The 72,089-nt window shown below is 38.4% G+C and overlaps 2 protein-coding genes and 1 pseudogene across 3 annotated transcripts in view; all 3 read right to left on the bottom strand.

The window, feature by feature from the left end:
- Positions 1-12,443: 12,443 nt before the first annotated feature.
- HTATSF1 (HIV-1 Tat specific factor 1) lies at positions 12,444-37,591 on the bottom strand. The gene is made up of 9 exons (XM_074201049.1): positions 37,235-37,591; positions 35,768-35,957; positions 35,163-35,210; positions 34,013-34,167; positions 32,101-32,264; positions 31,005-31,104; positions 15,755-15,844; positions 13,998-14,135; positions 12,444-12,950 (listed from the first exon to the last, which is right to left on the bottom strand). The coding sequence occupies exons 1-9, from the start codon at positions 37,403-37,405 to the stop codon at positions 12,798-12,800; spliced, it is 1,209 nt and encodes a 402-aa protein (XP_074057150.1). The 5' UTR covers positions 37,406-37,591; the 3' UTR covers positions 12,444-12,797.
- LOC141501370 (acyl carrier protein, mitochondrial pseudogene) lies at positions 24,204-28,494 on the bottom strand (annotated as a pseudogene).
- A 29,579-nt stretch (positions 37,592-67,170) lies between the features above and the next one.
- BRS3 (bombesin receptor subtype 3) overlaps positions 67,171-72,089 on the bottom strand; it is an 8,485-nt gene continuing 3,566 nt past the window's right edge. The window contains exons 3-4 of one of the 2 annotated variants that reach the window (XM_074200247.1): positions 70,393-70,741; positions 67,171-68,348 (exon numbers count right to left, since the gene is read on the bottom strand). In XM_074200247.1, coding sequence (XP_074056348.1) covers positions 68,275-68,348; positions 70,393-70,741 — 423 coding nt within the window. In that variant the 3' untranslated portion in view covers positions 67,171-68,274. Of the gene's footprint in view, positions 70,742-72,089 lie in introns of both variants that reach the window. The other variant, XM_074200246.1, reaches the window with a different exon arrangement.

The following is a 72,089-nucleotide window of genomic DNA, read 5'->3' as shown; positions in this document are numbered from 1 at the left end:
ACATTAAGAACCTACTAATACATGCTGGGAGCCCTAGGCTTCACTGAAAGAGGCAGCAAGAGACTGAGTTAGGCGTCTTCCATCTGCCCAAAGCAACACCTTCCATCTGTGCCAGCACAAGGCAACTTCTCCCTTATGCTTCCAGTTTGATCTCACAATTGGCATGCAGAGAAACTCCATTGAAAAGAGGATCAGACTTCCCTTTGACCTCAGTCCTTGCTTTTCCTGCTTGTTTCTGTACCTTGAAGGAAGACAAAAGGTGGTGGGAAACAATTCTTTTCTTTTGCTGTGCAGGTTCAACTTCCACCTCTTGCTATGTCCTTCCCTGCCTAAGTTCTATCCTTTGGAGAGAAGAGGAATGATGCCTCCCATGTTATTCTGCACTTGCTTCCAACACTATTACCAACTCCCTTTAGGAAGAGAAATGGTGCCCTCCAGTTAATGAGGAACATTATCACACCAGGTCATACCCACCATATCCCAGTAATTCTGAGTCCTTGGGAGTCATAATCCAAACTCCATCCCACCCCCCCACCTGATTCCTTATTCCCACCCCACAACCCTTCCACCCCAAAGTTTCAGCAAAATAGTATCCAGTCCTTACACTGTACCCTATGGAATGCCTATTCCATAGGCAACAAGCTTTCCTCCACCCTTTTTCTTTCCCACTTCTTCCATCTACTAGCTCTTACTGTTCCCCCTTGATGACACAGTGTCCCTGATCACCTTTTCCAGTTCTGGAAAGTCATTCCCCTTAGAAATGAAACAGGAACTTGTATATTGCTGGAAGAATATAATATGAATGGAGATAAGAAAACACAAAAGAACATGAGAAGAAAGGGTATGACCAACTTGGAGCAAAGAGATCAGGGAAGGATTTTGGGAGGTAGCGACACAAGAGCTGAATCTTTAATGAGGCTTAGAGTCCTAAAACATAGAGACGAATTGCATTGTAGTGCCCTTTCTCTGTTGATCACTTCTAATTTATCACGTATACAGTGTGTTTGTCCCTAGTTGCTTGCATGTTGTCTTGGACTATGAGCTCCTGGAGAGTAGGGACTTTCTCTTACCTTTCTTTGTATCCTCAGTGTTTGGCATAGTGCTCAATAAATGTTTATTGACTGCTCCAGAAGAAATATTAATAGGACAAACTGTTTCAGAGAAACCAGAAGACTTGTATAAACTAATACAAAGTGAAATGAGAAGGACCAGGTTACAATTTATACAGTGACAACAACATTGAAAAGCCAATGATCAACCAGGATTCTAGAGGACTCATAATGAAAGCATGCAACAGTGGGGTGCTGAACTCAAAAGGTAAAATGGGACATGTACTTTGGACAGGGCAAATGTATGCATTTGTTTTATTTAACTATGCTTGTTTGTTACAAAGATTGTGTGTGTGTGTGTGTGTGTGTGTGTGTGTGTGTGTGTGTGTGTATGTGTTTTAATTAGGACTTAGGAAAATGGGGATTAGCAAAAATGCTACCAGAAAAGAAGAAAAGAGAGTCATTCAGATATTTTTTATAACTTTAGAAGGAAACAGACTAACAGGACTGTTTGTAAGTAACATGTTGAATTTATTATATACTTTTTAAAAAGCAAGCTATATGTAATAGGAATTTATAGTTTCACACATAATTCTCTTTTTGCTCCATTGTGTATGTAGAAATGTTTATTTTTAAGCATGTTTGTGAAATTCAGAATTTAAAAAAAACAGTAAAGAGGTGGAGATGAGGAGGGAATACATTCTAGACAAAGAAGCTAGCTTGTGTGAATGCTCCAAGCAGGGTCATAGAATGTCAAAAGCAAGTTTCAGGGCTGGACTGAATTTGTATTCCCTAGAGCAGGGGGTGGAGAGAACTTCTAGCCTGCTGGTTGTTTAAAGCCTGTGGAATCATTTGGTCTGGCATTGGCCACAGCAACCGCAGATGGGACTTGAAATTCAATAAATCTAGGAGTTTTTAAAGGGGTGAATCAATGAAATGGTAGATCAAATGTAGCAGGCTAATTTTCAAGTTGATAATTTTGTATGGGTGGTGAATGATAAAAATATCCAAATGGTCCTTGGCAGAAAAAAGATTTTCCAACCCTGCTCTAGAGGCAGTAGGAAGCTTTTTGAACAGGGGAGTAACAAGGGTCAGATCTGTGCTCCTCAGAAGATTCTTTTGGCAGCCACATGATAGATTGGAGGGTAGACTAGAAGCAGCTATTCCAAGAGTTCAGGAGAGAGTAGGGTAGATGAGTACCTGAACTAAGATGATAGCTATTTAAATGGAGGAAAGGGAACAGATGCCAGAGATGTAGAATTGGCAGAATTTGGCAGTTGATTGGATATGTGGGATGGAGAGGAAGGATCTAGGTCTGGAGTCTTTAACCCTGTGTCATGCCCCTTTAACAAACTGGGGAAACCAAGGGAACCCTTCTCAGAGTAATGCTTTAAATACATAAAATAAAATAATGCCATTACAAAGGAGACCAATTATGTTCAAATATAGTTATTAAAAACAATTTTTAAAAAACAAGTTTATAGACTCTAAGTTAAGAACTCTTGTTCCAGTGAGATTCTTATATGAGGTTTAGTTTGAATGCATAAGCAACTGGAAGGATAATGGGGCCCAAAGGAGAAAATAGGAAAGTTTGGAGAAGCAGGTTTAAGAGAAAAGACTATGTATGAATTTCCTCTTGGATCCATTAAGGGGTTAGGATGCTGACAGACCACTTGGGTGGAGCTGTTCAGCAAGTTGTTGGCAGTGCTAGACTGAATTTCAGGAGAGACGTGAAGACTGGCTAACCAGATGGAGGAGTTATCTGCACAGAGGTCATGGAACCCATGGAAACATATGCAAGTCTATCCAGAGAGAAGGCCTATGACAGAGCCTTAAGAAACATCTATGTTTACAGGGCAAGAGAAATCGCCAGCATCAGAGAGAGAACAGTGGTTATTTAGGTATGAGAGAGAACCAGGAAAAACAGGGTCATGGGACTAAAAGGACAAAAGGGCATCAAGGAGGGGGGTTAGTCAAGGGTGTTTTTAAAGCAGGTCAGAGAATAGGATGAGGTAATAGGACACATTGGTTCTAGGAGTTCAAAGATCATTGATATCCTTTTGAAGGGTGGAGAAGTGAATGAGTGGGAAAGCATTTATTAAGTGCTTACTGTGTACCAGCTACTGTGCTAAGGGCTGAGGATACAAATAGAAAAAGCCAGTCAGTCACCATCCTCAAAAAGCATTCCATCCTATCCTAATTGGGGAAGACAACGGATACTGGGAGGTGGTGGTGGAGGGGTGTATGTCACAGGCTTGGGGAGGGGAATCATCCAACGACTAGCCAATGTGCCCTTTCCAGTAAGAGCAATGTTTTTTCAATTATTGTTCCCCAAACCAGAAAGGGTGGGTAGATGGGATACATACATAGGGGCCTGGAAATGCCTAGGGAACAGAAGAGTAGGAGTCTAGGGTAGACCAGAAGTGGTGAAGTCTTAGGGACCCAGGGCCGGAGATGGAAGGCCAGGCTGGAGGCAGAGATTGTAGCAGATAAGAGGACTTTAGTTGTTTTTTTCAACAAGAATTTTATTTTTCTAGTTACACGTGAAGCTAATTTTCAACAGTCTTCCCTTCGAAAGCTTTTGAGTTCCATATTTTTCTACTTCTCTCTCTTCCCTTCCCCCCTCCCCACGGCAGCAAACAATCTGATATAGGTTGTATATGTACAATTGTTTTTAACATATTGAGGACTTCAGTTGTAAGGCCTAGTGGGGTCAAAATCAATGAGGGGTTCAATTAACAAAGAGGGGGACCTAGATATGCTTGTAGCTCAGTGGTGTCTAACTCAAAATAGGAAAGGATCCCTGTGGGCTGTATATCCACAAATTAACATTATCTATGGTGTATTATATTTTCTTTATTTTGTTAACCATTTTCCAATTGTATTTTAATCTGGTTCTCTTGTAAGCCTTAAGAAAGAGTCAGTACAGGGAGATTAGAGAGGAGATAAGCAACAAGCATTTATTAAAAACCTACTATGCGCCAGGCAATGTGCCAATGAAGCCAATGAAGCCAAAAGTTAAAGTCCCTGGCCTTGAGGAACTTACAATCTAGTAAGTGAAGGTATACATATTGTAGGTATATATAAATTCATTTGAAAGGGGTGAGGGTGGACAGTGGAAAGAGAAGATAGGAGACAATTACCATAAACACAAGGAGAAATGGGAAATGCAAAGCTGTGTGTGAGATCAGTATAAAAAGGCCTGTTTAAGGAAAAAAATAGAAAAAAAAAGAAAAAAAAGGAAAAATTAAAAAAAAATAAAAAGGCCTGTTTAGCTGGACTATAGCTATGCCATAGAAAGTGATGCATAGTCAGGCTGAAAAGGGAAGATGGAGCCAGGAAGTGAAGGGCTTTAAATGCCAGAGTTTACATGTGCTCTTAGAGGTAATAGGGAGCTATGATATGATTAAGGGACAATTGTGTTCCTACAGGAAGACAGGAGCAAAAACTTACTGCTCTGTGCATGAGCACATTGCCCTTGCTTCTTTTTACACTGTTAATCACTTAAAGGAAACTTTTTGGAGAGATGGATTTTGTTATTAGATCTGTGCTTTTATAAATAGGGATCTCCTTCAGCCACTCCTCTGTATAGTCTTAGAGAGAGGTGCCTGGGCCCACCAAGATAGTTTCATAGCGGGAGGCTAGGTGGCACAATGGATAGAGCACCAACCCTGGAGTCAGGAGGACCTGAGTTCAAAGCCATCCTCAGACACTTAATAATTACCTAGCTGTGTGGCCTTGGGCAAGTTACTTAACCCCATTGCCTTGCAAACACACACACACACACACACACACACACACACACACACACACACAAAGATAGTTCCATAGCTATTATTTATGAGACAGGTCTTGAACCCAAGTCTCTCTGACTCCAAAGCAAGGCTTCTCTATTTAATATAGCTTCCTGCTTTTTAAAGGAAGCATGCTGGACCTTAAAAATAGCTTAATTTTTTATTTAAGACAATGGGGTTAAGTGGCTGAATCCAGGGCTGGTACTCTATCTACTGCACCACCTAGTCACCCCTTGGACCTTAAAAATAAAAGAAAGTGTTCTGATTTCAAGTGTTCTGACCTGTTCACCAATCATAATAAAATCTTTTGTCAGTCCAAGGTCTAATATGAAAATATGGTATAGAGGAAAAGAACCTGGAACAGTTATCAAGAAGCCTGGGCTCTGGACCTATCTGTGATGCTAAGTGTCCAGGTAGTGTGAGTAAAACAAACTTGTAAAATGAAATAGTTGGAACAGGTGACCCTTAACTTCCTCAGTCCCAACCCCACTCCTATAAAACTGAGGCTATGAGAGTCCAAATATTGCTTTCAGTCCCATTAGGGGCCACAGGTGGTGCAGTAGAGAGAATATGCTGGGCCTCACACATTTAGTAGTTCTGACCCTGGGAAAGTCACTTAATCCCCCATCTTTAAAATGGGGATGATGATAACAGTACCTACCTCCCAGGGCGTTGTGAGGATCAATTGAGAGAATAATTGTTAAGTGCTTAACACATAGTAGGCACTAATGCTTGTTCTCTTCTTCCCCATTCCAGAACTACAGGTGTACTAATCCATTTTATTATTTTTTTTAAAAAGTAATGGAGTTAAGTGACTTGTCCAAGGCCACACAGCTAGGCAATTATTAAGTGTCTGAGTCTGGATTTGAACTCAGGTCCTCTTGACTCCAAGGCCAGGGCTTTATTCGCTGTGCCACCTAGTTGCCCCGGACCAATCCATTTTAAAGACAGTTCTGGATAGCCAGACAAGATTTATCTACATCTGAGAAGAACTTCAAACCCTCCCAGTCTTTATATTGAACATTCCACAACACTCCCAGGCAAATCCTTTCATCAGTTCCTTCATTCCCCTTAGTCTGGTCTCCACTTCCCTCTGGAAAGATGATCATCGGACTTGAATCATAAAAATTTTGAATTCTCAGATGCCAGCCAAATCACAAAAGCCACGGAGTAAGATCAAGATCTGTAAGTAGGGAAGTCTTCCCAACTCAGGGATCTTGGCTCAGCATAAGGCTTAAGATTAAGGACAAGAGCTGGACACGAGCAGCTGCCATCTACAAAACTGCTGGCAGTGCCCACATAGAGACCCACAGATCCACTGAACTGGGGCAACTGTTGTATAAACATAACAGAATTAACTGCAAAGCCTCTGGGCTTTAGAAGAAGGTTTTCCCAGAGATTCTCATCAGGTATCAACTAGCCTGGGTCTTGTGAACTCAAAGCTTATGTTTCATCATCCCTCTTCCATCAGAGCTGAGCTTTCCGGACTCCCACTATGTGACACCAGGAAGGACACATTATCAACATTATTGTCACCATCACAACTTGCTATTTAAGGAGTGTTCTTCACGACAACCTGTGAGATAGGTAGTATTCCCTCCCAGCATCTTACAGATGATTTGCCCATCACCCGTTTAGAGCTGGTACTTGGCTCTAGAACAGGTTACTTAATAAAGATATGTTGATGTACTGAATTAAAAATATCAAACATTTCATACATTTTGGTTTCTAATGTTCTAGTGGTCTAATTGTTTTTTTATACTGGTTTTCAAAATTATTGGTGAATGAGATCCATAGGAATATGGATACAACTCAGCAAGGTCAAAACAATGAAAATGACCAGCATACTAAGGGTTTACAAACTGGGCGCTTTCCTAAGAATATCAAATATTAAAAGTAACACACAGCAAAGCATGTGTTGTTTTATGCAATTATTTTATACAATATACAAAAAGCAACTTGTTTCTATACAATCATTTATTTCAAAGGTAATAAAAATTATTGCCCCTTTCAGAAACAATGGTCAAAGTATCACCTGATCAAAATCACCAAAGAGGGCTAAACATTAGCAGCATTAGGCCTTCCACAGGTCTTTCCTTGTTTACAAGTTTCTTTCCATATCATCTCAACAAAATGACTCCTTTTCTAAACTTACCATTATACCATTCTAATCACTACTCTTGAAATGACATAGAGATAGATAGTACAGAGTGTGGAATCCCGGCAGTGAAAATGTCCTTATTACCAAACATGATTTTCTTCCAATAGCCTTATAGCTTATACTCCCACCATTACACTCCAATACCAGAAATTTAAAGCTATTAAAATAAGCACATGCCAGGTCAACTTAACACGGAAAGATAGCTTATGCTTACTGCCTAGAAATACAGTGAAGACAGCTGGCAAGCCAAGATCCAAGAATCTTATATGTTTGGTTATAAATGCAAAGGAAAAAAAACATCTGAAGTCTATGAGTGTTAAAAATTGAACACTCTTCCCAAGCTGGCTAAATGAAAATCTTCAAGCTTGTCATGATTTAGAGCTGACATGCAATCATTGCAGAATTCCCCTCCCCCCCCTTCAAATTTAGCTGGCAAAATGTTTTGAATGTAGTGTCTTCTCCCTTTAACATTTAAAAAAATTTCTTTTATTATTTTTTTAGGTTTTTGAAAGGCAAATGGGGTTAAGTGACTTGCCCAAGGCCACACAGCTAGGTCATTATTAAGTGTATGAGACCGGATTTGAACCCAGGTTCTCCTGACTCCAGGACCAGTGCTCTATCCATTGCACCACCTAGCTACCCCCTAAAAACCATGTCTTTTAAAAGACAAAAATGCTCAATATTTACAGACTGCCCTAGTCTCTACAGCCTCCCAAGGCAAAAAGATAAATTCTATTAAAATATCTTGTATGTATTTTAAAAGTTAGGTCAAATGAGAATTGAGGAAGGAGGAATTCTGACATGGAAATTTAATATTTGTTTAGTTTCAATTACACAATTGTACCTGAAATTGAAGTCATTGCTTATTATAATGATTTTTCTTCTTTTGGGGAGATCTTAGGACTTCTCATGATCCCAATTTTTCTCCAACTTTTCTTTAGAGGATCTTTGTAGAATATTCAGTGTTTTTTTTTAAAAAGTCTTGGAAAGGTGGAGCCAAGATGGCGACAAGAGATCAAAGTCACTTAGAAGCTCTCTCATAAAACTTATAAGCTAAGGACTCTAACTAAACTTTTGAGAGACAGAAGCCACAGAGGTAGCCAGTGCGGCAGTTCTCCTACTCAAGGTAACCTGGAAGAGCAGAAAGGCTCTGCTCCCCGGGGGGGTGTAGGGGCTGCCCGCCTGAGGGATGGCCCACCAGAGTGAAAGAACTTTAGCCTCCCTGAGGCAGCCTCAGGGCGCTGGGAGCTGCGGCTCACAGCAGCCAGGCACAAAGTAAGGGAACAGCGGGGGGGGGGGGGGGGGGGGGGGGGGGGGGGGGGGGGCCTCTGCCAGAGTGAGCACATGAAACCCAGCCCTCAGGACACATAGCAAGCTACCTGGTCTTTCCACAGCCCAGATCCAGGAACAAAAGCAGGTGGAGTTGGTAAGCAGGAGGCCCCAGGGCATGAGCCCATTGAGCTGAGGGAAGGGAGTGAAGAGAGACTGCAGAGCTCTGTCCTCTACCCCTGGAGCAGGACTCTGGGGCTCTGACCACATTCAGATCCTGATCGAAATCTTGGCCCCCCAATAGAACAGCATGGTCCCCCCCCTCAGTCCTGTGGCAGAGGGGGGCGCATATGGTCATTCACAGACCAGGAGGGAGGACAGAGCCTCACACACTGAGACCCTTGTGGGAGTGTCCCAAAAGCTCAGGAAGCACCCCCAAAACAGGCGCAGGCTGGGAAAATGAGCAAGCAGAGAAAAAAAGAGAACACCATTGAGAAATATTTTGCAAATGAGCCCAAGAAGGATCAAAATACTCAGTCTGAAGATGAAGCACAAGCTCCTGCATCTAAAGACTCCAAGAAAAACAGAAATTGGGCTCAGGCTATGACAGAGCTCAAAAAAGACTGAAAATCAAATGAGGGAGTTAGAAGAAAAATTGGGAAAAGAAATGAGAGAGATGCGGGAAAAACATGAAAATGAAGTCAGCAGCCTAGTCAAGGAAATCCAAAAAAATGCTGAAGAAAATAGCATGCTAAAAACCAGCTTAGGTCAAATGGATAAAACAGTTCAAAAAGTTATGGAGGAGAAGAATGCTTTAAAAAGCAAAATTGGCCAGATGGAAAAAGAGATAAGAAAACTCTCTGAGGAGAACAAATCCTTCAGACAAAGAATGGAACTCAGGGAGATTGATGAATTTACAAGAAACCAGGATTCATTACTTCAAACCAAAAAAATGAAAAATTGGAAGAAAATGTGAAACATCTCATTGAAAAAACAACTGATATGGAAAACAGACTTAGGAAAGATAATTTAAAAATTATTGGAATACCTGAAAGTCATGATCAGGAAAAAAGCCTTGACATCATTTTCAAAGAATTACTACAGGAAAATTGCCCTGATATTCTAGAAGCAGAGGGCAAAATAGAAATGGAGAGAATCCACCGATTCCCCCCACCCCCAGAAAGAGATCCCAAAAAACCAACTCCTAGGAATATTATAGCCAAGTTCCAGAACTCCCAAGTCAAAGAGAAATATTACAAGCAGCCAGAAGGACACAGTTCAAATACTGTGGAGCTGCAGTCAGGATCACACAGGACTTAGCAGCAACTACATTGGAAGCTCGTAGGGCTTGGAATACAATATACCGGAAGGCAAAAGAGCTTAGAATGCAGCCAAGAATGAACTACCCAGCAAAGCTGAATGTCCTCTTCCAGGGAAAAAGATGGACTTTCAATGAACCAGGGGCATTTCAAATGTTCCTGTTGGAATGGCCAGAGCTGAACAGAAGGTTTGATCTTCAGATACAGGACTCAGGTGAAGCATAGAGAGTGGAGGAGAAGGGGAAAGAAGGGGAAAATATGAGGGACTTAATGATGATGAACTGCATGTATTCCTGCATAGAAAAATGACACTGATCATACTCATATGAACCTTCTCAGTTAATAGAGCAGGTAGAAGGAACTTTTATAGTTGACACACAGGAGAAAGCTGAATTTGAAAATAAAATATGATGTAAAAATGGAGTCAATAGAAAAAAGGGAAATGTAATGGGAGAAAGAAAAAGGAGAGGGGGAATAGGCCAAGATATTTCATATAATTAGATTTTTCTTTATTACAATGAGCTATTGCAATGATATGGAAGGGGGGAGGCAAGGGGGAATGAGGGAATCTTTTCTCTCATCAGAGGTAGCTAGGAGAGGAAACAGCATATATACTCAATGGGGTATAGGCATCTGGAGTAAGAAGGAGGAGGGAGCAGGGGGAAGTGGGGGGATGTGAGTGATGGAGGAGAGGATGGACTACGGGGGAAGAGTGGTCAGATATAACACATTTTCTTTTTTACTTCTTGCAAGGGGCTGGGATTAGAAGGCCTGTCCGAGACCATACGGCCAGGTGGATGTGAAAAGTCAGTCAGAGTGAAAGGAGAGAGAAAATATAGTACATGGTAGTGGAGAAATACGAAAGGAGGGAGTTGCGATCAACAATGGCAATGGTGGAAAAATATGGAAGTAACTTTTGCAATGGACTTACCGTAAAGAATGTGATCCACCTGCAACAGAGTTGTTGGTGTTGGAACAAAGACTGAAGCACATTTTTTATTATTATTATTATTATTTGGGGATGGTGCAGGACAAATGGGGCTGGGTGGCCTGCCTGGAGCCGCATAGCAGGGTGATCGTTGGGTGTGAGGCTGGATTCGGACCTGGGTGCCCCTGGCTCAAGGGCCAATATTTTGTCCGCCACCCAGCTACCCCTATTATTATGACTATTTTATTTTGGGTCTTTTTTTTTCTTTTTTTGGTTTTTGCAGGGCATTGGGGTTTTGGTGGCTTGCATGTCACATGGCTGGGTGATTGTTGGGTGTATGAGGCTAGGTACGGGCTCGGGTGCTCCTGGCTCCAGGGTTGGGGCTCTGTCCATACCTACAATTACTATTATTTTTTTTAATTTTAATTTTTTTCTCTCCCCTTTACTTTATCGCTCAAGCGAGTCTATATTTTGTGAGGGGAGGGGGTATTCTGTTTACTCTTAAACAAGAATATTTTATTAATGTATAAAAAACATTATTTGTACAAAAAGAGAATAAATAAATATTAAAAAAATAAAATAAAGATACAATAGCAGAAGGTATGGAGTAGATTTGCTAAGGGATTTTGAAAAATAATTGAAACCTTTCATATTTTATTAGAGCCATTTCATGTCATTTAGATTAGTGATGTAATTCATGAAAATATATTCAGGATTTCTCAGCTCTTAAAAAAAATGTCTTAGAAAATGCATAATTATTCAATTAATTTGCTTTAGCCTAGTAGCTCCTCTCACTTGTCAGTCAGAATCCTAATCCAACCATTGTTTTCAATGAAATTTTTCAAAGTAACGTCAAAGTGAAGCATCTAGGTGGTACACTGGATAGAACACCAGCCCTGGAGTCAGGAAGATCTGAATTCAAATCTGACCTCAAAAGCTTGATACCTTACTGTGTGACCTTGGGCAAGTCACTTAGCCTCATTGCCTCAACCCCCCCCCCCAATACACAAATAAGGTCAAGGGGTTATCTATGCTCAGTAGTCTGTTATGTTTCAATAGTCATAAATTTTATTGCAATTTTCAAAGGTGCTGGGACAATTTAAGCTATGCTTAGTACTGACTGATCTGAAATTGCTCATGTCTTTGTCCTTGTCTTTAAGGATCTAAAAATTTAATAGGGGGAATAGGTTGCACCCTCTGTGACAAGCAGTGCCTTGCATTTAATAAGCATTTTAACAAATGGTGGTTGAAATGAACCTTCTGCAATCAGTGCTCCAAGAGAAATTCAGTTAATTAAAAACATCAGCTTCTTTACAGGCCTTGGCTACATTAACTATTTCTTAATTAAAATTGTCTAACTGTGTCCACCACAAATGCATGGCTTGAAGTTATGAGATGTTTTTCCTTGAATTCTTAACTTGGATTTGTGGGCAGTTTAAGTTAAGGTCTCTGAGTTGGAAGGGACCATCAGAGGGTCATTCAATACAACCCTAGCTAAAGTAGGAATCCCAACTCCAGCAGTCACTTGCTGGATGGAGAATCATGCATTACTGGACAGTCCTCTTCCTTAAACTAAGTCATCCAGGAAACAGTAAATTAGATTCAAAACGAAAAATACAAGTCCGATGAATTCCACAGATGTGACAATGCATATGATTAAAGCCTAAATGGAGCCAATGAGGAGATAGTCTTTAATGGCAAAAAAAATTAAATTGAAAAAACCTCAAACTAACTTCTGATGACAATCTATAACAATTATCAAATATTTTCCTGTATACAACACAATTTTATGATCTGCTTTTTGGGGAATAAAAGGTATTTGAAAAGCCCAGATTCTAATAAACTTAAATCCTTAGAAAAGACAAAGTTTCTCAGAAAAAAATATGTATTTAAAAAGTTAAGCCTGAAATTCACAAAAGCAACTTCAATATTTCAAAATTTTTAATTTTCCTGTGACCATAAATGCCAAAGTCAAACAAAAGTATGCATGCAAAAATCTGACAGAGATTTTTTTGTCCAGTTTTCTTTCACCCTGACCTTATTAAATTAACAAATATTTTGAGTTCCTTAAGTAGTGACTATAAACATTTCAAAATCGATAATTTGAAGACATTTTATTAATAAGCATACATTGCCCTGAAACTTGGAAGAGAAATCCAGCAAACCTCAAGCTACAGAGTATGTGTAAGGGGCTAAAACTATTTTCTGTCTTCATTATCACTGCCTCCAAGACTGCTGTCTGTAGACTGGGTTTCATCTTCATCAAAGTTGGTTCCATTATTCACTTTCTCTTTTGTTTTTCTCTTTCGCTGTACTAGTTTCTGGGTACTGTTTCCCTGATGAATGAGTTTCTTTCTGGATGCTAGGATGCTCTAAAAATGACTCCCAGCCTTTCAGTCTTTCTTCTCTCTCTCTTGATGTCTCCTCAACCTGTATGTAAATAGAAAATGTCACTCAAAGATATATTGAGGCAAAAAAGTGTCAACTTAAAAATTTTTTTTTTAATTTTTAGGTTTTTGAAGGCAATGGGGTTAAGTAGCTTGCCCAAGGCCACACAGCTGGGTAATTATTAAGTGTCTGAGGCTAGATTTGAACTCAGGTACTCCTGACTCCAGGGCCGGTGTTGTATCCACTGCACCACCTAGCCACCCCTGTCAACCTTCCATATAGTACTTCCAAACCTATTACAAGGTATAACAGTCCCCTTAAGTAACTTGAAAGTAATAGGAACCATCAAAAATAGCTCAAATAACTAACTTCTCTAAAGCTAGGATTATTACAGATTATCACAGAGTAGTTTATTTGAATCATACCACAGAGGCTAGCTGGAATAAATGAGACATGCTAATATAATAGAGATACCACAAAAATCTGGAAAAAGTATAGGACAATGAAAAAGGGAGTTGGATTTATTAGTTTTTTCTACAATGTAAGAAATTTATATAGGATTTAGTATCCTACTAAATAAATTCAGAATCTGAGAAAAATCTCATGTAACTCAGCTATCTGATATTTGGTATTTGAAATCTGACAGAGGACCAGTTTCCTTAAATGGCCACTGAGCACTCTGTATATATGTCAATTGAGATCACTGATATAAGAAAACAAACAAAAATGTTCCACAATTTATAATCTGAAGTGGAAAGAGAAGTGTCTGATTCTGCATCGCTACCCTCTTCTATCTGTTCAAGCAAGACTAGAAATTTAGTTTCTACTTCTTCATTTTGGTCTTTCATGGTGGAAGACTGTGTGATTCATACACTTCATACCTCATAATCCTCCCATAATGTTACAGGTTCAAAATATTAATGAAAATGACTTGTTACATTAAACTGATTAAATAGAACCTAAAGTCTAACTATGTAGATTTCTATTATAGTCAATATCTTTATGTCAAACAAAATCCTTACTATCCTATGTGAATATGGGGGCATAGGGAGGAGATGGGCAGAAGGAAAAGAGAGCCGTAGTTCTCACCTGATAATCTGTCACACCATCCCAAGCTTCCACATTTAACTGACGACCACCAAACCACCTCCCATTGAGGGCCTGTATACAGAGATCAGCTTCTTCTGGTTCTTTATATGACACAGAGGCCACACCATCTGGGTGTCTCTGTAAAGGGGAAAGAGGGGGTTATAATTAAAATGCACTGTCCCCCTCCCCCCAATTTATCTAGGTGGGGGGAGACAAAAGATTTCGAGCACTTCATATACACCAAGGACCAACTATGTCTGGTCTATTTCCTGGCAAAGTTCTTGGCTCTTTTCCCTGATATTGGGCCTATAAAGTGGGGGTTTAAGGAGTGTTTTGGGAGCCCAGTCTGGATCTGCCACACCCCCACTCACTGCAAACTTTGTTTTTGAGATTTTCCAAATTATTTACTAAAGGGCAGTGACTAACCAAGAGTTACACAATAATCAGTGGCAAAAGTTACCTGCACTCTAGGTTACCTAAGTTCCCTGACCCCCCAACCTCCCCACGTACCCTTTAGCAATTTCTCAATGTTCAGTGTGGGGGGAAAAAGACCTCTTTTAAGTGAGGTGGCTTATGTGAGAGTTGGCAAAAATGGGAAGCAGAGAAAGGAGAATGATTTGTAATTGAAAGGCAGTTTTACATTTCAGGTTTGGGATTTCTTTCTGAACCAAGGCAGAAGCTGTGCTAGTAGCATTGTCTTGGTAGATAGAAGACACATGCCTAAGAAAGCCAAGATAAAGAGGAGAGCTGGCAAAGGGGTGAGTTCTGACTGGTATCCTCCCTTCCAACTAATTGATTACTCCTTAGATTTCACCTTCTATCCTCCCTAATAAGAAAGAAATATACTGTAATAGGAGAAGTTGCTGTTAAAAAACAAGGGTTGGTGTTTCAAAGCATTTGGGTGGGAAGTATAGAGGGAAAACATTTTCCTGTGTCACAACGCAAGGTCAAGGGGAACTCTGGGAAGAGAGAAGGGGGAAAAGGGTGGGTTACCACAGACCAAGTGTTTCCTGTCCTTTCCTGAACCTGGTCAGAGGTCTAACCCTTATGTTGAAAGAAAAATTGTCTGCACATATTTAACAATTGCTAAGAAATGCTTATTTCTTGACAAGCACCAGATGGCCTCATGTGGAGTGCTGGAAGACATTTGATAAGACTCTTCTAGTTCCTTATAGGATACACTGTTGTTTTCATATACTTCTTTCAGTTGTGGCTGAGTCTTAGTGACCCCATTTAGAGTTTTCTTGGCAGAGATACTGGAGTGATTTGTCATTTACTTCTCCAGTTCATTTTACAGATGGGGAAATGGAGGCAAACAGGGTGAAGTGACTTGTCCAGTGTGACCCAGCTATTAAGTGTCTAAGGCTGGTTTTGAACTCAAGAGATGAGTCTTCCTGACTCCTGGCCCAGCAATCTATCCACTGCAGCGCCATCTAGCTGTCTTAAAGGACACAAACTTATGGCTAGGGGAAGTGGCTGGATCTATGCTTTTCCTGGTTTAGGGAGCCTCCAGATGAGGAGACTCCCTCTGTCCAACTTTCCCTGGGTCCCACAACCAGGCCTTGGTAGGGGAGGAAGCAAAGCCCAGATCTCGACTGTGGAGATAGAGCTCTTCCTTTCTATTAAGCCTCTTTATGACTACATAAGGAGACCTATTAGGTAGAAAGGGATTTTGAATGCTGGTGCACATTAAGACCTGTTAGCTGGAAAACTGATTATTTTCAAGTAATTTTTGCCCAACCAAATCATGCACTTACATCAAAGAGAAGGACCTTCTTTACTTGTCCAAACTTTTCACACTCTGTTCGGAGGTCTTCCCTGATCTCATTTAGCACTAATGGATCCTCCTGCAAAGATAAACACATTTCTGTCTCAAATATAACTCTTTCAAACTCATTTCTTTTCTTTAAAAAAAGGAAATGAAGCTCAAATATTAACTACATGAATTCTTTGCTTTTATTTATAATTAAGCCTGTTTACAATTTAGGAAAGTATTATATGCACAGACAAAGCAAAATGTAACCTTTACAATTCTCTTCAAGTCTCTACCTGCTAAAATTAAAGAAGTCAACACATGAGTAACAACTACAGAGAAAGCCTTGTTCCAGGATCCAATGAATATTAACATCACGAGAGACATCAGACAAGGAGACATGTTTGTCATTACCATCAAAGTTTTCTATCAGTAGAAATATTTTCCAAATATTCTGATAGACAAATCATATCATGCTCACTATGCTAAGGTGTGAAGTATTACAAAATCTCAGCAAAAGTTAAGTAATATTTTTTAAATTCAAGTAATATTAAGAGAGAATGGTCAGACCATTCACACTGGAAAAACCAAGTAACTGAACAATGCAGCTGAATGTGTGCAGTTGGTTAAATTAACCTATTGATAAGCATGTCCTGTATAAGAGCTAGACATATATAATGATCTGGGGCCAGAATTGAGAAGGAAATGACCAAGAAACCACACAACATTTCTGTAAAAGTCCTTCTGTTTAATATGAATATTTCTCATGATGCTGCTATTTGGTTGAGACTGGTAGAACTCTATGGTCCCAAAGGGATGAGGGTGATGAATAATTCAAAGGGCAGTGATGGCTGCATAATGGACATAAGTAGGTTGGCCTGACAGTGACTCTGGTGTGAGTAGTATAGGAAGCATTAGCAAGTCAGAAAAGAGTAAATTGGTCATAAGGGAGAGTGTTCTGTGTTGTGCACTAGAACTCCTAATCCTCCAGTGGAATGGAGAGAGGAGCTGAGGTGCATTTGTTCATTTAAACATGAACAAAGAACAAAAGAGAATGAGAAGAACTGGAGAGAGGTCATAATTTTCCATTGGTGATACAAGTACCCAAACTATGAAAATAACACTCATGATCTCCATGCATTTTTACCACCCATGAAGATCATTCAAGTACACAGTTGGAAGGAATTAATTAAAGTAAGAAGCTCTAAGGCTAGATTCTTTCAAGTCTGTCATTTGACAGATAAGGAAACCAAGATCCAGTGAGAAATGACTTGCTCAAAATGCAGCTAGTTAGTGGCAACCCAGGTCTTAAAATATTCCCATTGCAGGCACTGTAATTCCATACATGAAGAGAAAAAGTAATTTATTCTGGGTGTCTTCAGTTCCTTGCCCAGCCATTCCCCCCAAGTCTTCTCTCCTGTAAGCTGAAAACTCACATTTCCTTGAACCAATCCCTATTGAACATGGCTCCAGGCCTGACCCCATTCAGATCACCCTCTGGCTATGGGATGACCACAGCTTTGCATGCCTGCTCGGAGACTAGACAGTGCTTGGTACCAACAACACTGCCTGAAGCCTCACACTATTACTCTATAGGCATTCTTTCCTTCTCTCATTGATGACAGCACCCATTTTAAAATAAATAAGCATTCATTTGGGGTAATTTTTTTTTTATAGAAATTACCAAAAGCCAGATAGACCATTCAGTAAATAAAGAGGATACAGTTCTTAAATTTCCCATCACATTACTAGGTTTCATTTTAGAACTCTATCACAATAGGATCTAGCTGTTCTGAACTACAAATGAATGAACTGATGAAAAAACATTTCTCAAGTGCAGGCCAAGTGCAAAGTACTAGGCCAAGCTCTAACAATACAAACAAAAGAGCAAGAAAGTCCCTGTTCTTGAGAGGAGACAACACATCCTGAGCCTCAAAAAATGAGGTAATAGAACTATGCCACCAAAGTTCTGATGAAATGGTCTCTTTGAAGGATGGAAACTTCTTAAAGACTGATGAGAGACTTCTGGCCAAGATGGTGGAGAGAAGACAGGCACAGTTCTAAAGTCGCCTAATCTTTCCCCATCTATCATATGAAACAAACCTCTTAACAGAAATCCGACCCACAAAACCCAGAAAGAAGAGCCAGGAGAAAGAACATCTACCTCAGGATTTGTCTCCTGCAGCAGCTTTGGGCAAGTCCGGGTGGGTGAGTCTGTGTGCAGAGGGCAGATCATCCCCCATCAGCCAGATTAGCGGCTGAATTGGAACAGGGGAGTCTGAGGTCCCAAGAGACCTGCTGGATCAGCAGTGGGGCTAGACCATGGGGGCTTGAGTCAACTAGGGAGCAGAGGCACCAGTGTTGGCACTGACCCTCTGGAGCTTGCAGACAGGGCTGGGGGGAGAGTTCCAGTGCAGGAGAGCTGCGGACACCATCCCTGGGCTCCTTTGGTCTGAGGAACTCTGAGTCTACACCTCCATTGACACTGAGGCCTCTTCCCAGAACAAACAATTGCAGACTACTTCTGCCTCAGGCACAGGTTTGTGAGCAGAAGAAACAGCCCAGCTGACAATCCAGAGAGGAATAACCTCAGGCCAGGGCAAAGTGCACCACTGATTGAAGGCAAAAGAATTCAATAGCTCCAACTCCTCCCGCCTCAATCAAGGTCACAGACATGCCAGAGAAAGCAACCAGCACCTCCTACTGGCCAGCCAGAGAAACTGCACTCAGTGAGTAAAGCCTCTAGCAATCACAACACCAAACCCCTGTGAACCAGCCCCTCCCCAACTCAAGGTCTTAGCAAAATGAAGAAAGGTCAGCGGAAAGATGGAATCATAGAAAAATTCTGGGAAGGAAAAGACCCATACTCAGAGAGACCTAGAACCTCTGAGAAAAATATGATCTGGTCATCAGAACAGAAAGATTTCCTTGAAGAAATTAGGAAGAAGTTTAAAAATCAATTGGAAAATTTGGGAGAGACAATTAACACCTTTGCAACAAAAAAATCAATTACTGGAAAATACAAATACAAAAATGAGAATAACTCTCTCAGATCCTCCATTGGTGAAATGCAAAAAGAAAATAATTCTCTCAAAACCTCAATTGGTCAAATAGCTCTTTCAAAAATAGAATTGACCAATTGGAAAAGAAGTTGCAAAAAAGTAAATGAAGAAAACTCCTCTCTAAAACAAAGAATGGAATTTGTGGAAACTAATGACTTCATGAGACAGCAAGAACCTGTTAAACAAAACCAAAAAATAGAAAAAAATAGAAGAAAATGTAAAATATCTCATCAGCAAAACCACTGACCTCAAGAATCAATCGAGAAGGGGGAACCCGTGAATTTTTGGACTTCCTGAAATCATTGAAGAGAAATACAAACAGAGGGAAGATAGCATGGAGGGCAATAAATAATTAGTAATCATAACTTTGAATGTGACTGGGATGAACTTTCCCTTAAAATGTAAGGAAATAACAGAGTGGATTAAAAACCAGAATCCTACAATATGCTGCTTACAAAAAACCCATTTGAAGCAGAGAGATACATATAAGAGTAAAAGTAAAAGGTTGGAGCAAAATATATTTTGCTTCAGCTGAAGTGAAAAAAGCAGGGGTAGCAATCCTTATCTCAGACAAAGCAGCTGCAAAAATAGACAGTGTTAAAAGAGATAAGGAAGGAAACTTTATCCTCCTAAAAGGTACCATAGACAATAAAGTTATTTCAATACTGTATATGCAACCAATGTGATAGCATCTAAATTCTTAGAGGAGAAGCTGAAAGAACTAGAGGAAGACATGGACAGCAAAACTCTACTAGTGGGAGACCCAAACCTCCCACTCTCAGATCTAGATAAATAAAATCATAAAATAAAGAAGAAAGAAGTTAAGGAGGTAAATAGATTGTTATGTACCTCTTTCTCTGCAGTACATGGCACTTATACAAAAATCGACCATGCACTAGGGCATAAAAACCTAATGATCAACTACAGAAAGGCAGAAATAGTCACTACATCTTTCTCAGATCACAATGCAATAAAAGTCATATGCAATATTGGGCCAAGGAGATATAGACTCAGAACCAATTGGAAACTGAATAATCTCATTTTAAAGAATGAGTGGATGAAACAACAAATTATAGAAAGAATTAATCATTTTATCCTAGAAAATGGCAATAATGAAACAACATACCAAAATCTATGGGATTCATTCAAAGTGGCTCTCAGGGGATATAATATATCTTTAAATGCTTACATGAATAAATTAGAGAAAGAGGAAATCAATGAACTAAACATGTAACTTAAAAAAAAATAAGAGAAAGAACAAATTAAATAAAACCAAAAGTTGGTATTATGAAAAAACCAATAAAATTGATAAACCTCTGGTCAATTTGATTAAAAAAAGGAAGAAAACCAAATTGCTAGTATCATAAATGAAAAATGTGAACTCACCACCAATGAGGAGGAAAATAAAGTAATAATTCTAAAATATGCCCAACTCTATGCCAATAAATTCGGTAATTAAGTGAAATGGATGAATATTTACAGAAATACAAGTTGCCCAGGTTAAATGAAGAGGAGATTAAATACCTAAACAACCCTATCTCAGGAAAACAAATTCAACAAGCCATCATTGAACTCCCTAAGAAAAAATCTCCAGGGCCGGATGAATTCACAAGTGAATTCTACCAAACATTTAAGAAAGAATTGGTTCCAATTCTATATAAACTCTTCGGAAAAATAGGGAAAGATGGAACTCTGCCTAACTCTTTCTATGAAACCAATATGGTGTCGATACCTAAACCAGGAAGAGTTAAAACAGAGAAAGGAAATTATAGACCTATCTCCTTAATGAATATAGAAACAAAAATCTTAAATAAAATCTCAGCAAAACGGTTTCAACAAGTTATCACTTGGATAATACATTATAATCAAGTAGGATTTATCCCAGGAATGCAGGGTTGGTTCAATATTAGGAAAACTGTTACTATATTCAATTATATCAACAACAAACCTATTAGAAATTATATGATCATATCAATAAATGCTGAAAAAGCTTTTGACAAAATACAGCATCCATTCCTACTAAAAACACTAGAGAGTGTAGGAATGAATGGACTGTTCCCTAGAATAATTAGCAGTATCTATCTGAAACCATCAACAAGCATTATATTCAATAGGGAGAGGCTAGAGGCATTCCCAATAAGATCAGGGGTGAAACAAGGGTGCCCATTATCACCACTACTATTCAATATTGTATTAGAAATGGGAAGGAAGAGACAAAACTCTCACTCTTTGCAGATGACATGATCTAGAGAATCCCAAGAAATCATCAAAAATCTACTGGAAACAATTAACAATTTTACAAAAGTTGCAGGTTATAAAATAAACCCTCATAAATCCTCAACTTTTCTATATATGTCTAGCAAGATACAGCAGGAAAAGCTAGAAAGAGAAATCCCATTCAGAGTAACCTCAGACAATATAAAATACCTGGGAGTCTATTTGCCAAGACAGACTCAGAATCTTTTTGAAAACAATTATAAAACACTTCTCACACAAATTAAATCAGATTTAAATAACTGGGCAAATATCAACTCCTCATGGATAGGTAGAGCTAATATAATAAAAATGACAATTCTACCAAAACTAAACTATCTGTTTAGTGCCCTACCAATCAAAATTCCAAAAAATTACTTTGAGTTTGAAAAAGTTGTAAGTAAATTCATATGGAGAAATAAAAAGTCAAGAATTTCCAGGAATTTAATGAAAAAAAGTGCAAAAGAAGGTGGCTTGGCCCTACCTGATCTAAAATTGTATTATAAAGCCTCAGTCATCAAAACTGTTTGGTATTGGCTAAGAAATAGAGTGGTGGACCAGTGGACTAGACTAGGTGTAAAAGCAGGAGATGATTATAGTAATCTGCTGTTTAATAAACCCAAAGAGTCCAGCTATTAGGATAAAAACTCTCTCTTTGGTTAAACTGCTGGGAAAATTGGAAGTTAGTATGGAAGAAACTTAGATTAGACCAACACCTCACACCCTTTACCAAGGTAAGATCCAAATGATTACAGTATTTAGACATAAAAAACAATACTATAAGCAAATCGGAAGATCAAGGACTAGTTTACCTGTCAGATCTATGGAAAGGGGAGCAGTTATTACTAAGGAAGAGTTGGAGAACATCACCAAAATCAAACTAGATGATTTCGATTACATTAAATTATTTTTTTTTTATCTTTTTGCAAGGCAAATGGGGTTAAGTGGCTTGCCCAAGGCCACACAGCTAGGTAATTATTAAGTGTCTGAGACCGCATTTGCAACCAGATACTCCTGACTCCAAGGCCTGTGCTTTATCCACTACGCCACCTAGCCGCCCCTCGATTACATTAAATTAAAAAGCTTTTGCACAGATAAAACCACTGTAACCAAGATCAAAAGAAATGTAGTAAATTGGGAAACAATCTTTTCAACTAATGATTCTGACAAAGGACTCATGTCTAAAACATACAGAGAACTGAGTCATATTTTAAAAAAAAGCCATTTCCCAAATGACAGTCAAAGGATATGCAAAGGCAATTTACAGATGAGGAGATCGAAGCAATCCATAGCCTTATGAAAAATTGCTCTAAATCATTAATTATTAGAGAAATGCAAATTAAAGCTTCTCTTAGGTACCACCTCACACCTCTCAGACTGACCAATATGACTAGAAAGGACAATGAGCATTGTTGGAAGGGTTGTGGGAAATCTGTGACACTATTACACTGTTGGTGGAGCTGTGAACTCATCCAACCTTTCTGGAGAGAAATTTGGAACTATGCCCAAAGGGCAACAAAAAGGTGCACACCCTTTGATTCAGCAATACCACTACTGGGTCTATACCCTGAAGAGATGGTGAAAAAGGGTAAAAAACATCATTTGTACAAAAATATTCACAGCCGCCCTGTTTGTGGTAGTAAAAACTGGAAATCAAGTAAATGTCCTTCAATTGGGAAATAGCTCAACAAACTGTGGTATATGTATGTCATGGAATACTATTGTTCTATTAGAAACCGGAGGGATGGGAATTCAGGGAAGCCTGGAGGGATTTACATGAAGTGATGCTGAGTGAGATGAGCAGAACCAGAAAAACACTGTACACCCTAATATGGGGGTGATGTTCAACCTTGATGGACTTGCTTGTTCCATCAGTGCAACAACCAGGGACAATTTTGGGCTATCTTTGATGGAGAATACCATCTGTATCCAGATAAAGAGCCATGGAGTTTGAACAAAGTTCAAGGACTATTCCCTTTAATTTAGGAAAAAACCCAGATATCTTATTGTCTAATCTTGTTATGTCTTGTACTTTTTGTTTCTTCCTTAAGGATGTGATTTCTCTTTCATCGCAGTCAATTTGGATCAATATACAACATGGAAACAAAATAAAGACTGACAGATTGCTTTCTGTGGGGGTGGGTGGGGGGAGGGAAGTAAGATTGCAAGAAAAATTGTAAAACTCAAATAAAATCTTTAAAAATAAAAAATTAAAAAAGACTGATAAGAAAATCTAAGAAGAATAACTGAAGGCTGATTGCCTGTGTAGTGCCTGGGGACCAGCCTAGCCAAGAGTCACCATCTCTTTTTCCTATGGAGAGGGGGTGGGGTTAAGGGAATAAGGAGTGGGAGCTCTATTAACACAAGGGACAATCTACTAAGGCTTCAATCTGAGTAGGCGGACAGAATCCTCACTGATAAAATTGCAAACCTTTGAAGCATCACAAACATAATGAAAAGTTCTGGAGCTATGCATGGAGGAATAGCAAACATATCAAGAAAACACAAACATAGCTTCATCTCAAGTTTCTGTCCTAGGCTCACAGAATCTCAGCATTGGAAGAAAATCTCAGAAATCAATTGTTCCAATTATGTAGGCCCTTCCTACTATCCATCCATACCCATGACCTTAATTAGAAAATCATTCTGTGAGGAGACTCATAAGAACAGATGAATAAAGGTAATGATACCAATCTCTATTTTAACAGCTAGGGAAATGAAGGTATTCTCTCTATGATTTCTTTTTTTTTTTTAGGTTTTTGCAAGGCAAATGGGGTTAAGTGGCTTGCCCAAGGCCACATAGCTAGGTAATTATTAAGTGTCTGAGACTGGATTTGAACCCAGGTACTCCTGACTCCAGGGCCCGTGCTTTATCCACTGCCACGTGGCCGCCCCTATGAATTTCTAATAATGTGGATCTAGCTCCATTGTCTTTGAATGGACTTTCACTGTCCAAGAGAGATTTAAGTTCATTTTATCCCTCTTACAAATTTTACAAGTTTACTTGTAAATGACAAAGTTACACAAAGAAGTGGTCTTTCCCTTCTGAAGGCCTCTCTCTCCTAAAAGCCCAATATATACAAAGCCAAGCAGTAAAGGAAATGGAATTTAAGAGCAGAAATGTAAATCCCTGCCCACTGGAATGCCATGACAGCTTTTCAGCAATCCTGAACAGGCCTGTAAGATTTGCAGAATCCTAAGAGGTCCATTACTTGGCAAGGGGTGATATTTCTATATACTTAGGTCCTCTCCAATATATTACTTCTAAAAATCAGTAATATCGTCGTACATTGAACAAATTGCTATTCTTGAATCCTCTATTCAACTCCTCAAAGGAAGATTTTTCTTTTTTTTATATGTTAATTTTTAAAGGTCAACTCATATTTAGACAACTTAAATATATAGTTCCAACAGAAATAGTCCAACAAAAGCAGCAACAGTCTCTTAATGTGTTCTCACATTCAGACATTGGCTGGGATCATCCGAGTTGTTTGATTTAAAAAAAATTACTTTATCGGTATACATCTTTCTTGTCTGCAATGTAATCTACAATCTCTTGTGGACACATTAACTTTTCAGCACCTATGTCAGGAATTTCAAATCTAAATTCATCTTCCATGGCCATTATAATTTCTACTTGTTCCAAACTATCCAAGCCCAGGTCTTTCATGAAATGGGAAGATACTGAAAGCTTTTCTGGGTCAATCTTATCATATAGTTTCAAGACACAAAGGACACGGTCCTAAATGCTCTCCAGTGTCAGAGGGGGCACGTCAGTATATTGGCGGCTCAACTGTAGGGATATTCCTGAAACTTGCGTGTGTGTGGGGGCCAGGCCCGCTGCTGCCACCCGCTCCCTCCACCCCTGCTGCGCACGGGGCTGACCCTAGCAACCCCAGCAGCCGAAGCCAGGTGAGCACAGGGCCCCGGGGGCGGGAGGGCGGTCCGAGGACACAGGTTGAGAGGACACGGGTCGCCATGGCTACGCTGACTCAGAGTACCCCCAGAAAGATTTTTCTTTAAAAAAACGTGTGTGTGTGTGTGTGTGTGTGTGTAATATATATGTGTGTGTGTATATATACACACGTATATGTTTGAAACCCAACAGTGGATATTAACAAGCATAAGTCTTAGAATTTTGTCACTGGAAGGCACCTCAGTTCAACTAGCTAGTGTCACCTAAGCTTGAAAGGTCCAGACCAGAAAAATGATCCTCCAGCTTCTGCTTGCAAGCCTTCAGGAAGGGGATACATGCCTACTCTGGGATAGTGCTCAGTGATATGAAGTTCTTCCTGACATCTAGCCTCCAATGGCTTCTTTGTCCTTAATAACCAAATAAGTGTAACCCTCTCCTACCTGAAAGCCCCTCCTTCAAACACCTGAAGGTAGTTTTATCTGTTTTATCTCTGGGTGAATGAGGATCACAGGATCACATATTTCAAATTGGAAGGGCCCTTAGAGATTACTGAGTTTAAGTCCTTCCTTTTACAGATGAGGAAACTGAGGCCCAGTGAGGTTTAAGTACCTTGTCATATCACTAATGAGAGTTTATAGTCTATTAGTACTATGCCATTTCCTGTACCTACTCCTGACTGGCATGAACTCAAGGCCTTCATCATCCTGGTTACCATCTCAAATGAAATTCTTAAAATGCAATACCCCTGAATGAATTCAATGCTTCAGATATGGTTTGGTAAGGACAAAAGACAGAGGAATCCTGACCTCCTTATTCTTGGAAGTGATGAGGTCTTTATTTATGTAGCCCATGACTACATTAGCTTTCTTGGCTGCCATATCACCCTGTTGGTACACACTGGACTTGCAGTGCACTTAGACCCTTAGATCTTTTTCATTTGTTTTTTAGGTTTTTGCAAAGCAAATGGGGTTAAGTGGCTTGCCCAAGGACACACAGCTAGGTGATTATTAACTGTCTGAGGTCATATTTGAACTCAGGTCCTCCTGACTCCAAGGCCGGTGCTCTATCCACTGTGCTACCCAGACACCCCCTTAGATCTTTTTCAAACAAAATGCTATCTAGTCATGACATCTCTGCAGGACCATAAGAATCTACATCTAGAGCTGGAAAGGACATCAGGGGTCATCAAGTCCAATCCCCTTATTCTTTAGAGAAAGAAACAACCCCAGAAAGGGGAAGTGATTTGCTCAAGGCTATACAGCTAATGAATGGCAGAAACAGGGTTTGAACACAGATTGTCTAATTTAAGATCTTTGGGACACATTCCTGAAGACCTGTCTCTAGACTGACATTAAGTCATCATTGACTATGGAGTCTGGCTACTGAGCCACTGGTGAATCCATCCAATTGTACTACAATCTGGTCCATCTTAGTCATTTTTTTTCAAGAATAGCAACGGATACTTTATCAAGTACTTGCTAAGCTATAGGAGAGCTATAGCTACAACATTCTTCTGATCTCTCAGGTTAGTAACTGTTTAAAAGGACATCAAGTTAGTCTGGAAAGATTTTTAGCTTAGTGATGACAGTTTGCTTTATTGGTAATAAGATTTAAAAAGACATTAGAGTAACTAATCACCTGTATCCGAAAATGAATATTTGGTCAAATTTGGTATAAAATATATGTAAATGTTGCTTAAAAGAAAAACAACAAACTTCTAAGATTAAAGAGATTTGAGACTAAATTAGATCTTCGTGAAGATATGAGAATTGTTCCAAAGTCTTGCAGTAGAAAGGTTCATAGCTATTAAAAAATTTCAGAAAGTCATTTCTAGCCACTTATTACTTGTTTTCTAGGTTGTTTCCCCTTGAGAGTCAGTGGTATGTCTTTTTTCCTGAGGAGGTCATGGAAAGAGAAGTTGTTGTCCCTTAAAATAAAATTCAGTTGGATATACTTGAGAGTGAGGTTGGAATACACCCACTGTTGGACCTTAGCTTTCAATCTTAGAGCTCTTTATCAGCCCATGTATTTTTAATAAGGCTAGAAATTATATATAGAAGGGCCTCTTATGTCAAAGAAAAATTAACATTTGTCATTTGCCCTGATGATAAAAGGTATTTTTAAGCTCATTACTTCTAACACCCTTCACCTGTCTGGTATATAAATGTACCCCAAAAGGGAGGGGAGACACTTGTTACTTTCAGAAACCCACACCTTGTCTGGTGATTGAGATCAGCTTTAAGTGAGAATGACTAGTGTGAATCATCTCTATCCTTTTGGAAACTCAACCTTTCCCCAAGGAAAAGCAGGTTCCTAAGATGTATACAACCCCAAAGTGTGTTCTAACCCTCTTAAATTATTTCTCAAATGTGCACAGTGATGTGTAAGCTAACCTAATGAAATGTAGATAGGTGAATGAACAAGGGTAAAGCAGCTTCGCAGGCAGAAGGCACCTGGCTATTCTTTGAACTCTGACATGAATAAAGAAGAAAGGGAGAGTTAAAAGATACCTTAAGGCCATTGGGTCCAGCCTCTTTATTCTACATAAGAGGAAAGTGAGGCCCAAGAAGGTAGAGTGACTTGCCCAAGATCACAAAGCCAGGAAAGATGCTAAAGGCAAATGACAGGACTCTAATACTTACTCCTCCTCCCTGTCATGGGCACTTGGGTGGGAAGATATCACCTTTGCACCCAAAAGAGGAGGAACAGTAAGAACAACTTCACTGAATAGATCTGAGTTCCAGAAAGATTCAATTGCAAATTAAAATCTATTATGTCTCTTCTTTATCAGTCCAGTGTGGTGGAAAAAAATATCAAGTTTGGAGTTCAAAGACTTGAGTTCAAACCCTGGTTATCTGGGTGACTTTGAGAAAGTCATTTTACCAATCTGAAACTGGGAGTTGGATATGATGACTGCTGAATTCCCTTCAATACTTTTGCAAGCTATAACCCTAGAATATCTCTCTACTTGGGTATTTCCTACTACAAAGTCCTCTTCATGGCTGGGAATTTGGGGATTTTCTTAAAATAGGTGATTTTGCTTAAATAAAATCTAAGCAAAACGATTACAACAAGTTATCACCAGGATAACACATTATGATCAAGTAGGATTTATTCCAGGAATGCAGGGTTGGTTCAATATTAGGAAAACTGTTAGTATACTCAATTGTATCAACAACAAATCTATCAGAAATCATATGACCATATCAATAGATGCTGAAAAATCTTTTGAAAAAATACACCATCCATTCCTCTGGAAAACCCTAGAGAGTTTAGGAATAAATGGATTGTTCCTTAAAATAATGAGCAATATCTATCTTAAACCATCAATAAGCATTATATTCAAAGGGGAGAGGCTAGAGGCATTCGCAATAAGATCAGGAGTGAAACAAGGGTGCCCATTATCACCACTACTATTCAATATTGTATTAGAAATGTTAGCTTCAGCAATTAGAGAAGAGAAAGAAATTGAAGGAATTAGAATTGGGAAGGAAGAGACAAAACTCTCACTCTTTGCAAATGACATGATAATCTACCTAGAGAATCCCAAAAAATCATCCAAAAAACTACTGGAAACAATTCACAATTTTACAAAAGTTGCAGGTTATAAAATAAACTGTCATAAATCCTCAACTTTTCTATAGATGTCTAGCAAGATATAACAGGAAGAGCTAGAAAGAGAAATCCCATTCAAAGTAACCTCAGACAATATAAAATACTTGGGAGTCTATTTGCCAAGACAGACTCAGAATCTTTTTGAAAACAATTATAAAACACTTCTCACACAAATTCAATCAGATTTAAATAACTGGGCAAATATCAACTCCTCATGGATAGGTAGAGCTAATATAGTAAAAATGACAATTCTACCAAAACTAAACTATCTGTTTCGTGCCCTACCAATCAAAATTCCAAAAAAATTACTTTAACGAGTTAGAAAAAATTGTAAGTAAATTGATATGGAGAAATAAAAAGTCAAGAATTTCCAGGAGCTTAATGAAAAAAAGTGCAAAAGAAGGTGGCTTAGCCCTACCTGATCTAAAATTATAAAGCATCAGTCATCAAAACTGTTTGGTATTGGCTAAGAAATAGAGTGGTGGACCAGTGGACTAGACTAGGTGTAAAAGCAGGAGATGATTATAGTAAACTGATGTTCGATAAACCCAAAGAGTCCAGCCATTGGGATAAAAACTCCCTCTTTGATAAAAACTGCTGGGATAATTGGAAGTTAGTATGGAAGAAACTTAGATTAGACCAATACCTAACACCCTTTACCAAGATAAGATCCAAATGGTTACAGGACGTAGACATAAAAAACAATACTGTAAGCAAATTAGAAGATCAAGGACTAGTTTACCTGTCAGATCTATGGAAAGCGGAGCAGTTTATGACTAAGGAAGAGTTGGAGAACATCACCAAAAACCAATTAGATGATTTCGATTACATTAAATTAAAAAGCTTTTGCACAGATAAAACCACTGTAACCAAGACCAAAAGAAATGTAGTAAAATGGGAAACAATCTTTACAATTAATGATTCTGACAAAGGACTCATTTCTAAAATATACAGAGAACTGAGTCATATTTTTAAAACAAAAAGCCATTCCCCAATTGACAAATGGTCAAAGGATATGCAAAGGCAATTTACAGATGAGGAGATCAAAGCAATTCATAGCCATATGAAAAAAATGCTCTAAATCATTAATTATTAGAGAAATGCAAATTAAAGCTTCTGTGAGGTACCACCTCCCACCTCTCAGATTGGCCAATATGACCAGAAAGGATAATGATCATTGTTGGAAGGGATGTGGGAAATCTGGGACACTATATTATACTGTTGGTGGAGCTGTGAACTCATCCAACCTTTCTGGAGAGCTAGTTGGAATTACTCCCAAAGGGCAACAAAACTGTGCATACCCTTTGACCCAGCAATACCACTACTAGGTCTATATCCTGAAGAGATGAAGAAAAAAGGTAAAAACATTACTTGTACAAAAATATTTCTAGCAGCCCTGTTTGTAGTGGCAAAGAATTGGAAATCAAGTAAATGTCCTTCAATTGGGGAATGGCTTAGCAAACTGTGGTATATGTATGTCATGGAACACTATTGTTCTATTAGAAACCAGGAGGGATGGGATTTCAGGGAAGCCTGGAGGGATTTGCATGAATTGATGCTGAGTGAGATGCGCAGAACCAGAAAAACGCTGTATACCCTAACAGCAACATGGGAGTGATGATCAACCTTGAAGGACTGGCTCATTCCATCAGTGCAACAATCGGGAGCAATTTTGGGCTGTCTGCAAAGGAGAGTGCCATCTGTATCCAGATAAGGAGCTGTGGAGTTTGAACAAAGTTCAAGGGCTATTCCCTTTAATTTAGAAAAAAAACAGATATCTTATTGTCTGATCTTGTTACCTCTTAGAATTCTTGTCTCTTCTCTAAGGATATGAATTCTCTCTCATCACACCCAATTTGGATCAAGGTACAACATGGAAACAAAGTAAAGACTGACAGATTGCTTTCAGTGGGAGGGTGGGGGGAGGGAAGTAAGATTGGGGGGAAAATTGTAAAACTCAAATAATATCTTTAATAAAAATTAATTTAAAAAATAGGTGATTTTGAAATTTTGATCATGAAAATAAGTCATGGGGCCCAATACATCACAAATCAACCTCTGTCCAAACACAAGGTCATTTCTTGTCCTCTATCTGTAAATCTTTTAATGCCTCTTTTTCAATGATTCCCCTAATTAGTTACTTGAAACTAAGTTGCAGCCTAAAGGAAAGCTGGATTAACTTCAGGGTTCTGCCATTTTAATTTTCATGCCTCTACTATCTGTGCATGTGAAATCAATTAGTTGAAAGACTCCTCCAAGTAAATAGGCTGCTGCTACCTTTCAGGTGGTTAAGCATGATTCAAAAAGGTCCATGCACGCAGAGGACTCTTCAAACCTTAAAGAATAATATTAAGAGAACAATTATCATCCTAGCAAAATATCTGTTAGGAAGTATTTAAACATCTCACCTCAAAATCCTTAGGATGGAACATGTTCCTGATAATGACAACCCGTTCATGTCGCAATCGAGCTGTGCCAGGTTTCTTCTCAGGCCGCCAATCTAGTTGTCTAATAGAATTGAAGCAAAGATAAGATAGCTTGGCTTTCTTTTCATTTTTGCAAATATTTGTTGAACAAAAATCTCATTTGTTAATATTCTCTCTCATTGGGCAATCAATTGTAACAAATAATTCTTTGCCTTTAATGCAAACACAATTCTCTATTGTTTTTTTAGGTAGCATTCATCAGAGACCAACTGGAAATAAAAAAAAAAAAACCATGGACTGCAGGTCCCAGAAACACAGATCCTGAGAGTAGCCCAGGGCTGCCTTTTTTTGGGCAGAGTCACTCCCAGTTTATAAAGTATGTATCTAAAATTGCTAATGTCATTTGTGAAAGAGTTTAATAATACCCATAATTGTCTTTGAAGTCTCTTCTGGTTTTATGGCCAGACATACAAAATGAGCTTGCTGTGTTGCATTTATACACTTCACTCATGTGAGACATTAAGAAATCGTGGGGCTTCTAACTAATCTTTGACTTTCTTTGCTTTAAGGGCAAATTCACCAATTGACTATAATTTTAGAGTTCCTCCAAAATCAACACAAATCGGTTCTTTGGCTACTTTCTAAAAATAACTAGATTTTTACAAAGTTTCAGTTTCCTAATGATTATCTATTCAATTTCGGTAGTTGGATTTTAATTAGCATCTAATTACTATAATAAAGAATTTCTTAGGTTAAAGAATATAAAAGAACTAATATTATGCGCAGTACTTTAAAAAAATCTCTTATTTTCATTGCAAATAACGAGAATGCATTTCTCAACTTCAACTCTCCCTCTTATTAACGACTGACTCCCTGTAAGATTCTTGGTCATCTCAAGTTCTTTAGGAAAGAATGTCCTTGTACAGGTGGCATTTATATGAACTCATATGTATATGTTTGGAGGAATAAAGCAATGAAATTTCTATTGCCCAAACTTGTTAGCTTGTTTTAGCCATGATATTTCATGTGAAACACTGCACCTAAACAACAATGCCTATGGAGAAAAGTCAACACTAACTTTTGTTGCAGAGACATCTTTTTCTTGTAGTCTTTGCATTTCTTCTTCTTTTTACTGGCGTCATATTCACCCTTGAGCTGAAACTTTGCCTTTTCGACATGCACTCTGCAGCCTCTTATTTCATCATCATCTAGAAGCTTTAATGCTAGATCGACAGATTCTTTCTATTTGAAAGTAAAATAAAATGTTACATTCTACTCTGAGACAAGACAAATCATAAAAGTTATTTCCAGGAGAGATGCACATCTCAGAAACATACACCAATAAAATAATATAATCATGTAAAATAAGAACTAATTTGGTGTAGTGGGAAAAATACTGAATTGTGTCTCAAGAAACTTGGTTTCTAGTCCTGGTTCTGACACTAACTAGGACTTAACTGCCTTTTTTAAAGTTTTTTCAAGACAATGGGGTTAAGTGGTTTGCCCAAGGCCACACAGCTAGAGAATTATTAAGTGCCTGAGGCTGGATTTAAACTCAGGTATTACTGACTAGGGCCTGTGCTTTATACACTGCACCACCTAGCAGCCCCTTAACTGCCCTTTTCAAGATTATTTCTAACATCCTTTTATTGCTTTAAAATTTGATGATCCTTATATCTGAAGGTCCAGATGATTCATGGGACTGGTAATATCTTTTGTCTTTCAATTCCCATCTAACATCTCCGATCAGCTGAAAATTGCAAGGTGTTTTTATGTGAAATAAGTTTTATGGGGATGGTTCCTACACAAGTGGGGAATACTGTTTAAAGTACTGCTTGAAGCTTTGAAAGGAGACCCGGCAGAGACAAGGAATGAAAAGACAAGGACTCAGCGACACTCTGCCTGAAAGATGATGCTCTGATACTCGAATCTCTCCTGCCTAGGCTCTATTTACTGACGTCTCTCTACCTTTCAAGCTGCCAATGGAGTAATTTTCTAAGTCCTCCATTATCTCTAAATCAAGTTTCTTAGAGACCCATTTCTCCTTTAAAAATACCATTTGGTCCAAACACTTATGCATACACTTGTAAAAGAGGTTAATGATCCTAGAATCAACTTGTAAAATGCCTATAAATTTTTTTTTGTATTTGATTTCATAAAATCTTGAATATGTTTGTATTAATTTTCAAATCTATTCCTTTCAGGACCCAGTTCAAAAGTCCAACACTGGGGTGGCTAGGTTGTGCAGTGGATACAGCACTGGCTCTGGAGTCATGAGTACCTGGGTTCAAATCCAGCCTGAGACACTTCATAATTACCTAGCTGTGTCGCCTTGGGCAAGCCATTTAACCCCATTGCCTTGCAAAAAAAAAAAAAAAAAACCTAAAAAAAAAGTCCAACACTACATAGCATTTCTTCCTTGAGTGCTGAACCCTGGCTTCACTCTGATGCTCTTTGCCCTACTCCACATGCACTTAGCACACATATGTTTATGTCAGTCTGAAGTTACTTTCAAGATGTTGCATCTTATTCTGTTACTGCTACTATTGGACTGCTAAGATCCTCAAGGACAAGGATTTTTGTTTTCTCTTTCTCCCAACCTCTCCAGGAGATACTAAACAGAGGTTGTTTATATGGCAATAGAAATATTTGGTGATTCGGACACTGTTTCCCCTAAGAGGTCCATGCTGCTATTAGTGAACTCCCAATTTTCATTAACCACACATTCCCTTCTTCGGTTAAAAAAAACAATTCAAAGCAGCAAATGTGAAAGGTTACAAACTCCTTGCTAGTCTAACTAGACAAGATAAATTCACTGGCAAAGGCACACAAATAAAACTCTACTAAATGTGATACATGCATGCAAGCTGAAATTTCAGTTTCTCTCAAATCTTGTCCATGATATTTCTAAATGGTGGCCATCATCCAACAAAGCTTAGTCAAGTCACAAGTTAAGATTCTCAAATCTCTATCTTAGCTTTGTAACCAACCTTCAAATAACAGCAAAGTCCATCTCCTTTAAGATTTCCCTGTTTATCTTTATAAAGCTTGATTTTATAGTCTTCTGTTTGGGGATCTTTCATGATAATGCCACATTTGGACATAAGTTGCACAAATTCGTCCTTTGTAACATCTAGAGGCAAGCCTGTGAAGTTGACAAAGACAATGTATTGTGTTTCAGAAAGTAGAGTGCAGTTGTAGTGCTCATAAAAACTGATTCAAATTTTCTACCAATCAGAAATGCACATGAACTGATGATACTGAGCCATCTGAATCTTCACGAATATTCATGAGTCATATTCAACTTGATAACATTAATGCAAATAATTTCTACACAATTAAAAAAACAAATTTAAAGTACCACCTTTATCCATCAAATTAGCAAAAATAATAAAAACAAATTTCAATGTTTGTAGATACTTTGTATGCCTTACATACTCTCACACAATAACACGTACTTTCATTTACTGGTTTTTTTTAACCACTTCTACAGTTGGGGAAAGCTGAAGACTTAGAATGTACACAAGCTAACATTTTCATGGTAACTACATTTTGCAACTTATATATAGAACAAAATTAAACAAATATATTTAGAATTTAGCTGTTCAAAATTTAGACTGTCTAACTGAATGCCAAATCTCAATTACATAGGATTCTCTGAGGAAGGCCCATGTTATTTTCTCAAAGATATAAGTATATATAATTTCAATTATTTATCATCTTTTATATTTATCATATATTATAGGATCTAGAATTAAAAGGGACTTTAGAGATCATGTAGAAAACTTCTAGCCCACTAGGACAGATGAAGAAACTGAGGCCCCAAGAAGAAAAATAACAGGTCTTCCTGGCTTCAAGTCCATTCTAAACTTGCTCCTCCTGTATGTAGTACCACTGAGTTTTTTGCAGGATAAACTTCACTTGAGATCCAAAATGGGATGGCAAGAAAAGCTACCTGCTGGATATTTTACATTTGTTTTTTTTCCCTAATACTAAATTTAACAGAAAATACACATTTCTCTCTGCTGATGGGTTTCCAAATACAAGCATGCCAAAGTTTAATATAAAATACATACTCTAAAGAAACCAGAGACTTTCTATCAAAATATAATAGAAGATCCCCTTTTAGAAGCTACCTACCAGTAACATAAACATTTGTATTTCTGTTCTCTTCAACTTGAAACCATCCTGAAAATAAAATGAAATTTATGAGTCCCAGAGCACAGAAACTTATTAGGGTGGTGGTTTTTCTAGACTTCTAACATCCCATATTTAGAGCCAGAAGGTTCTAGGTCACTGAGTCCACTTTGCCCCCTTTATTTTATAGATGAGGAAAATGCTCAGAGTGGTGAGATGAATTGGAGATGGGGAAGGAGACACACAAGAAGGAAGAAAGGCAGAACTCCAAAACCAGGTCCTTGGCCTCCAACCCAGCATTCTCTATGTTGCCCTGGGCTATCTCCTTTACTCTTACAATTCATTTATCTGGGAATCTGGATTAGCATACAAAATGATTCAAATCCTTTCCCTCCTTTTCAAAGTGTTTATAAACAGTGCAGTTTGTTTATTTTCAAGGCACTAATTTGAAAAGGAAGGTTGGTTTATCTTGATTCAAAAAATTTTTTAAAACTTTTAAAACAACCTACTTCTATTTTCCTAAAAACTACTGCTATTCTGTAAAGTCCTAGAATAAAAAAAAATTTGGTTTTGAGTTTACAAGTTTAGTAAAATAGACAGCGGCTTACCTGGTTCAGCCTTTCTTTTTTCTCCTTTCTTGTTTTTTTCAATATTTTGTGTAGCTTTTTTATGAGTAGGTTTCTTTTCAGCTGTTTCACTCACATGAGTCTTAATCTCATTTTTTGTACCAGAAGAAGAGGGACTTTCAGCAGGGATCCCATAATTGGCTTGATATGTAGCAAGGAAATCTTCAGTAATCTAAAAAAGTGTAAACACAGCCCAAGTTAGTTATTCCCTAAATCACAGTATAACAAATTATGGAATGTAGATGGAATTCTACTAACTATGGTTATAGCAATGAAGCACAGAAATGCTAGACCCTTGAACATATGGAAAGAATGTGTTAATAACAGATGATATATATGGGCAATTGGGATGCCTGAACAAATTTAGAGCCACTAAGCATCAAGCTACTTGAGAATACTCTTGACAACTGTTTCATAGGTTGTTTCATATCCAGTTTCACAAGTAGTTAGGAATTCAGTTTTGTTTTTTTTAGGTGTTTTTGCAAGGCGATGGGGTAAAGTGGTTTGTCCAAGGCCACACAGCTAGGTAATTATTAAGTGTCTGAGGCTGCATTTGAACCCAGGTACTCCTGACTCCAGGGCCCGTGCTCTATCCACTGTGCCACCTAGCTGCCCCCATCCCTCTTAATTCTAGTATTTTTCCTCTCTTAATTATTTCCTATTTATCATGAACATAGCTTCTCTGTTCATAGTTGTCTGATTGCTGTCTCTCCCATTAGACTATGAACTCCTTAAGGGGATAGGGTCTTTAGCCTCTTTGAGTGGTTGGTGTGTGACACCTAGGAGCTGCCTAATAAATGGATAGTGACTGACTTGTTTTTTTATTTCTTTTTGTTCAAGTTGGAAGTAAAGCACTTCTTTAATTTTAGGCGGAATAACCAAGAAAGTCAAATTACTGCTCGGAATCCACTACTGCTTGGAAAAGAGTCATAGAAGTGCTTGGCAAAGCTCCTCATCTAAGCCTCTAGACACAGTCTGCAACTTATATGGCTCAACCATTCATGCCCAGGGACACAATTCATGGAGAAAGCAGTGGCACACTTGCAAAATCCCTTCCGAGGATGACTCTTCAATGGGAGGCAGAGTTGTAGGGCAAGTCAGCTCGCATCAAAGCAATTCCAAGTTTTCTCTTAGTGCTTAGTGTTGGTGCTTCTGCGCACCAACAGAAAACTTTGCATCTAGTCTAATCCCCGAGGTGAAAGCTGATCTGCCCTCCCTGAGCTCAGCCACTCTGTAGGAGTTTGTCGACATTGCCTTTTGGGGGGAAATCAGCCGTCAGGCAGGGGGAAAAAGTATCGTTCAGTGAACGAATGAAGTGGTAAGAGAGCGAATCCTGGACAGAGCAAGTCTGGGACTTGGGAGATGAAGTGGCTCAGCGTGCACAAAGAGCGGGACCAGCTTCCCTTGGGGCCCCGATCCCCACCGCAGGCGGCCTGCAGCCCCACGCACCTTGGGGAACCAAGCCTTCTTGTTCCGGTCCCACTCGTACGCGGTGCCATCGCTCTGGTCCACGTACGTGAGGGAGTCGTCCTCGGGCATCCCGCCGCGCTCCTCGTACAGTTGCTGGAGCCGCAGCTGTTCGTGGAACCGGTCGGCGTCGTCGCGCCCGGGGTTGCTCATGGTCGCTCGCTCCCGGGAAGGAAAGGCCGTGGGGAAGGTCGAGGGGCAGGTGGGATGGGGGGGGAGTTGGGGGCGGCCGCCGATGGGACCCCCCTCTCCCGGCCCCTCGGCCGGCTCGCTCACCCGCAGCCCGGTCCCCTCCCGCACCTTCGGTAAGTCCCGTGTCCCCGCTCACTCACTCCCTACCCCGATTCCCATCGCCCCGGGCCTACCTGGCAGGGAGAGGACTCTACACCTGGGGGGGACGGCGCTGGGAGGACGCCGGAGCGCCCGCCGGCGTGCTCCCCGAAGCTCCAACTCTGCAGTCCGGACGTCCCGTGCGCCACCTTCCCATAGGGTACCACGGCCCCCCACCCTGAGCGAATGCTGCCGGCGCCAATAGCGTAGCCTTTTGGAGGACGCCTTCGCATTGGCCCGCCCCACTCGTGACGTCGACAGCCTCCATTGGTTCCTGTGGCCAGGGCGGGACGCTCGGACGGAATGCTTTCCGGTTTGCGCCACGAGCAGCTTGGGATCCGCCGGGGTCAGGGACCTCGTTCTGCGCCCTCGGGGCTCCGCGCGGGGCCCCTTGGAGCGGCCCGGAAGAGCCCTCGGCCTGGGCCTAGCCGAGAGACTTCCGGGGCCGGCTGGAGCGCGCCTTAATGAGCTCGTGATGAGCTGGGGGCCCAGGGCTCCGGGGGGGGGGGGGCACGTCGGAGCCGCCCACTTGGGTCCCATGCTGCTGTACTCGAGGCCGCCCCTTTAGCCCCCTTCTCGGCCCTTAGCCCCGGGGCCGCACTCGGTATCTTCTGAGGAACTTCCTCGAAGAAACTTCGAAAGGCAGAAGAACCTTCCTAAGGAGGACCCGGTGCAGGCTAGGAAAGGCCTGCCAGGGCACCGGTCATCCCAGCCGTCTTTTCTAAGCTGAAATTATTTCCAAAATCCAACTGTATTTTATTCCCGACTACACGCAACGATAGTTTTCAACAATCTTTCTGCAAGGTTTTCAGTTTCACATTCTTCTCCCTCCCTTTCTTTCCCCGACAGAAAGCAGTCCAGTGTATAACCGCATTAAACATGGATCCCTCTTCAGCACGTTGGGAAGGAAGAGTCAAATCCAAGGGGAAAAAAAAACATTAGAGAAAAAAACTTCATAATACAAAAGACAACTTTTACAAATTGAAGATAGTAAAGATAGCCTTAGTCTGCATTTACACTCTGCAGTTCCTTCTCTGCATATGGATTGGTATTTTCTATCACACGTCCTGCTGCCCTGCTGAAATGAAGGCCTTCAGTCCATCATAATCATCACCCAGTGTTACTGTTCCTTCTGGCGCTGCTCATTTCACTCACCGTCACTTCATGCAAGTCTTCCCACGGTAAGCTGAGATTCTAAAAGTAGAAGGGGGTAAGGAAGTGAGACATCTCACACACTTGTGCAAAGGCAGGGGAGCACAAGAGATGGACAGTCATATATATGGAGAATGCTCAACTGGCCAATTTGGAACAGGAAAAAGGATTGATTATGAAATACAGTTTTAGAAATTAATGGGAGCTGGCCGATGGAGTTTTAGATGTAACTCTGCGGCATTTGTATTTCTCTTAGAGGCAATACAAAACCATTGAAGGTTTTGAAATGCTTGTATTCCTCATGCCTCCATAAGATCTGTGTTTTAGGAATGAATGGTTTAAGCAGTTTTAACATTGGGCAGAGCCTTCAATGTTACCAAGTCAGTTATGCTCTTTCCCTAAATTTACATTTACATTTATTTACACATTACTAAAATAGTCTTGTAAAAGTAAACATAATCCTCCCTCCCCACCCACAAAAATAAAACACCTCACAAGAAATAAAATGAAAGAAAGAAAGAAAGAAAGAAAGAAAGAAAGAAAATGTGCTTCAGTTTATGTTCAGATACCATCAGCTCTGTCTCTAGAGTGGATCACTTTTTTTTTTACATTTTTTTGCAAGGCAAATGGAGTTAAGTGGCTTGCCCAAAGCCATACAGCTAGGGAATTATTAAGTGTCTGAGGTCAGATTTAAACTCAGGTACTGCTCACTCCAGGGTCAGTGCTCTATCCACAGGGCCAGTGCTCTACTGTGCCACCTAGCAGCCCCATGGATCACATACTTTATCATAATTCCATCAGAGAAGTTACTTCCATATCTTTCCACAGTTGCTGTTGCTGATTGTAATTCCCTCCATCCATTCCTCCTTACTACCATTTATTATATTTTCTTGCTCACTCTGTCCCTCTTCAAAAGTGTGCTATGGTGCAGCTGAGTAGTGGAATGGACAGAGCACTGACCCTGGGGCCAGGAGACCCCAAGCCCACATCCCACCCCAGAGACCCAGCCCCTTGGTCCCACACAGGTCATCCAAACCCACCACTTTTCAAAAAGTGTTTTATCTGACTACCCTCTCCCATGATCTACCCTCTGCTCTATCACCCACACCCCCATCCCCTTTTTCTCTTTTTTTCTCTATATTTCTATGCCCTATTAAGTAATGTATGTATGTTGTTTCCTCTCTGAGCCATTTCCAATGGCATCACTAATCAAGAAATCTTTGCTACAAATATGAAATCCCACTTAGCCTTCAGAATACCTTGGAAATTTTTGATTGTGCCTGTCAGTTATAGTCAGCTCCTGATGCTATGTATGGTTTATCAATTGTGGCTTCTCTTTGATCAGATTTGAATGTCAATTTGAATTCCTTAGTCTGTAATAAGTTGCTAAAAGTCAGGGCTGTCCAAAATGCAGCCCTCTGTGGGTTTTCTAAGTGCTTTTAGTAAATGAAGCTGAGCTGCTGCAGAGCTCTCACTAAAATAGCAAATCAAAATATATTGTCTATTGTTTCAATAAAACTTTTAAAAGTAACATTGGATAGCCCTGCCATAAGTTATGAGGAACTGCACTGCTCTTTTGGCATTGGACAAAGCAAACTAAAATGAGAATGCTGAATTTGCTATAAAAAGGAACCCATAAACCCACATGTAGATCATTTCAAAGACATCAATTATTCATACCATTGTGTCACTGGTTTAGCATGGATGACTTAAGGTTGCTGTAAAGTCAAAGTTTTTCTCTGTCTCACCTAAAGACTCATCTCCCTTCCCCACTATAGTATTCCTTCCCCATGCCTATACTTTGGGGAAAAGGCAGAAAATTATTTTCTTCCTAAATGAGAAAAATGATCACTTAAATTCTTTTAAATAATTTTGCTTGCAGAAGTTTCTTTATTTTTCAAAAGGCCTTTATTATTATATTTTGTTTTTTACATCTCCTAGAATTCCCTTTGTATCTTTTTCTTCCCCGCTTCCATCCATTTTAACAGAAATTTGTTTAAGAAGAAAAAATAAAGCAGAAAAACTGATAAAAAATCAGCCAATTTAGGCAATATTCTCACATTGGTCAGCCCCCACTTCTGCATATAAATGGCAGATGATGTCTTCTTTCTCTTCTTTGGGACCAGGCCTCTGAGAAGAATTTTTTTTTTTTAAAAGAAGGTTCTTTGACTTTACTATAGCAAATTAAAGAAGTTTGTCATTCATAACTATCCAAGAAAAGCGTTTCTTTGCTAGTTCCTCTGCTTCCTCTTCTCACCCCCTTCCCTTGGATACTTCCTGCTTCTCAGGGGACCTTTTTGATGCAACTCCAACCCTACACAAAGAGTAGCTGATGCTGTTCTTTTTTCCTGAGCCAAAGCTACTTAAGTAACACACCTGAAAGATAATCTCATACATCTACAGCAGTTCATAAGGAAAGATAAGTTAAACTTGGCAAAAATCTTAAACAGAAAGAGCCATCTGGGGAGGAAAATTCCACTAGCAAAAAGGCTACTCAAAAGAACCTTTGAGATCAAGTTCTGGTGGAGCTCAAGAACAACAATAATCACTGCTCTGTTGAGTAGTTCTTAAAGGAAAGTAATCTTCCATCATAAATTTCTTAAAACAATCAGGAATGATCTTTTGTAAAGTTTTTATTCTAAAGTACAGGTGAAATATATTCCTGGAATTACTTAAATTGCTTGTGAAAAGGAGGAGAGATAGAGGATGATAATTTGAGGATATGGTAGAATTAGCCTTTTCTCTTCTTCTCTTTTTGAATGGGAATATTTGAAAAAATATTCCTGGAATTAATGTGAATAATCCTTCCTATGCTAACTTTCTTCTATAATATAGAGAGAAAAGATAAGAAAGACTCATGAAATTTTTAATTGGTTTATAGAAAAGAAAAGGAAGAATGTGATTTCAAATATTTGAAGGACTGTCATGTAGAAGAAAGATAAAATTTGTTTTATTTGACCTGGAGGGCAGAATGAAGTTATTTTTCATTTTTGGCAATACTTTTATTAAATGCTTACTTTCCATGTGCCTGGTGCTAGGGCACCTGGTATGACAGTGGTAAAATTTTTTTTTCCCTCAAGGAGCTTATATTCTTGGGGAGTAATACACAGAAAATATACAGATATACACAGAAAAGTAAATAAAAATTATTTAAGTTAGCAAAACATAATTTCCTGGAGGGGGATCACTAGCAATTAGTGTGATCAGGATAGGCTATCTGTAAAAGCTGATGGTTGAGTTTAGCTTTTAAGAAAGGATGGAACTGTATAAGGCAGAGCTGAAGAGGGAATGTATTCCAGGCATGGGAGACAGATTATATAAAGGCCTAGGGGTGGTATAGAGATTGTATAAAGGCAAGAGATAGGCTGTTATCTACAGGGAATACCAAGTAGGCCAAATTGACTAGAAGAAAGTATGTGAAGGAGAGTTTATGCGCAGGTAGCCTGGAAAGGTAGATTGGAACACCATTGTAAGAGACTTCAAATATCTGAAAGAGGATTTTATGATTTGACCTAGAGAAAAGAGAAGCCACTGTAACTTCTTGAGCAGGGGAGTAATTGTGCTTTATCAATTTGGCTTCTGTGTGGAAGGTGGGTTGGAGAGGGGAAGAGAGTGGGGACTGGGAGACCAGTTAGGAGGCTATCACAATATTATGCCTGAGAGATGATAAAGACCTAAATTAGAGTGGCTCTGGTATGAATGGAGAGAATGGGAAGGATGAGAATGAGTATTAATGTAGATAGAATTGACAAAACTTGGTATGTGGGAGAAAGGGAGCAGTAGAAAATAACTCTAAGGTTGTGAATCTGATTGACTGGAAAAATGGTGGTGCCCTTAACAAGAAGAGGGGATGCTTTGGGGAGAAAATAATGAATTCTGTGGGATATCACAACATGTTGGAGGGATATGTTGAGCTGCCTACAGGACATATTTAAAATGTCTGATAGGAAATTGGAGATGCAGGATTAGAGTTTAGCATAAATGTTTATGACTCAACTATAGATCTGGGAGTCATTTACATACAGGTGATGATTGAACAAAGAAAAACTGGTGAGAACATCAAGGAGAGGGTAGATGGAAAAGAAGACACAGGAACAATTAAAGTGGAGTGATGGGATACTGAATGGGAGATGAGAAAATGGAGGCAACTTTTCTAGGAATTTGCTTGTTAAAAGAAGGAGAGAGAGGATGATAGCATAAGGATATGGAAGAATCAGCTAAAGGCTTTTCTCTTTACTTTTCCCTTCTCTTCTTCAATGGGGATACTTGGGCATGTTTGTCATCAGTACAGAAGGAACCCATGGACAAACAGAGATTGAAAATTGGGGATGGAGAGAGAAGGGACAAACTCCTTGAGAAGTCGAGAGGGGATAGAATCCAGGGCAAGAGTAGAGTTGTCATTGCAAAGAGAAAGGCAGTCTCCTTCAAGACTGGAACACAGAAGGAGAGAGGGAGATATGCTGAAAGCAACTGATCTAGAGAGAAAAGGGAGTTTATAACACATAGCCTCAATTTTTTCAGTTAACTAGGAGATAAGACCTTCTTTTCAGGAGTGAGATTCCTTGAGTAGAAGAGAGAGAGTTTTGAATACACCTTGTGTGGAGTGGCATAGAGAGGCAATCAGGGAAGAGTAAAATGATTGATGTGTAGCAATGAGGGCATAGTTGAGATTATATAATATATACATATTTACAGTGTACTTAGTCAACAAGACTGTGTGACTTCATGTATTGGCATTTAGCAACACATGAGTAGGAACAGATTTAGGAGGTATATAAGGAAAAAACTTCCCAGAATTGTTCCAAATGGGACTGCTTTGGGAGGTAGCAAGTTTCTGGTTACTGGAAGTCTTCATATAGCAACTGAATGACTACCTGTAGGGAAGGTGTAGAGAAGTTGTTTTCAATGTGTGCTCCTGGGGATCCCTGAAACCTTTCAGAGGAGTCTCTGAGGTAAAAATTCCTTACATAATAACACATTTCAATTTATGATATAGGAAATACCATCACAGCTCATATAAAAATTCTTGGGGGGGGGCAGCTAGGTGGCGTAGTGGATAGAGCACCGGCTCTGGAGTCAGGAGTACCTGAGTTCAAATCAGGGCTCAGACACTTAATAATCACCTAGCTGTGTGGCCTTCGGCAAGCCACTTAACCCCATTTGCCTTGCCAAAATCTTAAAAAAAATTCTTTGGGGAGGGGGTCCTCAAGATTTTTTAAGCATGTAAAAGAGTCCTGAGACCAAAAAGTTTGAGAGCCACTTTTGTAGAGAGTCTGTTCAGGTATAAATTGGACTAGATAGCATCCAAAGTTCCTTTTAACTCAGCTTTTATGATTCAGCCACTTTCAAATCATCTCTTTGCAGTTGCTAAGGAAGTTTAGTTGTATTGATATTCAATGTCAACTTCATAAAACATTTTTAAATTAAGTGAAATGCTTAATTTAGGTAGTAGAACAAAAGAAGGGAGGAAGGAGATGAAGGAAAGAAGAGAAGGGAGGAAGAAAGGAAAGAAGAAAGGAAGGAAAAACCCAAGTAGCTTTGAACATTTTAAGGAACTAAAGATACTACTGAAGGAAGAAAGACATTCCTGAATCTTTAATGAATTTTGCTTCTGGTAGTCATTGAAATTATGGTACCTTGATTAGAAGATGATATAATGAAATATGTAATAATGATAACTCATCAGATATAGAAGACTTCTCCTGAATCATGACCTTAGTCTCAAGTTATCTCCAAAATGATCCCCTTTTAAATATCTATTTCCAGTTATATTTATTATGCCTTTCTCATAGCTTTGTGGGCTATTGGAGAATTTCATACTATTTCTTACACATATTTTGGAATTCACTATAAGTAGTCTTCTTTGACACACTTAACTACTGAAAATTTTCTTATGTATGAGTTACTATAGATCCAAATGCAATAGAAAGCTGTTCTCAACAGTGTGTTCTAGGTCTCCTGTTTCATTCTGTATCTGTTAACAATGTGGGTGATAAAAGAGGGAAGGGAGCAGATAGAAGGAAGGGCAGATTGAGGGAGGTGGTGATCAGAAACCAAACACTGGTGAGGAGGTTAGGGTGAAAAGAGAGAGAAAAGTACAAAGAGGGGGAAAATAGGATAGAGATAAATACAGAGTTAGTGATCATAACTGTGAATGTGAATGGGATAAACTCTTTCATAAAATGGAATCAGATAGCAGAGTGGATTAAAAACTAGAATCCTACAATATGTTGTTTTTAAAAAACACACATTTGAAACAGAGAGATACACACAAAGTAAAGGTAAAGAACTGGAGCAGAATATATTATGCTTTAATTGACATAAAAAAACTAGGGGTAGCAATCCTGATCTCAGGCAAAGCAAAAGCAAAAAATAGATCTTATTAGAAGGGACAAGGAAGGAAACTGCATCTTACTAAAAGGTCCCATAGACAATGACGTAATATCAGTATTAAACATATATGCACCAAGTGGTATAGCATCCAAATTCTTAGAGGAAAAGTTAAATGAGTTACAGGAAGATATAGACAGCAAAATTATATTAGTGGAGGATGTCAGCCTCCCTTAGAATTAGGTAACTCTAACCACAAAATACATAAGAAAGAAGGTAAGGAGGTAAATAAAATTTTAGAAAAATTAGATATCATAGACCTCTGGAGAAAACTGAATGAGGATAGAAAGGAGTACATGGCACCTACACAGAAACTGACCTAGTATTAAGGCATAAAAACCTCACAATCAAATAAAAGGCATAAATATTAAATACATCCTTTTTAGGTCACGATGCAAAAAAAATTTACATGTAATAAAGGGCCATAGAAAGATAGAGTAAAAATAATTGGAAACTAACCAAATCCTAAAAAATGACTGGGTCTTGGGGCAGCTAGGTGGCATGGTGGATAGAACAACCCTGGAGTCAGGAGGACTTTAGTTCAAATGCAGCCTCAGACACTTAATATTTACTTAGCTGTGTGACCTTGGGCATGTCACTTAACCCTATTGCCTTGCACCCCCCCCAAAAAAAGAATGAATGGGTCAAACAACAATCAATAATTTCATCCAAGAGAATGACAATAATGAGACGACACACCAAAACTTATGGGATACAGCCAGAACAGGTACTAGGAAAAATTCTATATCTCTAAATGCTTACATGAATAAAATAGAGAATTGGGCATTTAATTAAATTCAAATCCAGCCTCGGACACTTAATAATTCACTAACTGTGTGACCTTGGGCAAGTCACTTGACCCCATTGCCTAGCCAAAAAACAAAACAAACGAAAGTCAGAAAACTATTGAACTAATTAATAAAGTCGAGTTGATTTTTATGAAAAAAATAAGGGAATCAATAAAACTTTTGTTAATTTGATTAAAAAAAGAAAGCAGAAAACCCAATTACCAGTATCAAAAATGATTATATGCTAAAGCATATAAGCCAATTAAATCTTACAACCAGGTAAATGATTTTTATAATCAATTTGAAAGAGGAAAGTATAAAATGTTTTGAATAAAAAGATAGAACTCCTTACTTAGTTCACATAAACTGTATCTTGTTACTTTCCTTTTTTTTTAGGTTTTTGAAGGGCAAACAGGGTTAAGTGGCTTGCCCAAGGCCACACAGCTAGGTAATTATTAAGTGTCTGAGACCGGATTTGAACCCAGGTACTCCTGACTCCAGGGCCAGTACTTTATCCACTATGCCACCTAGCCGCCCTGTATCTTGTTTCTAAAATTAAATAAAAATTTATTGTGAATAAGAACTTATCTTATTTTTAAAACCCTATGGGATAGACATTTGACTGCAAAAACCTTGGGGATGTTGGGAAGATTTAGTCACTGAGTGGTGTCCCATAGCATGGAAAGGAATGAGGAGGAAATCAAAGTAATAATTTGGAGGTGTTTTGTCCAATTGTATGCCAACAAATCTGACTATAAATGAAATGGATAAATATTTACAAAAATATAAACTTCCCAGATTAATAGAAGAAGAAATAAAATATTAAATAACCCCATTTCAGAAAAAAACAAATTGAACAAGTCATCAGTAAGCTCCCAAGAAAGAAAAAATCTCCAGAGCCAGATAGATTTTCAAGTGAATTCTACCAAACATTTTTTTTTAGGTTTTTGCGAGGCAAGTGGGGTTAAGTGGCTTACCCAAGGCCACACAGCTAGGTAATTATTAAGTGTCGGAGACTGGATTTGAACCCAGGTACTCCTGACTCCAAGACTGGTGCTTTATCCACTACGCCACCTAGCCGCCCCTCTACCAAACATTTTAAGAACAATTAATTCTAATTCTAATTATATATAAACTATTTGAAAAAATATTTGAATAAGTTTTGCCAAATCCCTTTTATAATACAAATATGATGTTGATACCTAAATAAGAAAGAGCCAAAACAGAAAGAAAATTATAGACCAACTTGTCTAATGAATATTGATACAAAAAATTTTAAATAAAATATTAGCACAGACATTACAGCAATTTATCACTAGGATTATACTACACTATGACTGGGTGGGATTTGTAGCAGGAATGCTGCTAGGAAAACTATCAGCACAATTGACCATATCAGTAACAAAACCAACAGAAATCATATGATTATCTTAATGGATGTAGAAAAAGCTTTTGCAAAATCCAGCACCCATTCTTATTAAAAACATTAGAGAGCATAGGAATAAATGGAGCTTTTCTTTAAATGATAAGCAGTATCTATCTAAAATTATCAACAAACATCATATGTAATGGGGATAAGCTAGAAGTTTTCCCAATAAGATTAGGGCTGAAAAAAGGATGCCCATTATCACCACTATTATTTAATATTGCATTAGAAAGGTTAGCTTTAGCAATAAGAGAAGAAAAAGAAATTGAAGGAATTAGAATAGGCAATGAGGAAATAAAACTCTTACTCTTTGCAGATGATATGATGACATACTTAGAGAATGCTAGAAAATCAACTTAAAAACTAATTGAAACAATAACTTTAGCTAAGTATCAGGATATAAAATAAAACCACACATATCATCAGAATTTCTATATATTACCAACAAAGTCCAATACTAAGAAACAGAGAAATTCCATTTATTGTAACCGAAGACAACATAAAATACTTGGGAATCTATCTCCTAAGACACAATTACAATACACTTTTCACACAAATAAAGTCAGATCTAAACAAATGGAAAAAATATCAATTGCTCATGGTTAGGCCAAGTTAATATAATAAAATGACAATTCTAACTAAATTAGATTACTTAGTCCCATACCAATTAAACTACCAAAAAATTACTTTATAGAGCTAGAAAAAATAATAACAAAATTCATCTGGAGGAACAAAAGGTCAATAATGTCAAAGGAATTAATGGAAAAAAATACAAAAGAAGGTGACCTAGCCATACCAGATCTAAAACTGTATTATAAAATGGTGGTCATAAAAACTATTTGGTACTCGCTAAGAAATAGAGTGGTGGATCAGTGGAATAGATTAGGTACAAAAGAAACAACAGTAAATGACTACAGTAATCTACTGTTTGAGAAACCCCAAAACTCCAGTTTTTGGATTAAGAACTCATTATTTGACAAAAATTGCTGGGAAAACTAGAAAATGCCATTACAGAAACTAGGCATAGCCCAACATTTCATACCTTATACCAAGATAAGATTGAAACTGGTATATGATTTAGACATAAATGATGATATCATAAGCCAATTAGAACAAGGAATAGTTTATCTGTCAAATCTATGGAGAGTGGAAGAATTTATGACCAAACAAGAGATAGAGAACATTATAAAATGCAAAGTGGATAATTTTGATTACATTAAATTAAAGCTTTTTACACAAACAGAACTAATGTAGTCAAGATTAGATGGAAAGTAGAAAGCTGTGAAACAATTTATATAGCCAATGTTTCTGATAAAGGCCTTATTTCAAATATATATAGAGAACTGAGTGAAATTCATAAGAATGCAAGTCATTCCCCAATTGATAAATGGTCAACAGAGATATGAACTGTTTTCAGATGAAGAAATTAAAGTTATCTATAGTCATATGAAAAAATGTTCTAAAATACTATTTTTGAAGAGATTTTATTTATTTTGAGTTTTACAATTTTTCCCCTAATCTTACTCCCTCTCCCCACCCCCCGCAGAAGGCAATTTGCCAGTCTTTACATTGTTTCCATGGTATACGTTGATCCAAATAAAATGTGATGAGAGAGAAATCATATCCTTAAGGAAGAAATATAAAATATAAAAGGTAGCAAGATCAGCCAATAAGATATCAAGTTTTTTTTCCTACATTAAAGGTAATAGTCTTTGGTCTTTGTTCAAACTCCACACTTCTTTCTCTGGATACAGATGGTATTCGCCATTGCAGACAGTCCCAAATTGTCCCTGATTGTTGCACTGATGGAATGAGTAAGTCCATCAAGGTTGGTCATCACCCCCATGTTGCTGTTAGGGTGTACAGTGTTTTTCTGGTTCTGCTCATCTCGTTCAGCAACAGTTCATTCAAATCCCTTCAGGCTACCCTGAATTTCCGTCCCTCCTGGTTTCTAATAGAACAATAGTGCTACATGACATACATATACCACAGTGTATTAAGCCCTTCCCTGATCAAAGGACATTTACTTGATTTCAAATTCTTTGCCACCACAAACAGGGCTGCTATGAATATTTTTGTACAAGTGATGTTTTTACCTTTTTTCATCATCTCTTCAAGGTATAGACCCATTAGGGGTATTGCTGGATCAAAGTGTATGCATATTTTTGTTGTCCTTTGGGTGTAATTCCAAAAATAAAATTGCTCTCCAGAAAGGCTGGATGAGTTCACAGTTTCACCACCAATGTATCGGTGTCCCAGATTTCCTACATCCCTTCCAACATTGATCACTGTCCTTTCTGGTCATATTGGCCAGTCTTGAGAGATGTGAGGTGGTACCTCAGAGAAACTTTAATTTGCATTTCTCTAATAAGTAATGTCTAAATCACTATTGATTAGAGAATTAAAACAACTCTGAGATACCACCTCACACCTATCAGATTGGCTAATATGACAGAAAAGTAAAATGATCAATGTTGGAGGGGATATGGGTAAACTGGGACACTAAGGCATTGTTGATGGAGTTGTAAATTGATCCAACTATTCTGGAGAACAGTTTGGAACTAGGCCCAAAGTGCAATAAAACTGTGCATGCCCTTTGATGCAGCAATACCACTACTAGGTCTGTATTCCGAAGAGATAATAAAAAAGAGAAAAGGATCCACATGTACAAAAAAATATTTATATCAGCTCTTTTTGTGGTAGCAAAGAATTGAAAATTGAGGGGGATGCCCAACAATTGGGGAATGGCTGAAGAAGTTGTGTATATAAATGTGATGGAGTACTATTCTATAAGAAATGATGATCAGGAAGATTTCAGAAAAAAAAACCTGGAAAGACTTACATGAACTGTTGCTTAGTGAAGTGAGTAGAACCAGGAGAACATTGTGCACACCAACAGCAATATTATGTGATGATCAACAATACTTAGCTCTTCTCAACAATACAGTAATAAAAGACATTTATAAAAGACATGATGGAAAATGCTATCCACATCCAGAGGAAGAACTCTGGTGTCTGAATACACACTAAAGCAGACTACTTTTACTTTTTAAAATTTGTTTCTTTGTTTTATCTTTCATGTTTTTTTCCTCTTTAGTTCTGATTCTTTTTTCACAACTTGACTAATGTAGATAAATATATATTTAACAAGATTGTATGTGTATAACCTATATAGATCACTTTGCTGTCTTGGGGAAGGGAGACAGAATGAAGGGAAGGAGAAAGATATGGAACTCAAAATATTACAAAAATGAATGTTGAAAACTATCTTTATGTGTAATTGGAAAAAATTAAATTAAAATAAAACCTATGTAGGTGAAAATGAAACTTCTTACTTGTGGTTGATGTTTCTGTCACCATGGTTCTTAGACTATATATTGACTGCTTCTTGCTTCCTCACCCTATATCACCCCCTCATCCTCTTTGCTCCCTCTTCTGTATTGAAACTCTTGCCTCAGTGATTTCCTTACAATGATTCCAATGATCTTTTCTCTATACTCATTCTCCTTGACCTCTCTGTTTTTTTTTAATTTATTTATTTATTTTGAATTTTACAAGTTTTTCCCTAATCCTCGCCCCCCCCCCCCCAGAAGGCAGTCTGTTAGTTTTTACATTGTTTCCATGGTATACATTGATCTAAGTTGAATGTGATGACAGAGAAATCATATCCTTAAGGAAGAAAAATAAAGTATAAGAGATAGCAAAATTATATAATATAATTTTTTTAGGTTTTTGCAAGGCAAAATGGGGTTAAGTGGCTTGCCCAAGGTCACACAGCTAGGTAATTATGAAGTGTCTGAGGCCAGATTTGGACTCAGGTACTCCTGACTCCAGAGCCAGTGTTCTATTCACTATGCCACCTAGCCACCCCAATAATTTTTTTTTTAAATTAAAGGTAATAGTCTTTGGTCTTTGCTCCAACTGCACAATTGTTTCTCTGGAGACAGATGGTATTCTCCATCGCAGATACCCCAAAATTGTCCCTGATAGTTGCACTGATGGAATGAGCGAGTCCATCAAGGTTGATCATCACCCCCATGTTGCTGTTACGGTGTATAATGTTTTTCTGGTTCAGCTCATCTCACTCAGCATCAGTTCATGCAAATCCCTCCAGGTTTCCCTGAATTCCCATCCCTCCTGGTTTCTAATAGGAAAATAGTGTTCCATCACATATATATATATATATATATATATATATATATATATATATATATATATATATATATATATATATATATATATATATACCACAGTATGTTAAGCCATTCCCCAATTGAAGGACATTCACTTAACTTCCAATTCTTTTCCACTATAAATATTTTTGTACAAGTAATGTTTTTACCCTTTTTCATAACTTGACCTCCCTGTTGACCAACCACCCCATCCTTCTAGAGAGTCCTTCTTCCTTTAGTTTCTATATCATTGTTCTTGCCCACTTCTTTTCCACTCCAAGTTTTTCTCTTCTTAAAAAGTAGGATTTCCCCTGGGTTCTTTCCTCAATGCTCTTCTCTTCTCCATGCTTTCCCCCTTAGCAATCTCATCCATTCCTATCATAACTCTATGTGAATGATTAGAGTCATCTTTGCTTTCTCTTAGTTTATTTTAATTTTCACTGTCAAGTAATTTATTCAGTAGGCACTATTAAGTACTTGTTATATGCCAGGCAGACTCTGTGGATACCAAGACAGAAGCAAAATAATCTTTGCTTTTAAAGAACTTATTTTTTTATCTTTTTTTTTGCAAGGCAATGGGGTTAAGTGACTTGCCCAAGGCCACAGAGCTAGGTAATTATGAAATGTCTGAGGTCAGATTTGAACTCAGGTCCTCCTGACTCCAGGTGCAGTGGATCGAGCACTGGCCTAGATAGAGCACCACCTAGCCGTCCCTATAAAGATCTTATATTCTACTGGAAGAAAATATAATTTATACACAGTTAAGTTCTCAAACCCTTTCAGTATTAGAACTGCAATTTCTTCCCAGGCTTTCCTTCTTTTTCCATTCTTACAGTTGATACCCCTATTCTGCCTGGATTACTATAACCTCATTTTGTTTACTAAGCAACTATTTATTGACACTTATTAGATGTATTCCACTGTACTGGGCCTTGGGTTAGATAGAAAATCAATGTTATCCCTGTCCTTGATAATCAAACAATAACTATAGAGCAGAATATAAATATGATAGGAGAATAAAGAAAGATACAAGATGCTATGTGATGCTCAGGGAAAGGAAAATCATTTTTTTAAAGATTAGGATGGAGGTGGCATTTGTACTGGGATCTTAAAGGATGAGCATGATTTAAGCAAGAAGAGATGGGAGGGGGCAGCTAGGTTGTGCAGTGGATAGAGCACCGGCCCTCGAGTCAGGAGGACCTGAGTTCAAATCTGGCCTCAGACACTTCATAATTACCTGTCTGTGTGGCCTTGGGCAAGTCACTTAACCCTATTGCCTTGTAAAAATCTAAAAAAAAAAGAAGAGATGGGAGGAAGGCCGGAGATTCCAGGCATCAGTAATGACATACATTGGACATATACAATTGGTACCTGCTTTAGTCATTACTCCTAGTCTCTTCTACCTATATAGTCCATCTCATCCACTGCACCTGAAGTATTCTTAGACCAAGACTGGCACTCTCCTCTTAAACCTCCCAATTGTTCTTTGTTACTTATAGAATGAAATATAAATTCGTTAGCATTTTCAACCAGGCTGCACTCCTCTGGATTTAGGGAGTTTACACATCAGGAGAATTCCCAACAGAGATTAAATTATAGGTCTTCACAAAAACCAAACCAAACAAAAAACCTTAAATTTATTTTCCTGTGGTCCATAGACCCCAGTAGAAATAATTCTGGACTCTTGCCTAGAAATTTTCATCCCTGGCCATCACTAGTCATCTTGACCTTTGTCTTGCCACTGAATTTGGATGACCCTAGAAAAGAGGGTGAGGTTGATGACTTTATGCAGCTCTGCCTCACTTAAATCCAATTCACATGCAAGTCAAGACATTACTCCATGATGTCATTGGTCCTCTTCCAAAACGAATGATGAACAACAACAGTCATTCCCCAGGAGCCTCTTCATCCTGGAATTCATTTCTCAGAAGTACCCTCTGCCACTGGGACCCTTCTCTCTGATTGGAGGACTGAGAGCTCTTCTCAAAACCTCTATTTAAGAAGGATGGCTGGGCCAACCAACTATGTCTTCAGTTCCCATCAGGCTACACTACTCTGCACTTGTCCATCATGCCCTCACATTGATTACCTTCTCTTTCCCTGCTTTCAGCTTCCCTTTATGTGTTGTCTTCCCCCATTAAAATATTAATCTCCTTCAGGACAGCGATTATCTTTCTCTTTGCCATTTGTATTCCCAGGTCTTCCCACAGTGCCTCACACTAAGTACTTAGTCAAAGTTGTTTGAATGAATAACCGTTAACTTGACATTTAGGACTAGATACTATCTGACTCCTGCCTTTTCCAGCATTATCCATCATTATCTATCATTTCCTATCCCAAGTCTTATGCTCTTGCATTGCAAGGTATATTTGAGGGAAAGACTTGCCTTAAAAGACAAAGTTGGTAAAGCAATTTTTCTTGCTACCATAGGAGTTTCCTTATATTTCTTTTGATATTAAGTGAGTTAAAAAATAATTATAATTCAATGTAAAAAGGAATATCTTGTCTATCCTAATAGATTGTAAACTCCAGGAGGACAAGGACTATATTTTGCATAGTGTAGTAAAAAGAACTTTGAAATCAGAAGATCTGGGCTTGAAACATGATTCTCTTAATCCCCGAGTGACTGCAGGCAAGTCTCTTAAATTCTCTTAAACAACAAAGACTTTCCACTATGTTACATGGAGGTTGCAAAAAATTGTTCAGTAAATTGTTATTAAATTCTAAAGCTGTTTATTTTGAGATTGTTTTGTAAGGTCATGTTGGGTAACATGAAAAAGTACTCTGAGTTCTTATTCAAAACATAAACTCAAGATTATTAATAATCATATGGTTATTCATCAGCTTTATCTAATTTTAAGAACTCTGCCTCTATTATTATTATTTACCATCTCAGTACTTCAAGCTTTCAATCTGAATTCTTGTATTCTAACTAGAAAGGGATGGTCAAATGTTTGATAAGGAAAAAATGTGTTTTCAAAAAAAGTGACATGTGCAATTATATAATGTTTTCTTTATCACTTCTCTCAGACATCGGTCTATAATTCTAAATAGCGAGAGTGATTATTCTTCTCTCCAGGTTGCAGCATCTACATTTAAAAAGCAAGATGTAATTCGAGCTATTTTTAGAAAAAGAAAAATAATTGCTAATACTTTATTTGTGACATTCTTTATATTAAGGGTCTCCAACTGGTAGACTGCTAGCACAGTATTTGCAAGTAAATCTCAGAGTCTTACCTGATAGATTACCAACCCAGATGTCTCCACTATACCTTCCATTTCCAAACGGAGGGTGGTTTAGGTAACACTAGACCCTCTTCCATCACTCTTAGTGACTTTAACCACTCCTCTCCATAGCCTGTTATCTAAAAACAAGGGAGAAATGAAAAGCAGCTGCCCCTTTCAAAAATCTTAGGTTTCTTTGACTTTTTTGGTAGCTTTCACAAGCTTTTAAACCAAAGTTTGCTGTTACATCATGCATAATTTTCTTTCATTTTAGTCCCACTACTAATTCATGGAGGTGACTTGAAAAGATTCTGCCAGTATATAACACAAGCTCTTGCAGGTCCCACTTAAGTGGGAAACGTTTTGAGTAAGGGTCTAATGAACAGTAACAGACTCTCAGTGCACAAGCCTAGTTAATTGGGGAAATCTTATCCCCTGAAGGTTAGCTACCAGCAGATTCTTCTTTTAAAGTTTTTCTTTATTTTAAAACACATTTTATTTAATTTTTTTAATTAAAGATTTTATTTATTTTGAGTTTTACAATTTTTCCCCCAGTCTTACTTCCCTCCCCCCACCCCACCCCCACAGAAAGCAATTTGTCATTCTCTACCTTGTTTCCATGATGTACTTTGATCCAAATTGAGTGTGATGAGAGAGAAATCATATCCTTAAAGAAGAAACATAAAGTATAAGAGATAACAAGATTAGACAATAAGATATCAGCTTTTTTCCTAAATTAAAGAGAATAGTCCTTGAACTCTGTTCAAACTCCACGGTTCTTTCTCTGGATGCAGATGGTATTCTCCATTGCAGACAGCCCCAAATTGTCCCTGATTGTTGCGCTGATGAAATAAGCATGTCCATCAAGGTAAAACACATTTTATTAATGCTTTTCTTTTATATCAGTCATTTCAAGATATAAATGAGTCTCCCATCAAAACATCTGATCAGATTGATTATATATGTAACTGCCCCCATAATCCCTATTTATCTCCCAAGAAGAAGCACAGAAGGAGATTACATTATCTATTGTTAGGAACCAACATTGGGCATCAAAATTACTCAGTTTGGCTTTTATTTGCTTTTCATTAATATTGTTGTAGGCTTTTTTAGGGGGTTCTGCTCTGCTTATTTCACTTTAACAGTTCATGCAAATTTTCCCATGTTTCTTTTAATTCCACATATTTGTGATTTCTTACTGCACTTACTGCAATATTCTATTGCATTCATGTACCACAATTTATTCTATCATTTCCCATAGATGCGTACTCACTTTGTTCTTGGCTACCAAAATGTTGCTGTGAATATATCTATATCTATATATCTCTCTCTATATATGTTTATTTTTATATATCTAATATATATATGTGTATATAAATGTATATATATATATATATATATATATATATATATATATATATATACATGTACATATATCTCCACTCTTGAAGTATACTTTTGCTTAATGTTTTATTTCATACTAAATTTAAACTGGGGAATTAGAATGAGTTAATCAGCTTTCAGTTTACAATAAACTTATTTTTTCTCCTTGTGTCTTTTAGCACAAAATGCTATAATAAGTTTACCTAAGCTTAGAGGCTGGCTTGGGCCCTTGGCAAAATTGTGAAATATGCAGAGATGGCCTGTTGCACCCTCCCATCCATCTTCCTTTTCAACTCCTCTCCCCCTGCACACACTAATCCTTTATCTATTTCCCTTTCGATCCTGAGCAATAATGAATCCCCTAAGGCAGGGGTGGGCCTTCATCTATATAAGACCTACAAAATCAATTGGTCTGGCACTGCCCTGGCAACTGCAGGTAGGACTCGAAATTCTTTTTAGGGGTGAATTAATTATATGTTTGATCAAATCTAGCTCTGAATGATGTTATAAATATCCATATGTCCCTTGGCAGAGAAAAGATTTGCCACCTCTGTCCTAAGGTATTATTAACTGATAAAGATTTAAAGTGCGATATTAGGGGAGACTTCTGAAGACCAAAAAGGCTTTAAAACTTAGTGATGATTTTCTAGTGGTGAAATGTATGGCACTATAGCTTTTAAGTGTATGGGGGAGATATTTTTGGATTGGTAAGTTAGTTAAGACTGGTCCTGTCTAGGGGTGATGGATCAGTTCAAAGATGTTGTTCAATTGGTCAGTCATAGCCATAGCATTCCAATGATATCCATGGAGTTTTGTTGGCAAAAATACCAGAGTGGTTTACCATTTCCTTCTCCAGCTCATTTTATAGGTGAGAAAACTGAGGCAAACAGAGGTTAAATGACTTGCCCAGAGTCCCACAGCTAGTGTCTGAAACTAAAAATCTGATGTTCCTGACTCCAGGCACAGTATGCTATTCACTGAGCAACCCAGCTGCTTCCAATTCAAAAGAAACATGGGGGTTTTAATCTCAATTCTTTAATCCATAGATAGGGAGCTAAAGTGACAACAACCCTTTTAGGAAAGTCCTCTACGGGAAGAAATCTTCAGAAACCTCAGAACACTGCAGTGTTTCCCCATTGCCTATTTCATACTCATCGGCAGACACAACCTCCTTTTCTAGCCTCGTCTGCTTCTACTCCTCTTTGCATGTTCTGTATTCCAACCAAACTGAATTATTCTTTGTACCTTGTTTTCTTGTTACTTTCTCCTATTCCTCTTTAACTCATGTCACATTCCTCTTTAAACTCATGTCACATTTCCTTATGTCATTTGATGATGATGTTTGTCCTTTACTCTCAAAGAAAACCATGACATCAGGGAAGTGATACCATGGCATGTACATGAATTGGATATGAGTGAGGAGATACTGTGCTAAGTCACCAGATTCACTTTCTCCTCCACAGCCATCTGGGTCTAATTGCCATATACAAAGTTGGATGAAGGGAGATGACCCTGGATGTGAGGCGATCGGTGGCCCAAGGCCACCCAGCTAGTAAGTGTCTGAAGCTGAGATTTGAACTCAGGTCCTCCTGACTTCAGCCTGGAACTCTACACACTGCACCATACATTTTTGGAAATAGACTCCTTTCCTAGCCATTGAAGTCTTTCCCTTCCTTCAAGACCCAATTTAGCAGTCTCTCTTCAGGTGAAAATTGGACACTGAATTATAATGGAAACAATATAGAATTTGGAATTTGGAATTGGAAGAGCTAGGTTCAAAACCTGCATATGCCACTTGCTAGTTGTGTAAATTTGGGAATATTGTTTCAATTTGGGGGGGCCCAGTTTCTTCATCTGTAAAGCAGAGATTAGATTATCTCAGGTTCCTTCTACCCCTAAACCCTAGGATTTCTCCCTCCTCAGATTTCTCCTAACACTTCACCTAGACTCTTTTTTGCACTTATCACAAGCTTACTTGAATCATAGTGATTTTGTACACTTGTCTCTCACCCCTCCCCCACACCGACTAAATTATAAACTCCTTGAAGGCAAAATCTGTGTTGTCTCTTTGGTATGGTAGGACTTCTCTCTCTCCATCTCCCTTAGGTGTCACAGGAGCCTGTGCCAGGAGTAGTCATCTGTTCTTCCCCTTCCCTTCTACTGCAATTTTTGTTTCCAGTGCTTTTTCAAGGTTCAGAGAATAGCTGTGGCAATTTGTAATAGCCTGCCTCAGGTGCCAAAGAGGAAGACAGGGAAGGAAAAGACAAATGAGAGTGGGTTTGAAGGAGAAGGACCTTGGATCTGCAACATTCAGTGGTAGATGCTGAGCAAGTGATAAGTACAGAACTAAGAAGAGAGAAAAATTCATATCGAAAAATTCACCTTCACATTTGGAACTGGAAAATGGAAATGGAGATTCACAGAGTAGGACAATTTGAAGGTGGTTACCATAGCACCCAAAGAGCCCCCTTTACTTTTAGGGTAGGGCTATGGTAATAAAAGGAACTAAAACTCTGGACCGAAAGAACTGTATGATGTCATCCCCTGACTCCCAACACACACACACACACACACACACACACACACACACACACACCCAGGTTATTAGCTAGAGAGCTGACATTGTTTCCTGGGAGAAGGAACAATTATATCTGAGAATGGACAGTTAATTAGCAATGATTAACTGAGAGGCCTAGTCATGGTATTGAATGACAAGAAGCAGATAAGAACCTCTGTGGTGAGCCTCTGGCTTTACCTCAACCAGAATACTACCTTAGGGCAGTGCTGTGAGATACAGGGGAAAAGGGACTCACTTGATTCTCCAGGTTTTCTGAGTTCTAAATGTGAGTCTTCTGTCTAAAGAAAATATGTTCTGAAAAAAAGAAAATATGTTCTGTATTTGATGCTTTAAATAAAGTGTTTTGTGTTTATAAAGAGAGTTGAGACTCACCCTTAGGGAAAACATCATACATCAATCTTAAGAAGCATCATTTGGAGAGGTGAAACCAGTCAGGGAAATAAGAAGGCTTAGTCCAAAATGGCCTAGGCCCTTCTTGTCAGAAGGAAGCCCCTGACATAAGGGCTACATTTGTATAATCAACACCAACCTAAGACTTTGTACTTATTAAATGTCAGATTTTCATGGAAGGGAGACTTTTTGTCTCTAGTAATAGGCTTTCTATGTGTCTATGTGACGGATGTTTCTTAAAACTCTATTTCCATATGTTTTCCATGACTTTGCATGCATAATCAATATCAAATTACTTGCCTTCTCAAGGAGGAGGGAAGGGTGGGAGGGAAGGAGTGGATTTGGAACTCAAAATTTTGAAAAGTGATTTTTAAATTTTTTACATGTAATTGGAAAATATTTAAAGAAATGAAAATATATTTTTTGAAAACCTGCTTTCTTCCATTTATCTATTCTTCTGAGGGGGCTGACTTTAGAAGGATCAGGGTGCAAGAATCTGCTTTGTTGAGGATTATGGGGAACACAATTTGTGAGGGGAGGTCTAAAATGTATGAAAGAGCCAAACAAGATAATAGAAGTCTTGTTTGCTGGAGTGAAATGTGATCCCATCTATAATGCTGCTGAATGGTTCTGGAAAGATCATCTGAATACCCAACCTAGTAATCATTTAATGGACTTATTTTCTCCTTATAAATGGTAGCCAGTAGGTATGAAAGAGAGAAGAGTTTCATTCCTCTGCCCCCAAATCAGCCTTTATAGAAAGACATGCTGGTCATCACCATTGGCATTTCTCATGTTGTATAACTGTTAGCAAGGCTGTAGATTGTCTATCTGCTATTTGGACAGATAAATCATCACTTATATAATGGAGATAGGGAGTCTATACTGCTTCACCCACATTCAAAGGAGTCATAGTTTTCATTAGAGTATCAAAATACCAAATGAATTACTTTGCCTTAAAAGATCTTGTCAATAAAAATTGTAGCTATGTGTTATCACTGCCCCAGTCAAAAGATCAGGAGTACATTGGAAGGTTACAGACTTAACTCATTTCCAATTCAGCTCATCCTCCTCATCTAGTCTAGTTTCTCCCATTCTACTTAGCATCTCCCCCATCTAAATCTTACCTTTCCTGGCTAGAAGGAGGGAAAAGAAAAAAAGAAGATTTATGTATACTTCCTTCCATCCCCTTTAAAAATCAAAAATGCATGGTGTGATATTCATAGGATTTTATAATTTGAGATACCTTAGGAATCTATCCACCATGAATGCTGAGCATCATTCCTTTTAAGGCTCATACTGTTGGAGGCACATTTCTGGCCCTTGAGGAGCTTACTATCAATTTGTGGGGAAGGACTGAGGGCAGAAGCAAAAGCATGGAGGTAGAACAGCATGAGTCATGTTAAGGAATTAGTACCAAGAAAGATCAATTTGACTTAGAAAGCATGATAATGTCAGTAGGCAAGGGCAGGGGGTAAGAGACTAGAATGCTAAGTTGGAACTACTCTGTGTCTAACCCTGAATACCAATACATGTTTCAGTATGTTGTAATACACAAAATTAATTCAAAAAGTCAACTCTCCTTTACTGGATTACAGTTGCAGTTTCAAAGCACTTGAGGATAAGAAGCCTATGAGGTTGGGCAAACTGATATCCCAAGTACAAATATATCTTTCACTATATTTTACTTGGATAGCTAATAACATCTTTAAAGGGGAAAACCCTAGGCTTAAAAAAGATATAAAGAAGTAGATCACTGAGTCTGTAAGACATCTGAATGCCAAATAACATTATTAAGGATTTAAATATAGACTGCCAGTAATATTTGGCTGGTGCACAAAGAATAAGCAAGTCTGATTAAGGTCATCTTTCTTCATGCTTCAAGAATTTTTTGCTGGCAGTACCATGCCTATACTGGTCTAAAGATAATACAACCTTTTACAAAGGGATAACTCAATAGAACATAGAAGTTGCATTTTATTACTGTTGGGGAAATGGCTGTCTGATGGACCATTATCCTTCCAGTTAAGTGAGAAGGCTACTGACAGTACAATTATTTCTCATTCTAGAATTCACGAAGCAATGGTGCTCTGGAGTATTAGTGTATGGTGACCCAAAAAGTGGACATGATGGTTGCCTTCAAATATTGAAAAGAAAAAGAAAGATATTCAACTTATTTTGCAAAGCTTCAGGGGACAAAACTAGGAGTAATGAATCAAAGATGCAGAGAGGTCCAATTAGACTTGATGTAATGAAACATTTCTTGACTTTGAGAGCTGACCTCAAGAGGTAATGGGTTTCCTTCTTCCTTCTTCCTCCTCTGAAGGTCTTCAGAGACTAGATGACTGGCCAGGATTTTGTACAGAGGACTCCTGTTCAAGTACAGGTTGGACAAGAATCAGAGATTCTTACCTGAGACCTTAGAAATCATTTTGTGCACTTCTTTTTCCAAGTAAGGAAAGAAAGGCCTGGAGAAGAGACAGGGAACTTACTCAAAGTGATACATATAATAAATACAAAAATAAAATTTTGAGCCCAAGTCCTTTGACTAAAAATCCAACAATATGGCCTTTGAGGACCCTTCCAAACTCCATGTTTCTGTGATATAGTTAGCTGGGATTATTTCTAAAGAAACCTAGAAAGGTAAGAGGGGATCTGGTTGTGCTGGGTGTTCAATACCAATTGGAAGATTTGATATTTAATCCTGAAGGTAATAGGGAGCCACTGGAGAAGGTAATAGGGAGCCACTGGAGTTCATAGAATAGCAGGGTGACATAATAAGATCTTCATTTTAGGAAAGTCACTGTGGCCTTTGAGTGGAGGAAGATTTAATTCATTTTCTATCTCTGGAGTATTTGGAGGCCTATTTGAAGGCCTATTTGGGGAAGACCCATCCTAGTAGACAGGAATATATTGCTCTGTTAATTCTTCTAAGCTGTTTTGTCCTAAAGAATATCTCTTATGTTAATGCTATTGTAGTGTAGTCCCTAAAAGAGTTAGCTAATGACTTATTGTGAATAAATGTTCCTTAAAAATGATACAAGAGGGCAGCTAGGTGGCACAGTGAATAGAGCGTGTGCCCTCAAGTCAGGAGGATCTGAGTTCAAATCCAGCCTCAGACAATTAATAATTACCTAGCTGTGTGACCTTGGGCAAAATCATTTAACCCCATTGCCTTGCAAAAAAGAAGACTAAGAAAAAAAATGATGCAAGAGTATTCTTAATCCTTCCAATTGTAGAAATCTGAATAATAGGCCATGGAGAAGGGACCATGTCTTGTGATGGGGAAAAAAAAGGACTGTACCTGAAGTTAGGGAACTTGAGTTATAATCCTGCCTTGACCACTTATATTCTATATGACCCTGAGAAAATCACCCAAACTCTTGGATATTTGGTTTGCTTCCCTATACGTAAAAGGGGCATAGATTTTTGTCACAGTAACAGGAATTCTGAGGAGCAGTCTCTTACTCTAACTCTTTCCCTCCATGGTTTTTTGGTATTTTCTTGGAGCTAAGAGATTTGAGGCCGTTTGTGGCACAGCTTGCAATTCCAATGGTAAGAATTAAAAGAACAAAAGGAAATGATATTAGTGTTTATCTCCAATCTCCCAAAACACACTGACCTCAAAGGGGGTCGGTTGGGGGAGAGTCAGTCAACAAACATTTAAAATTAATGCTATGCCCCAGGCACTCTGCTAAGGACTGAATGTACAAAGAAAGTCAAAATCATGGACCCTGCTTTCAGGGAGCTCACAGGCTAATGGGAGAGATGATATCTCTATATATCCAGATACATAGTATGATCTCAGGGAAGGCACCAGGAGCAGGGAGGAATGAGAAAACCTCCTGCAGAATATGGGGCTTGAGCTGAGTCCTGAAGAAAAATGAGGAACCTAGGAGGCAAGGGCAAAATGAGCATTTCAGGCCTGAGGGACAGCCGATAGAAAGGCAGAGAGACAGGAGACGTAGTATTTTGTAGAAGTAACAGAAAATATGCTGGTATGACCAGATTGTAGAGTAAGGGTATGGTGCAATATGCCTGGAAAGGTAGGATATCAGGTTGTGATGGGCTTTCTGTGTTAGACTTCCAGTATAGGAATGTCACTTTGGCATTTGAGTGGAATTAGATTGGGGAGAGACTTGAGTTAGACAGCTGCTACAATAATCCAGACAAGAGGTGACAACAAACTAGGTCGGTGGTTGTGTAAGTAGAGAGAAGGAAGAAAAAAATGACAAAGTATGACAATGATTTGAATATGTGGGGTGAATGAGAATGAGAAGTAAAGATTATGAGCGTGGATAACCGGGAAGAGGGAGCGTGTGTATGTGTATGTGGGGAAGAAAATAATCAGTTCTGTTTTAGACATATTGCATTTGAGATACTGATGGAACATCCACTTTAAAACATTTGAAAGTCAGTTGGTGATTTAGGACTGAAGTTCAGAAAGGGGATTAGGACTGGGTATCTATAGACCTGAGAATCTGCTACATAGAAATGATAATTGGGGAGACAGAACCAAGATGGCAGAGTAAAAGCAGGGACTTGCCTGAGTTCTCCCCCAAAGTCCTTCAAATACCTTTAAATAATGACACTAAACAAATTTTAGAGTGACAACTTACACAAAGACTGAAACAGCTTTCTAGCCCAAGACTACTTAGAAGGCCAGCAGGAAAAATTTGTCACACCTGGGTGAGAGTGAGCACAGTCTAGTGCTGGTACATGCCAGCACAGAGCAGCCTCTAACAAACCAAGAATAAGCCTTGTGGTACAGTGGGGGTGATTGTGAGGGCAATATACTGGAGAAGAAGGAGAGGGAATGTAGTTGAGAAGCATTGGGCCTTGGAGTCAGGAGGACAGCAGTTCGAATCTGGCCTCAGACACTAGCTGTGTGACCTTGGGCAAGTCACTTAACCCTGATTGTCTCAAATCCAAGGACATCTCCTATCGTCTTGATTAATATCTGACTACTGTATCCAGATGTTCTGAACAAGCTATGGCATAGGACTGTTATGGAATCCTATTGTGTTTTAAGAAAGTGAGGCTGGTGACTTAGCACAGCACCCCTCACTCAAATCCAATTCCTGTGCTTGTCATGACATCACCTCCCTGATGTCATGCTCTTCTTTGAGAATGAAGGATAAACATCATCAACAGGTGCTGCTGCTTCTGGAACTCTCAGTCCATAGATGATATGGAGGTCAGAAAAAGATTTTAGGGTTCTCTTTGTTGTACTGAGGCTAGACTGTTGCTTTGCCCATACCCAGAACCAGGTTGCAGTCCTAGGTGGCAGTCCCAATGTGAGGAGAAGTACTGGCACACTAGAGCTTGGGGCCACAGTAGAACTGGGACCCTCCTCACAGTTCCAGGGCAGCAAAGAGTTATTGACAATATCAGAGGTTGCAGAGAGATCAAGAAGGATGAGAATTATAGAAAAGGTCATTAGATTTGACAATTAAGAAATCATTGGTTAATTAGAAGAGAAGTAGAAATTTTGGGGGGGGGATCTTTGCAGTTTCTGGAATAAAAAGTCTCATTTCTAAGGGACCAGTTTTAATTTACTCCTTAAAAACCATTCCTCAATTGATAAGTGACCAAGGGATATGAATAGGCAGTTTTTAAAGGAAGAAATCCAACCAACCTATCAATAGTCATATTAAAAACTTTGTAAACAGTAATAATTAGAGAACTCCACATTAAAATAACTATGAGGTACCACTTTATACCCATTAAATTGACAAAGATGACAAAAAAAGGAAAATGGCAAATGCTGTAGAGACTGTAGAAAAACAGGTACTTTAATATACTATTGCTGGTGAACTGATCTAAGTCATTCTGGAAAGACATTTGGAACTATGCCTAAACAGCCATTACACTGTATATACCCATTGCCCTAGTGATGCTGCTACTAGGTCTATATCACATAGAGATCAAAGAAAGAGAAAATGGACCCAAAGGTGTAAAAGTATTTATAAAAAAATTTTTTGCAGTGGCAAAGAACTGGAAATGAAAGGGGAATCCATGAATTTGGGATCGACTGAACAATGAATATGATGGGATCCTATTGTGCTTTAAGAAATGATAAAAGGGATGGTTTCAGAGAAATCTGAGAAGATTTGAATGAAGAGTGAAGTAAGTGGTACTAGGAGAATAATTTATACAATACATCATAATAAAGACAAACAACTATGAAAGACCTAGGAACTCTGATCAATTTCAAAGGATCTCATCATAATTCCATGATGAGACATGCTATCCACCTCCATATATAAAGGTAATGGACTTAGAGTACAGATTGAGGTATTTTGGGGGGATGAGACATTGAGGGGATAGGGCCAATGAAGGAATTTGTTTTACTTTAGTTCAGATCCTTCTTTCTCCATTAATTAATAATGATTAGAAGTTTAGCTTGAACCTTAGAACCACATCCCCTAAATTAAATATTCAATATAGATAAATATAATTCCAACTCAATACCATCTCTTTTTGAGAAGAGCAGAGGGGCTAAGCTTCTAGCCCCAATCTCCTGCCTCTCTTCCTGGCAGAGATTAAAATCTCCTTTGGAGATGGGTGGAGGGAGAAGAGGCTAGAGAAGTCTATTCTGGGTCTCTTTGGCTATACAATGATACACCCATGCTACATGTGGAAAACAGCCTCAATATACTTGATCATACATGTTGGTAGCAGTTTTATTTTTCATGCTTTTTCTGGGGTGGGGAAAGGCCTAAGGGGGAGGGGAGGAGGTAAGCAGAAGAGACTACCTAAAAATAAAATAGAATAAAAAATTTAAAAAGATCATTGGTGACTTTGGAAAGAGCAGTTTCCATTTAATGATAAGGTCAAAAGCCATATTTCAGAAGCTTTAGAATGAAGTGAAAGAAGTAGAATCACTGGGATAAGATAGCTTTTTCAAGGAGTTTAGCCATGAGAGGAAGAAGAAATATAGGAGGATAGAGACTAATGGTAGAATTAAGTGACAGGTGAAGGCTGGGGAAGTATGGGTTTATTTGTAAGGAGCAGAAAGAGTCAGGAGATGGGAAGAGATTGAAGAATAGAGAGTGGGGGTGATTGTGAGGGCAACATGCTGGAGAAGAAGGAGGAGGAATGTAGCTGAGATGTAGTGAATATAGAGAAACTGTCCTTGACAAAGAGAAGGGCCACCTCTTCATTGGAGACAGGAGTGAAGGATTAAGGTGAGACTCTTAGCTAAGACTGTAATAGGGAGGGCAGGGAAAAGGTGAATAGAATTCAGCCAATCTAACTCAACTTGTGAAAGGAGAGAGCAATCCAGTGGCTCAAGAGCCTCTTTTGTAGGCCAGCTGGCAGGAGGCTGTGAGGTTATTTAACAATGGAACAGAAAAAATGTGTTAATTAGACAGGTATTCTGGGTAGTCTCACTATAAAGGGGAAGAACATTTCCTCAGAGTAGAGTAGGACAGAAAACAGCAGCAAAGAACAAAACTTCTGCAAATGACAGCCATGGGGGTGGGAGGGGAGTGGAGGGAGGGTAATGGGGGATGCAGTAGGAGCAGAACTGTATATTTTAAGCAGGATAAAATTTCCAGTCAAAACATTAGGCAGATCCCTATTTAGAAGTGTACATTTTTCTGGGGATCTGCTCCTTTCTCCCATTGATGTGGGAATTGATAGAAGAACTCCCCATTGGGGCGGGGTTTGGTGAGGGGGTTTTGGGAATGAATTTACCAAATGGTTTTCATCATTGTTTCCTATTCTGTCTCAGATATTTTGTCATTTGATTTATGTTTCCTGCATGGTCTGTTAGTAGAGAATGCAAATGAGGATGAATGGAACATCTTTGAGTTCCAGTTTTCTAAGATGTCAAAAGACTGCTTTTGATTTTTGTGATCAGGAACTTTTGCCTTTTCTAAACTATTTCCTGTAGTGGAGTAGAGATATAATTTTTTCCCAAAGAACATGTAAAGCAATAAAAATATTTTAAGATTATGTGACCTAAAATAAAATTTAAATTTTCAAATAAATAGAAGCAGTTAAATATTATTTTGTCAAAAAATTAGAAAGTGAGTGAGTTAGTCATGGAAAATAATTTCAATACTCCATTTCACTTAGTTCTTTATTGCTGATTTATTATACTCTTATTAATTTAACACAACACTAATACAATATGGACATTCCTTATTTAAAGTAAACCCACTTTACAATTCTTTAGGACAGAATTTATCAGCTGTCCTATGCTTTTAATTCTTTACAACATTTGGAAAAACTGAGGACCACAAGGATTTAAGAGGAAGCAAACTATAATTGAAAGCATCACCCCTCCCCCACCTCAAACAAAATTGTTCACAAATACTACTTTTCACTTTTATACAAATATAGTTACTTATTAAATTTATGTAAATATAAATGTAGATTTTTATATGCATGCTTAAAGTTTATTCACATAAAATTGACTTTCAGGTAAGAACATTTATATTACATTGAACAAAAGGCAACATCTTATTGATATTGCCAGAGACAGTCCTTGGACATTCTTTGTTTGAACAATGTTTTTCTCATCATGGTTGAGGATATTTACATTGGTTTCCAAACCTTTCCAGTGCAGTCTGAGACAACTTCTCTGGTTTAAGTAGTCAAAATTGTGGAGGGAGAGAATATGTATGTATAAGATTGTGAATGGTCTGTATGCTGAAAGCTGGTGAATACAAATGAAAAATCAGAGACTAGAATGTGGTTCTCCACTTCTGAATGCTGGATGCCTAAAGAGAGGGTCCAACCATTGGAACCTGCATGGCTAACTCTCCTTTCAGATTCTTGAATGTCAAATGGAATCAGCAAGATCCTTCAGAGAACCAATATAACAAAGTCTCTGCGTTAAAAACATACAACTTAGTGGTGGTTCTATTTTGCTTGTCTCTGTCTCTGTCTCTGTCTCTGTCTCTGTCTCTGTCTCTCTCTTTCTCTCTCTCTCAACACTCTATGAATTAATTCCACTTGGAGAAATCTTTCTCTTGTGTTCTTCACATACATTTCCAGCTTTGTCCCCTTGCGACTTTGGCCCATACAATTTTTGTTCATATTTTCCTATCCATCTCTCATAGAAGATCTACCCATGTCCAACACCTTCCTCTGGGTCTTTTTCTATTCAGTGAGTACCAGGGCAATGAAAGGGAAAAGTAAGACTCCTTGTCCCTTTACCTCAGAATATGTGGGTCTCAGGAAAATCCTCTCTGTCCTGCTCCTTTCTCAGTCTCTTCCTCTCTCTGTTTTACTTGTAAGCAAAAGATACCTTAATTGTAGTGAGAAACACAAAGGTAGTGCTTAGCACTTATATATGTATTGTACACAGAGATAGAATCACATTTATGTCACATAAACACGAGTAGTGTTTATACACCACTATCACAATATCAAGGAAAAGGAACATCACAAATTTGCAAGTGAAGTTAGTTATAATAAAGAACCCTCAAACTTCTAATGCTCTCAGGAGTGCCCAGAAATCATCTTCAGAATCATCACAGAGGTCATTTATGCACTTTCTGTAATTAAATTGGCCTGACTAAAGGGCTCCCAGGAAGAGTTGTATTTTAAAACAAGATACAGGAATAGTGCTATGTTCAATTCAAAATAACATACCCATGGTAATGGAATTTCAAATATTGTGGCTGACTCATGGTAATGATATTTTTGGATGGGCCATGGAGGAGGGGAGATTGCCCTTTTCTATACCCTTCATATGACACCATGTAGGTGATTACTTACTGCATTTTTCACATTTTGGAAACTTTTTTGATTGCTGTTAATAAATGGAAGGGAAAAGTAAGACTCCATTGTCTCTGATTACAGAAGTAATAAGAGAGACAGATGAACCAACCCTGGTATGTTATTCATACTTGCCAACCTCAAAACATTCCCATTTCATTTCCATTAAACTTTTAGTGATAGTAGAAGAGAGAACAATGCAAATCAGGAACATTTCCCACCAATTATTAGGAGGACTGTTTTTTTAAAAGAAATTACATAAAAGATTTTTTATTATCTCTATTTTTGATACTTTTTTCATACAAAGAGAATAATATAATTTGCATTTGTATGGCAGAACAGAGATGCAAATGGCATAATTTGGTGTCCATCACATGAGTACAAAGTGAGAAAAGTTAGAAGTGTCATCCACAGTCCATGAAGGATTTGGATTCTATAACCCTTAAGAGTTTAGTTTTTTCTCCTTTTTTTTCAAAAGCAAGATAATTTATTTTAAGGGTACATGTTATTGTCAGAGTGGGTATCATAGTCAAAAGAAGTGTTTCTGTGCCAAAAGCTTTATCTCCCACCTCTTGACCTTTATTTATACAAGCCCTTCTTGGGATGCCCTCCTTCCTCACCTCTATCTAATTCTACTTGAGGTTCAGCTCAGATGTCTGCCACCTCCTGAATAGGACTTTTCCTTATCCAGGTATAGGTGCCCTTCCCAACATTATCTTGCATTTACTCTGTATAAATTTTGTACTGAATTGTCTATGTGTATGCTGTCTCTAGAAGAATGTATGCTCTTTGAAGATAGAGTGTAGATAACTTTTGTATTTGTCTCTGTAGAGATTAGACCAGCCCCTGATCCACAGTAGATGTTTATTAAATTCTTATTGATTGAGTAGGAGATGATTTCAAAGGGCCTCTCTATCTCTAATCTAAAATTCTCTGATTCTAGGGGAAGTATTTAGTGAGATATAGTAATACTAGACCTTCAGAAATCTGCCTTGGCATTCCAGAGCTGTCACATACTAGCCTTGTGCCTACAGATGGATCTTTTCCCTTCATTCAATCATCTTTTCTTCATTTATGATACAGATACTACTTGACTCATGGGGCAGTTAGGAAAATGTTTTCTAATGCCTGAAGCACTATAGCAATGTGTTATGTGTGGCCTTTTTTGAAAGGCAATATTCCTGAAAATGCATCTTCCTATATATTGTTTTACATTTTTAGTGTCATGTTGATTTCATTCTCTTTTTTCCCCTTTCTCTTTCATCCCCACTTACTAAATGTTTTTTCTATAGAATTTTAAAAGTTTTAGAACATCAAGTTTTTACTCACAAGAGTACAGCACACACACGCACGTGCACACATACATCAAAGAAAGTTTGACTGGATAAGAACCTTCTCTTAACTATCTCAAATACACTTCAGAGATGAGTAATTCAGTATTATACTTTCCCTCACAATTCTTAGCTACACTTACACTTGGAAAAAGCTTGATGCCTGCCCTCTTTAATTGATAACAGATGAAGCGCTATCATCTTCCTTCTTCCCACCATACCCAGTTAGCAAGGTCACACTAATTTCAGAGACCTGGGTACTCGCAGTGGCTGAAGCAAGACCTGTGGCCAGGTTTCTGGTGACATTTGAACGCCTGGGACACTTGTACTTGAGACAAAAGATTTGGGTTTTAAAATGCTGCCGGAAAGTTTTGCTCAGCCAATAAAGAGCAAAGGGGTTTACACAGGAATTGCTAAAAGCTAGCGCCCGAGAGAAAATGGTGGCCAGAAGATGAAGGGTAGAAGAATCAATGGAGGTATGGTAAGTGAAGGACCGATAGAGGTAAAGGATATGATTAGGCAGCCAGCAGACAGCAAAAAACCCCACCAGCACCAGCACTGTCTTGGCAACTCTCTTGCGGGATTCAATCTATGAAGCAAAGGAAGAAGAAAGGTCATTTAGTAGATTAAGACAAATAGAGCATTTGGAATACTTAGAAACTAATTAGGTCACATGGAGCACCCTAATGTAGCCGATTATACCACCTAATTAAAAAGCAAAGCACTGAAATGTTTGCTATGTATATATGCCTCTCTTTATATATGATGTCAGAAGAAATTAAATGATCCCCTGGTTTTTAAAGAGAATTGAGATGCTCTTTGAGAATATGAGATTTTTTCCCCCTATCAAATGAGATTGGGCATTGTCAATATTTCTATTCATTCTGTTCTTGTCTATGAGAGGTTGACATACCTGACCCTATTAATGTTCAGTTACATTTCTGGGAAGTTATATAATTTTTTGGGGGGGGGGCAGATTTTTCAAAGCAATGGGGTTAAGTGATTTGCCAAAGGTCACACAACTAGGTAATTATTAAGTGCCTAAGACTGGATTTGAAGCGAAGTCCTTCTGACTCCAAGACCCATGCTGTATCTGTGCCACTTAGCTGCCCTAAAGTCATGTAATGTTGTCCAAATTTTGCAGGCAATTAGAACTACACAAAAGTAGAATGAGTGCCTTTGGAAGATAGCAAATTTCCCATCACTGTAAGTCCTTATGCATTGATTAGATTAGAGGATCTGGTTGAGGATCCCAAGATTTATACTGGAAGGAATCTTAAGGAACATCTAATCTAACTCCATGAGTGGTGATTAGTTTTTATTGTTTAAAAGTGGACCAAATTTCAGAAAATAACCTAAAATAATTTCAATCTAAATCTAGCAAATAAGGTAGCTAATCAGATGAGGGAAGGCCAGATCTGGTCAAAAACAAGATGTGATTTGTAACAAGATTTATTCTTTGGGGTTGTAACTGTCTCCCAAAGAAGAGTTCCTCCAATGAACTTTGCCCTGGCAATATGGTAGGAATCCATATGTAGCTGTACGCTTTGCTCTACCACTTTGGGTGACATCTTCTTGGGCAAGATATCTACTCTCCTGGGTGTTGTGGCATACATAAAAGAGCTACTTGGATGGTCTTTAAAGTCCTCATTCAGCTCTAAAGTCCCATTGTCCTTCTGGACCTAACATTCTGTAGTAATCAATGACATATTTCTACAGTCACCTTTCCTCTCAGAGCCTCAATTGTTTCACCTGTAAAATGGAGATTATTATGCACTTTCTAAGACAGCCATGATGTAAATGTAAAGATAAACATTTGGCAAACTTTATTGTACTGTATGCAAAGGTGGATTCTTTTGTTTTTATTCAGTGGCTTCCCTCTCTGAACCCTGAGACTTTGGTGATTGCCCTAGTCCCTGCTTCCTAAAATCTTTATC

The sequence above is a fragment of the Macrotis lagotis genome, chromosome X (assembly GCF_037893015.1).
Source record: "Macrotis lagotis isolate mMagLag1 chromosome X, bilby.v1.9.chrom.fasta, whole genome shotgun sequence".
In the NCBI taxonomy this organism is placed as follows: Eukaryota; Metazoa; Chordata; class Mammalia; order Peramelemorphia; family Peramelidae; genus Macrotis; species Macrotis lagotis.
This window is presented reverse-complemented; position numbering and strand designations above follow the sequence as displayed.

Excerpts from the sequence above, each read along its gene's own strand:
- HTATSF1 (XM_074201049.1), bottom strand. The coding sequence starts at position 37,405 with ATGAGCAACCCCGGGCGCGACGACGCCGACCGGTTCCACGAACAGCTG. Across the intron at positions 34,168-35,162 it reads TACAAATGTTTATGTTACTG|GCTTGCCTCTAGATGTTACA; the intron begins GTAGGTAGCTTC and ends TCAACTTCACAG. Across the intron at positions 15,845-31,004 it reads TCCATCCTAAGGATTTTGAG|GAGGATCCATTAGTGCTAAA; the intron begins GTGAGATGTTTA and ends TTATCTTTGCAG.